The following is a 72,089-nucleotide window of genomic DNA, read 5'->3' as shown; positions in this document are numbered from 1 at the left end:
TGCTAATTAGCCTGAATTGCCATGCAGATATGGCTACCCTGCTCTCCTTTTAGGAAGTTGTCTGCTCAGTTTGCTCAACAACGCTGCTCTGGAGAACAGTAGAACGCCCGTGCAAACACAGTGTATGTTAGTTGATGAGACAGCTTGGAATGGAATATCAGCAACCTGTGCATGGCATCCAGATATACAGGCTCTTGATTTCAAATGAACACGGCGCCATCTTTCTATTCCTCAAAGCTGAAATAAAGGAAGAGCAGCTACCTGGAGGTGAATGCCAACCATAAGGTGATTTTGCTGGTTAGAAGAATGAGTGGTTTTGAAAACTCACCTCCTATAAGAAGTATATCCACTTACTGACTTGCATTGCCTCCAGGTTGCCTCAGATCCCTTGGCACAACTCCATACTCAAACAGTCAATGCTGCAAATAAGGGATACCTGTGGATGGCCCTTCTCCTGGGGTTAACCCTTGCCACAGTATTCCATACATTTGAAAATTCAGGAGTCAGGATCTGCAATTCCCATCTAAGAATGAAACAAGACCCTCTGAAACAGCCCTACCCATTACATAACGTGGCAGCCAAGTAAGGTCTGCCAAGCACATCACCTCAATCCTCTGCTTTCTCAAATACTGCATACAATTCTGGTCACCTATGTTCAAGAAGAATGAATTCAAACTGGAATGGTTGCAGAAAAGAGCTGTGGGAATGATTAGAGGAAGAGAGGACCCATTGCATTAGAGTAAAAAGATTTGGTTAGATTAGCCAGCTAAAATGGAGGTTTAAAATCATGGGCAGATCCAGAGGAGGGGTGTAGTGGTACATTTGGACTCCTCTTTGATTCATGCTCCAGTCAAACTTCCAAACCATCTGCCTGGCAGTGGCATTTCTATTCAAGCAGCAATGAAGGATTCAGTTGACTTCATGACTCACTTAATCTACTGTTTTCTTGCTAATTTCTATTCACTCCACAGGTCTTAACTCTCTTCTCTCCTTTTTAATGGTCCTTGTAGTCCACTATTCAAACTATCATTTCTTCTGCAACTTTGCTGTTTGTTAGCCATTCCTGGTAATGTCTCTTCTATTTCAGAGCCCTATACACTATTTTTAGCTCTAGCTAAAAAAACAGTGATATTAACTCAGGTCTTGAAGTAAATGGCAGTGAAGTACCAGAGGCACTGTCAAGGCACTCAAGAAGGCTAGATCTTGTTTTATGAATCTGATTTAAGAGATGATATTTAACTATAATGACTACAAGACTAATGAAATGTGATCTTTTGACAATTTTTGCCTAGTTATCCTTTAAAAAAATTAATACGTAATCTAACAAATTAGTACACATTCCAATATATTTATTTTTGGTTTTGCTCTGATCTTTGACTAAATAATACAGCTGTTATGCATATTAGGGACCTACCTAAATTGTGGTTTCACAGAAACTGCAAAATTTGGGGTTGCCCATGCAAACAAACAAAACTTAATAAAAATAAGTTTTTATTAAGACTTTGCCTCCCAGGTGGGCCTTGTAGCCCACCTGAGAGGGCAAAGTACCATCTGGAGGAGCAACATGAAGCGGGCAGCAGACAAGTTAGCGGCTAACCTTCCTTATCCCCCCCTGGGCCTCTTTGCCAATTAGCACTGAGGGGCAGATCCAGACAAAAAGCAGCCAGCAGTCAAGATGGCAGCTGCTTCCTCATCCCTCCTGTGGCTTCTTCACCAATCAGTGGAGAGGGATAGGGAGGGCCTTTCTACCAATCAGCACTGAGGGGCAGGGCTGCTGTGAAAATGGCTTCGTTTCACTGCAAGTTAAGTAGGTCCCTAGTTATATGCGATGATGTGCTACACCAACTGCACCCCTCTTTTCAAAATCCTAGATCCACCCATATTTAGAAGGGTACGGTTCCTGTTGACAAATATACCTGGGGTCCTAAACACCAAGGAGGAAGAAGAGCTATTCAAACTCTAGAAGAGCAATGGAACAATATCAAATGGATATAATTTGGAAATGAATACACTTAGGCTGGAACTTAGGTTTCTATGTGCCACAGGAAGGAGATTTTGAGACACTTTCCAATGACAGTAGTGGGGACAAACACTGTACCTAGTTTTAATACAGAAATGAATATTGTTTTAAAAGAGACTATTTGTTGGGGTTGCCTGTACAGAAACATATATGGAAATAACTGAATTCATTATCTATCAACTATGACCATGACTTTTCACATTAACTACATTCCACTGGAACAATGAGACTAGTCAAAAGTCTCTCACAAACAAGAGAGACAGGGTCTTTATCTTACTACCTATGGAATATATTATTTACCCAAGTCAGAGTAATCCAAAGACCTTGCTGCATTTGTAACTAAATGCAAAACTCATTTCCTTGGTTTCCGTTTCTCCAATTATAGAACTAAAATTACGATTAGATTGTTGAATTTGTATGGATCTTATTGAAGGGAAAGGGGGAGAAGAGTGTGCACAACTGTGATTTTTTTTCAATTCTTTGAAAATGTTCAGATATTACTGTGATAGGAAACACATTCAGACTTCTGGACCTGATCCAAAGTAAAGCCAATGGCCTTCTATAGAGGTTTCCTTGAAAAATACCCTTCAAAACATTTCTAATTTGAATGATGATAAACACTGAGAGAGAGACTGATTACAGATATTCTGGGGCTGACAGATCTGCTTTAGTGCATGGACCTTTGTTATCTTTCAGACTCCACTGTTTTAATCAAATGCAAAAAAAAAAGTTGCCGCTTTCATTTACTACATTTTAGGCATTTTTGCAGAGATCACTCCTCAACATTCATTCTTTGCATGTGATGCAAAAAGCCACTGGGGTAATACTGAAACTGGGGGGACAGACAGTATTAAAAAAAATACAATATAGTATTAATGGATGACTTCATAAAATGAGATTTTACATATAAGTATAAATAGACATAAAACTGCCTGGTCCTACAATTGTCTCTCTCCTCCATACAGAATTTATCTCTGGCTGCCAACACTTTGTTGTTGTGCTTGTTCAATGCTATTGACTATATTCTTAGAGCCTTTAACTGCTTCCTCTACCAGCGCCATTGCTAAAAGAGGTGATGAGATCCCTAAAGGTCAATATGTTGTCTCTTCCTTAACCATTCCTATTGCTGAAGAGGGGCACAGACATGCCTAATGAAAGCTTGGAAAGCTTGGGTTGGAAACCTTGCGTGAAACACAGAGACCCTGCTTGTGGTTATGGGCTGGCTTGGCCTATAAAGACCAAGCACTTGGCATTACTCTTAAACAGTCACTGAAAAAACACTGTATTACAGCCAAACTCATTTAAGACCAGGTTCTGCTTTGCTTTTTCTCCAATTCCAGTTGCTACATTTTGTCAGAACAGGAAAAAATACTGCTCAGCTATTTCTTTACTTATTGCTCAGCTATTTCTTTATTTACTGCTCAGCCTTTTTAAAGGCATCCTTTAAAAGAGGTAGCTACCACTCTCCTGCAATATACTCAGCTATTAAACAATTTTACAAAAAGAATAGAATTGTTATTCATAAAGCAGGATTGGGTTACATTCATCTGTGGTGTAAAGGAGTCACTGTGCCTCAAACCTATACCAATGGGGCTTTTTCAATGACAACAAATGCCCTTGCAGATAAGTTCAAGCCATTTCCCACATTGCTGATTCACGTCCATTTACAATGCTACCTGGTGGCCTTCAAACTCTTCACATTGGTGATGACATCGCCTTAAGATGGCTGAAACAATATGCTGAAACTGTATATGCTAAATAAATAAAATAAAAGGGACTAGAGCTACTTGTATCTTGCTCTGCAAGCGGGATAGCAGGGAGTGGAAGTGGCATGCTAGGGAGCGAAGTTATAACTCAAGGGTTAGAGGTGGTAAAGAAAGCAGAAAACTTATGCCCAAAATAGGGAATGAGTGACAGGAAAAAACAACTGGAGGAATGAGTACCTAAGACTAAATCATACCACTCCAGGCTCGGGTCCTGTCTGTACAGGATTGCAGATCAGCAGTCTGAACTGGCCTGTACGGGAGAACTCCAAGGCACCTCTGCATATAAACTAAAAATACTATTGGTTGCTCTATAGGTAGCATGCTGAGCTGGTATTGTGGTGCTGTGGTAGGCTTCTGCGGTAGTGTCCAGAAGCAGATGCATCAATAGGAGGACTTCACTACTGCTATGTCACCATAGATTTTCAGGGGACAGCCAAGAACCCCTGAAACAATATAAAATCTCATGGATCCTCTTCGTGAATAGCCTTGACCTCTAGAGGATTTCCTGATACCCATTTAGACCTGAGGGATCCTCATATTTTATACGTGAAACTTCCCTGTTCATTCCACAGGATCCAACCCCACTCTGATGCAGAAATGACGTGAAGGATATTCCACAAGGAAAACTTCACAGAGTAGTATTGATATCATGTAGCTTTGGACCAGGTCTGTTACAGAGCTTGAGAATTTAGAAAACAATCTGTGAAAACTGCTGTTCTAAAATCATCCCAGATAGATGCCTGTCCAACCTCTTCTTCAGCATTTCATAATTAGATAAATATCTTAAGAGAACAGGGAAGGTTAGTTTACTTGAAATATGGACTTTAATAAAGAAAGTGCATTCAAAATGGATTATTCAGCAAGTTGCTAAAGAGCAATATGAAAGCAGAACCTTTCAGGTTAATATGTCCTCAAAATCCTTCATGTGGAAAGGCTTTGCTTATACAAATGAAAAGACTTGGCAGGTGTGTGACGGGGATGTGGTGGGTGATAATTTTATTATAAATTTCTTGGAGGCAGAGCTTGTAAAGTATATTGAATTTCAGCAAGCAGGTACAATATGCAGAAACCATCACATATCCACCTTCTGTGAATGAAAACTAATGGTACTCTGCACTGCAAATTGATTCATTTTCCCCTATAAGGGAATTATTTACAGAAAGCCCCCTCCCCTGCAAAAATAACTATGTACAAGTACAATTGTACATATCACTGCTTGACAAGGATAAACTTTTTGCTAGACAGTTGAAGTGCATCTCTAAAGAGATTTCCTAAAAAGGGAAGAAGTGTTCACAGCATACTAAAAGAATTCTCATGAAATGTGAACAAACATTTCCAAATTGAACAGCATATCTTAGGATCTGTTAATGTTTGGGAGCATGTTTGAATCCTAATGTGCTGGACCAAACCCTGAACTGGTGTATCCTTCACACAACTTAGTAGACTCCAGTGTGGGATGCAAATTAATATAGCATACATTTTGTAAATGCCTGTATATTTTATCCTAACATATGTAATTATAACTTGAATATAATCCATTGGCCAAGGGCCTGACTGACACTCAAGAGGCCCAGCTTCCATTCTTCACCTTTGCTACTAGCCAGTTTGCGATGCAGTGTCTTTGAGCATCTGTTGAATGGTAGTTTTGATTGAACAGAGGAAGGAAGTTTTCAGAATGGTCCTTGCAAATACAAAGTACTAGTGGTCAGGGTGGGGGGTTTAATAAAGCAATGTTTAAACTTGAAGGCAGATTGCATAATATATGTACATGAAGCAATATTATGAAATTAAACATGGGGACCTTGTACTTTGTATGCTGGCATATTGAAAAACTTGGTGTGTAGGAAATGAGGCAGGTTCCTGCACAGTCCTGGCTTGCTCCATTTGTACTTTGTGTGGAGTGAAATGAACGGGCCAGAACTTCACATTCGGTGGGACCCTCCGAAGGGACAGGGCTCTGAGCTTCCAAGACAACCGAACCTCCTGAGTAAGTCCAGGGGCAGCCACTGCCCTCAGAAGTCCGTGGCTGTGTGCCTCCACTGGAGTCCAGAGCTGGTATGGAGGCACAGGGCCTTGGTATAGAAGGTCGCAGGCTCCTGCAGATTGATGAAGAGCTACAGGTTTTGGATGTCTGTCCCATGCCTTGCTCCACATCATGTGGAATAATTCTTAGCCATCCTAATTAAGTGATTTGAGAAAAGGATTCCACCCACCCAGCTCTTCCATAGCGGTTCCTCCCTCTGTGTTGCTGCAGCAAAGGAAAATCCAGGCTATTGTCAGGATAAAATAGTTAACAGCTTTATTTTTATAACTGAAAGATAATGTAGGGGTGGCTGTGTCAAGCAGCCTGATTTAAGACCTGTTGCTGCAGGATGGTTTAAAGTTACACACACAGATGGAAGTGAATGCCTCAAACCCCATTAGAGTGGCTTAACCAGATAGTTATTTCATGGTGGTCTGGAGGCACCTGTTCACACTTAATTGAACTGGCCTAAATTTGACCTTCCCCTGATGTCTGTATTATCATGACATGGTACAGGGAGTGTCACACTGTTAGCGTGTTGAATACACTGCTATTGGGAATCGGTTCAATTATTGTTTGACTTGCATCGACACTCAGGACATTCTAACTGCTTTCCAGTCATGAGATAACACATACCCTGTACTCTTTAAAAAGGAGACAACAAATAATAAGCAAATGGGCAAAACTTAAGGCAATTACTTTGCTTGTTACACAAAAATATTAGATTTCTTAAATCCTCCTACCTTGCCCTCTTTTCAGTTGACCCCTCAGAACTGCCCCACCACAAGTAATATTTCAGACTCTAAGGAGAAGGCCTGGTCTGTTTTAAAAAAACGCTGATTATTTCCATCAGTAGCAGATTGCCATGATGCAGGAATTCTACACAAAAATATACATAAATGCCATGTTTAAACTTGTACAATGGCCACTTCATAGAATCCATAAAACATAGGAACTTGTTTTAGCTTTGTATCTGTATCATAGCAGAGTAACTACTGTATTATGGCATTTTAGTAGGTCATAGGCTAGAAATAGATGTTGTCAAATTAAGTGGGTTAGCTGTGCTGGGTTGTTTCCTTGTGTGAAACACACATCACTAATTGTCTTGCCTATTGATGTAACAGGACAATGGGTGAAGTGTTCTCCTGGAGCTTGAAGGGCCCAGTCCTGCATATCCTGGGCATTCCCATGCAGGACAGGGTCCCTCAAGCCATAAGAGCTCCTGCTCGGCTTTCTTCTCTTACAGAGATGCAACCCTGGGAATCTTCAGGTCACGTCTTAGGAGTACATTTGTGTAAGCAGGGGGAAATCCCAACTTTCCCTACTTATAAAGATATACCGCAGAAATCCCAGGGATGCATTCTGCAAGTGGAGGACCCCAGTTTCCCCTGTTGATAGAGGATCCCCAGGATGTGTCTTTAAGAGGGAAAGCCACACAGACACTCCAGGGCTGCCCGAGAGGCCAATCCTGCATGAGAATTCCCAGGTTGCAGGATCAGGCCCCTCTGACCCCCCAGAGCACCCACTGGGATGACTAGAGAGTGGGCAGCAAGCAGACTTCCACTGCTAAATAGGGGCATAAATTAATACCACCTGTGTGTCACAAATATGGGGCATTTGTAACACAAGGGGCATGCTCATTTGTCTTCTTGGACTTTATGCCACTGTAAAAGTATTTATGGAAGCACAAAAGCCACTCAAACAGACAAAGGCAATGAAAGGTAATATTCTCTTTCCACCCTTAGATACCAGCTAAGGTCTAGGTTCTGTGATGCTAAAGAGTGGGCATGGTCACAGATCAGACTCAAGAAAACAATTGCCCTGCAGATCTTAGCAGACTGGACAAAGGTAGTAAAAAAGACGGTTTTCCATTTCAGCAGCAATGAACTTGGTTACTGGGGCTGCTTGCAGATAATAAAAACAAAACCCCCCACTTTCCTGGAAAAAGCAGTGTTACTTCAACCTAGCTTTGCAGCATCTGTAAAGATTGGGTGCCTCAGTGGGGTTTTTTGGCACTTTTAGCTAAAGCTGAGTCAATCAGCTATTAGATAAAAGTTCCAAAAAAGCCTCACTAAAGTCTTTACAGATGTGGATGAGCCAGGTTGAAGTAATGTGCTGCCTCTTCTGGGCATGCATGGTGCTTGGTGTGGTAATGAGTCAAGTTTAAAGTGCCATTTTTGGGGTGGGTTTTTTTATGTTTGCAAACGTCCAGGGTGACTAAGTCATCTACCTAAGGCCGTATGGAAAGTCTGTAGCAAAGCCAAGGCATAAGGTCAGATACCCAAATTTCCTGCCATAACCATGAGGCCACCTTTTCTCTCCCTCTGCTTTCATCAGCATGTCATCTCTTCACCTTATTACCTACCTTGACAGTCATAGAAAGATCTCTAGCTATTACTCCCATACACTGGCAACTCCACCAAGCTAAGCAGCATGAGATTCTTAGTGTGGAAAATGCTGTGACATTATGACCACTGATAGCATCAGTTGAGTCACTGCACTATTAGGGGCATTTCTTAAACACTGCCAGAGAAGACATGGCTCAGGGCAGTTTGCATCAAACATTGTCCAGTTAAGATTGTAGCTTGAGCTTGAAATAAAAGGTTAACAAAATACAGTACTCTTGTGGCATTGGGCAAGCTGTAATTCAGCTTCTGAATTCATCTCGTCAGGTCTCTGGCTCCATCTTAAAGTTGCTAGGGAAAAGCAATTCAGATAAAATAGGAACCGACTTGAAGCTTTTCTGCATTTAGAAAATATTTGATAATTAGACATACATACCTAAACCAGCAAGGGTAAATATGTGTGGATACTGGCCAGGATCAGAAATAGAAATACCATGAGTAAGGCTGTTCTCACAGTTGTTCCAGTGCAGGAGATACTATCATATACTGGAAATCATGGGAAAAAATGTGTCCTTGTATGATTTTTCCACCTCAACCTTCCTGAAGCAGGCTGCCTGCTCAAGGAAAGCAAAACAAGTTTTGCGTGATGAGGTAAATACTGACGTGCACCAATTAGAAACAGAAGGTACTTATTACATCTCGAAGTAACCTGCAAAATAAATAAGAATTCCTAATACTGGGGGAAAGCCCCAAACAATCCACATTTTAAATATAAAAGATTGAGCAAGGAAAGTAACTCTGTAAGAGTTAGCATTTTAAGCCCTTGTTTCAGATTCTGACATGTCCTGGTGGGCATTACATGCCTTAATAAAGAAGATGCAGGAAATGTGTTGATTCTTTTAAGGAAGATACGTTGTACTTCAGTTGCCCAAGAACTGAGGCAGCACAAAAGTGATTCCTCAAATATTATTGTTGGCACATTTTTTCCTAGCACTAGCCATATCTGCAGCTGGATGATGAAAAATATAGGAATCATATGAGACTTGAAATCTATTCATTGCATACCAAAGCAAGGAGCATGGCCCTCATTCTCTATGGAATTATCCAAATTAAAATTAACTCTGAAGTGAGACAACAAGCAGCTGGTGGCAAGCCCACTGTCAGAACAGGGAAGGGACAAAGCTGCTCTCTCCATGCTGGGGCCTTTACCAAATAGAGCGTGGCTACCCTTGGGAATCATTCCCCATATGTCTCCCCTGTTGTATTTGTGCTAATGAGTTGTACTTTGCTAGTGCACAGGATTCCTAATCATTGACCAAGACCACCCCTGCCCATTGTGCTAGGAAGTGTACAAACATAATAAAAAGACAATGCTGCCTTCAGAGCTATGAGGGAATGTCTCTTCAGGGCTAGGGACAGTCATTCAAAAAGCCTGAGCCTGAATTGATTCAATCCTTGCAGGTTAGTCTGCAAATCACTGTGTAACCGTACAGACATCCCCTCTGGACTGAAAAAAAATGCTGGCACATGCCTGCAGTGGCTCAGGCTAGAAGCCAGGGGGTGCTAGAGCAGCTCTCCCTTCCCTTCTACAGGGCTGAGCTGAGGCGGGGTGTGGTCAGGCCCTGTCACAACGCTGTGATTAGGGAGAGAGGGAGGGAGGGAGGAGTCCGTTCCCCCCCAACAACTCCTTGATAACAGAGCATCTATCAGCTCTGTTATCAGTATTTAGCACCCTATCAGAAAACAAAACCTCGCTCATTAGTTCAAGCTCTTCGTAAAAAGCTTTTTCCAAAGGAAGGAATGCAGGGACATTACCAGCCTAGCTATTGATTAGCTCCAAAAAGCCCTATGTGGACACAGTCCTATCTGCCCTATGCCGTATTAGCTAGCATACCACATGCTGGCTAAGGTCTGTGCTGTGGGAAAGAGGAGGAAGGGATCTCTGCTTAAGCAGCAGGGGGGAGGGGGAGCCACGGGAAAGCCAGCAGACTCTGCTGTGTCTGCAAGTCTCTGCCAGGGAGAAAAGGGAAGTGGCTAGCTCTGCTGTGAAGCAGACAGCTCAGCCCCGAGAGCATGCCAGGATGCTGGGGGAATCTGATTTAACTTAAACCAGCAAAGGGTCTGGGACAGACATTGCATAAACTGATTTGGGTTAAACCAGCTAAGTCTGATGATACATTCAACCAGGTTTATCTCAAACTGGTTTCAGCCATTTTCAAATTGGTTTATGTGCACTGAACATTTGTTCTGTTACAGGTTTAAACCAGTTTCTGACCACTTAAATCAGTTTGTGTGTAATGTCTGTCCCTAGCCCAGAAATGCCCCTCCAAATGGTCACTGTCTCTACAACTGTCTCCTTTGAGAGGGAGTGGCAAAAGTTTCAATGCCATGAAAGCTGACCATACAAAAGGGAATACTGACTCAGGACCTTGTGGGGTTGGTGGGGTGACAACTCATGGAAAGCAGCTGTTTCCTGTCTGCTCACCCCATTCTCCAACCACAGATTTTGTTCCTTTTGGTTGGGCTTTTGCAAGTTCTGGAAGAGGTGAGGCTGTGCAGCTTTTCAGGTTTTCCTTCTTGTCTATAGAGAGACAGAAAAATAGGAGCCCTTTAATTACTTGACTTTTCTCTGTAATTAGAGGTAACAACCCAGTGTCTCTGGAATACACAGTATTCATGAATAAATGAAGCAAGTAAGGTTTGACCTAAAAGTCTAGCATTTGTCTGTGAGTCAAGTTCAATAGGATACATACAATGCATGCTGACTTCCATGGTATTTATTTCTAAGTAAGTAAAGGCAGAAATTGGCTTCCTGGTCTCTCAGGTAAAAAGAAAAAAAAAAAAAGTCTTATTCACAGAAATATACCAGACCCTGGTTTGGAAAAAGAAAGTTTCCAAAGTACGGTTCATTTCTTTGGATTCCGACTAGGGTTCATGGAACAAAAGGGAACAGTCAAATGCACCTCTGCCAAGTCATTATAGTTTGAATTTAGTAAATGCAAAATTAAGTAACTTTTTTTTCTAGGATAATCAGGGGAAAAAGTCACATAAAGGAGTGATTCTCAACTGTTCTAGACTCAAGACATACATCTCAGATGCCAGTCCTGAGCTTTCATTAATTTATTAACTACAGAAAAAGAACAGAGCAATTCTTCTGTGGCAAAAAACTCTGAAAGAGCACATGTCAGAATGATTTTGACACGAGGTGTTTATAGATCTGGTTCTGGGAGGATGGGGGGTTACTTTAATTGGAATGGTTCTGAGAGCCACTGTAATTAAAGCACCTGGAGAGTCTTGTGTATCAGCATACCTACGCTTCAAAATGGTGGTGGGAGTGCTTCATCTAAAGTTTGAATGACGCTGGTACATGAGATGCTGGAGGCTGCTGGAGTGCAGTAATCACCATGCTCCAGCAGACTCTATTACTTGAGTCTGTTTCAACATGCTATAGTATAAAGTTCCCATGGTGTTTGCTCATACGCCTAGCTCTTAGGGACCTCTCAGGTTTCGCCGTTTTGCTGGGATCCGGACAGTTTGGTGTTGAAGTATTTGCTTTGGAAGGCTTTCAGGGGATTGCCACCTGCCATGTCATCGATGGAAAAGTAAGTTATTACTGGGAGTAGAATGTTACGTCCCACGTTCCCTGGGGTCTTCCGTAACCAGGCTTATCCAGTTTCCACCTCCCCTACGTCCCACCTTACGCCAACCTTAAGATGTTATTTTCTACTCATCTCTAAGGTGAGCTATAGTAATCATTTTTTTGTCTTGGTCTTTTGACCTTAAAGGAAAACAGGGTATGACCCTCATTTGGCCTGAGCTCCCAGCCATAGCAAAGATTGGCTTGTGGTCCTTGTTATCCCTGGGTTACCTTGTTGCCAGGGATGTTCTTGCTTCTCTGTTATGTGGTTACTTTGGCCCGGACTCCTGGCTTTCTTTTCCTTTTGCAGGGTCCTTGGCCGTCCAATCATGTCTGGAGGTGTCCGGGATCCACACCTCCTCTTCAGGTATGTCCCTTGGCCCTTGCAGGCTTTTCCCTTCTCCATGTGCCCCCTCCTGGGGCAGCCACCACTGCTCCTCTCTGGAGCTCCTTCCTTGGGGCTCTTCTGGCCCCACCAGAAACCTCATTTACAGTCATCCTGACTCTGCTCCCAGCAGAGCTCTTACCTCTGCCCTAAGGGGATGGGTGGTGAATCGGCGTCGGCAAGCCATAATAAAGCAGGTCTGTGCCAAGGCTGGAGCTGACCCCAGCTCTTCCTGGACCTCTTATGTCTTTTTTTATTTCCCTCTTTTGTTGCCGTGGCGTTTTTCTCTGCCGCTCCCTCCCATTGGACTTCCAGTTTTCAGCTATAGCCTGCCGGTTCAGGAGCTCTTCCCTTTGAGGTAAGTTTTCCTTCAGGGCATCGCCCCCATCACATATAGTTACAGTGTGTTGGAGCAGCCTCACTGCTTGTGTATAGGTGCCCATGGATTCCTACTTGAAATCTCTGGGTTTATCTTGTGCAAGCACCTATACATAACTTGTACTTAACACTACTCATGTTGCATAGCACCCTGCAATGCCCTTAAAGGATTTCATGGCACCATACTCAAGAATCACAGACACAAAGTGTCTCAGGGTAGCAACAGAAAAAAGAAAGTAAGCTGAGCACTCACCTGGGTTTTGTCAATGCCATGCTTGATATCTGCACTTGGAGTGAATCAATGTCTATTCATTTTGACAGGAGCTGTGCTGATTTCCAGCACTTGAGAATTCAGCTTTAAAAAAAAAATTCAAAGGAAAAATAACCTTACAGCGTTAGAAAAATAAACAGAAAATATTAAGTACTTCCTCAATTTTCTAGTGCTTATAAAAATCAATGAGGAGAAGCAATAACTGACAGACAGTCTTACTTTTGGATTCAGGAAATATTTAAAAAGATATAAAATGAAAATGCTCATAGGAAACAGATGTACTAACAGGCTTAATGTTCATGTGAAAAGTAAATAGATGCAAACCAAGCAGAGTTAAGCCACTGCCTATCAAGTTAATTTGCTTACAAAGATTGTTAATTGCTTTCCTTGGAATCAATTCTGAGAGTCCAGTGTGCATCCATCTCTCCCCACTTCTGCGTCATCCTAGCTCTATTTGGCTCAGCCATACATAGCACAATGGTCTCTTTGTAACACTTGTAAGCTGGATTATTTATATTTGTCATTTCAAAGGGCTGCTTGGTGATCTTCTACCTTCTCTAACAAGTACTCCATCTTAACCCTATACCCCCAAGGTATTTACCAACCTCCTCAAAACAACCTTGCAGTGACATGCCTGACTTACATCCTGGCTGCTAGATCCTCCCATGCAGCCAAAACATTTGCCCTAACCCATTTCTCTCATCTGTGGAAACTGTCCAGTTCCAACTGAAGCAAGGCCTCCCAACCCTAAACCTAGTGCCAAGCTCTCTTGCAAAAAGACCATGAAATGAATTCTGCCTTCACACCTGGTATTACTCAGATCACAAGACATTCCTCAGTGCAGTAAATAATTTCTTAGATCCTCTGGGCTCAGCTGTGCTATTGTGCTGTTGCACACACAAATATTTATACCAGTCATTTACAAAGCAGAATGGTGGCACTCTGCATCCAGCTCATACTGGTGTAAAGGACAGTGCAAGGCACAGGGCAGTAGAGAGTTGGGGCCTCTGGTATTTCGGAACAGAGGATTGTAAGAGGTCTTCTGGGCCATTGAGTCAAGTCTCCTGCATTTGCAGGCAATCATTTATCCCAGGAATCCCCCAGAACCACTTTGAACCTTTACACATAACGGCAAGGCAAAATACCCAAAAAGGTTATAAATGGAAGAGGCCAAGTTCAAACAAATATACTGATAACTAGAGCTGGCCAGGAGTTTTCTAACAAAGTAGTATTTTGTTGACACCAGTTTATGGAAACATTAGTTTCAGTGAGCTTTGAGCTTTTCATGCAATTTCACCCAGTCTACTGTCATGCTGCACAGGGAGCTGCTTGGGAACTTGGGCTTCCAGTTTCCATGGCTCTGAGGCAACTGAATTCTTCCATAGACTCAGGACACCAACAACCCACCACCACCACCAATTCAGCTTTTTTTTAAAGCTGAATTCTCAAGTGCTGATAGGCTGAGAGCCATGGGACTCTTTAGCCTGGAAAAGCATAGGCTCAGGGATGATCTGATGGCCACCTATAAGTTTATCAGGGATGACCACCAGGATCTGGGGGAACGTCTGTTCACCAGAGCGCCCCAAGGGATGACGAGGTCGAACGGTCACAAACTCCTGCAAAACCGTTTCAGGCTGGACATAAGGAAGAATTTCTTTACTGTCCGAGCCCCCAAGGTCTGGAACAGTCTGCCAGCGGAGGTGGTTCAAGCACCTATATTGAACACCTTCAAGAGTAAATTGGATGCTTATCTTGCTGGGATCCTATGACCCCAGCTGACTTCCTGCCCTTTGGGCAGGGGGCTGGACTCGATGATCTCCCGAGGTCCCTTCCAGCCCTGATGTCTGTGAAATCTATGAAATCTATGAAACCCTCATGGCTCCAGATTTTAGATTCTCTTGAGACACCTGCACCGAGTTGTGCTCTCCCAGGTTTCAGGACTTTTTTGGAATTTCTCTTCCATTGAAAATTTGGAATAAAAACTCAAATTCCCTCAAATTGTAGTGTTTTATTTTTTTAAATGGCAGAATTCCCTGTGGACTGGAATGTCCCCATTTCAAGCCACTCCAGTGATGCAATCTTGTGACAAGTGCAACGTCAGCTGAAATCAGAGAGAACTGGTATTTTACAGCAGGCTGCATTAAAGATTTAATCCAGGTACTTCAGGGTTTTTAAAGTACTGCAAATCTTACACTTGGGCTTGGCAAACCTAAGATATTCAAGGATCCAACTTCCAGGTGCTATTAAAGAAACTTTTATGCAGGGGAGATTGGAAAGAAAATAAAGACAACTTCCTCACCTTCTGCTTCAACAGCAGACATGCTTTGAAAGTAGTTTTTCCTCCTTACAGCTCAGTCCTTTATGCTTGCCATCAAGGTTGCAACTTCACGATCCATAGGGTGTCACCAGTTCAGCATTTTGAGCACAAGCTACCAAAAAGAACTGATAAAACGTAACAGAATGCATTTGGAGTTCAGCAAAATGGACAGGGGAATTATCTCCTATACAACTGCACCTTTCTAATGTGCTATGGCTGAATTGATTGGTTATTGCTATTTAGATCTCCATCTCCCGCTACCCAAGAAGGCTCTGGGTAGCTTAAAGGAAACGACCTATAACTACAAGATAGGAAATAACACTAGATCCACCAAGTAACCCAAAACTAAAACTCCACCCCAACCAACCAACTCCTACTTACCTGCCTATTACCCAGGAGAGCAAAAACCTCCTCCAGTCCATCCCAAACATGCTTCCCAATCCCCGTTCTTTAGAGTCTCAGAATTGAGAGACTGTCAGTACGTGGTCTGCAACAGTTTTCCAGGAGGGCCATAACGGGAAAAGAAAGGATGCACCAGTGGATTAGACACTAGATGAGGACTTGGGACAGCCTCCAAAGAGGCTGAACTACTACACCACCCCACCAGCAACCCCCTACCCCTACAGACACCAAAGCTGTCAGCAGGGGAGGGAGGGAGAGTGGGAGGCAGCAGCAGACAGCTGCTGGTTGCTTTTCCTGGCCGGAGCTGGAGGGGGTGGGGTGCTAGGATGGAGTGCTTTTGCATTGCAGGCCCCCCAGCTAGGGTATTGGAGGGAGCTGGGCCTGCCCCATGAGGCAAGGGGGGGGGGCTCCCTTCCCTAACCCCCTGCCCATGAGGTGAAGGTGCTCTGTTCCACCCCCACCCCCGAGCTCCAGCCAGACAAAGCAGCCAGCAGCTGCTTTCTGCTCCTTTCCCCTTCCCCGCTGACAGCCCCGCAAAGCATGAAAAAATGAATCCTGGAGGGAACACATGTTCCCTAAGGCAGTCTGCTTTAAAGCACCTTCATCTAATACCCAATTTGACCAGGGTTAATTTTTTGCATAATCAGCCATTTTGAAAGCACTTTGCAGACATGCACATGTGTTATGTCACAGCTGTAAAGTGCCCAATCACACTTAAAATGCAACTTGTGTAAGCACCCTAAGTGGACATGCATTTTGCAACCAAAGGAAGATCCTATCTCCATTCTTGGAGGTCAATGGGATACTGGTTAGGGCCCCACTCAGCTGCTGCTGGGGGTTAGATTAGACATAGCAATTGGTTTGGGGAAAGACTTTCTGGGCAAGAAAAGCAGCACAAATTGTTTCTGTTCTGGAAGTTTTGAAAAGTAACACCTTTATTTCAAATTTCGTTTTCTACCCTCTACTGAGCAGAAAGTCAAGATTTCAGCTTGTATGTCAGAGCTCACTACATAGATCTTTCAACTGCCTTCTTGTAGTTAGCCAAGAAATAACCAACATTCTCATTTAAATTAACTAACTTCAGTCTCTAAAGTTAAAAACAAAGACATGTAATCAAGCTGACTCTGCAGCATTACTCATTTTATAATAGCATAACTCCACCATAGCATACAGCTGGTCTAACACAATGGAGAGTCAGAACCAGAATTTCAACTCAGAGTTGTACACTTAATCACAAAAGACACTGCAATTTAAACATTTATTCTTTATTGTATTGCACAACATATCTATGCAGTTCATGTCTTTACTGTAAAGGATCCACACTTTCCAAAATATTGGATGTTGCAGCATGCAACACAAGCATTGTGAATAACCAGTGCCTTCTTTTTAAAGGTATTTAAAACAAATCAGTTGCAAGTTTAAGCATTTGTGGCAATAATTGAAGGAAAAAAAGCGAGAAGTATAAATACATATTTTTATCAAAACACACAAATATACAATTTTAAGAGGATCTCCAATAAAGTCAAGCAACTATTTCAATGAGATACTGTATCTGTAAATGTAGACTCTGCAGTAAAGCGCCAAACTATGCACAAAATATATATTTTAAATTTCAAAATAATTTAACAGTTATGTTTTGCTTGTCTTACCTGTTTGCAACGGATGGTTTATGCTTTCATATATAGCTACAGGGCCAAGTCCTCAAGAGGTGTAAATAGGTATATGCTGATTTATAGCAGCTGAGAATCTGGCCAAATACATTTGAAAAGAAAACCCTCGAGTTGTTCACATTTGAACACAAAGCAATAGTTTAACACTGAAGAGCTAGTTACAGTGCAGCGAAAACAGAAAATGGAACTAAAGACAGTTTAATGTACTAAAGAGAGGCCTACAATGTAAAGTAATGTTGAAATATTTATTATTTACCTTAAAAATCTCCTGTCTAATGCTTACAGATTCTTCAATGATCAAAAGCTCCTAAAAGTGAACTAAACTAATGGTCACAAGTAGTAGTATCCCCGAAGTATATTCCTTAAGTTCTGACAGCTAATACTGGTCTTTGAAAACATTTCATGTTTGCTGAAATTTTTTCATTAAAATTTATCCTCTTGCTATGAGACACTTGCTGTAGTAAAAATCATGAAAAACAATAGGTAAAAAAATAGTATTTTAAGAATATTTTTAGAAAACCCGTCAAACAACTGCAAATACAGCTGATATTTTTATATATTTATTCTTCAGTACTCTTCGGTTATGGTTTCTTTTTTATTAATCATTTTATATAGAAACAACAAGGTACCAGTTCTACAATTTATTTTTGTCCATTACATTGAGGACCTCATCCAGAAGCGAAGGTCCAAGGTCAAGTTGCAATGAAAGAAGAGAGCCTGCAAGATCTGAAAGGGAGTCTTCAGACTTGGTCTCCGTCTTGGTTAGTTCACACGAAAGCGGACTATCTTCAAATAAATCAACTGTTTGCCAATCAGTGCATCGTTCAGAAAGGCTGGATGAATGACTGTCTCTGCCATTAGTATAATGTGATGTAGAACCACTTTGCTCCCACACATCAGCATCTTTGTACGTTTCCCTGTCCTCTGACTGTTTGCTTTGCTCCTGCAATTTTTCTTCCATTACTGGCTCACAACTGAGTCGAGGATTCCTTGATGGCCTGAACGAGTCTTGCTTTGAACTGAATGTCACTGGTGACAGTAAGGGCAACATAAGGGCTTGAGAACCACCAATTGCAGGAAGTGAAATAGCATTTTTGAGCACTGGTGAAGGAGTTTCTGTAAACATGGAGTCAGAGGTGCTGTTTGCCCTGAAGAATTCACCAAACTGGCCAACTCTTGTTTTTCCTTCATTCCCAGGTAACAGCTCATAATTTCCTTGCAGGAAGGAGATGTCCCCAAAAACATCATGTTGTCCCTCTTTTCCAATGTGGATGGTGTGGCGAAAGTCTCCAAGTGGAGGACTGATCATATCAGGGGACAAGATATCCCTTAGTCTGAATTTCTTTCCTTTCTTATTGTTGGCAGCTTTCAGGTAGATGGGGGTCTTAGCTGGCATTTTGTCTGTTGACTTGAAGGTGGTCTTTTCCAAAAGAGAAAGCCACCTAATAAGTACTAGTCCTTCTTCTTCAACAGACTTTCCGGGTACTCTGTGTCACATTATTATCTTAGATTCCTCTCATACAAAGTCCTTTTTTTTCCCCTGTTGGAAAGAATTTTGGGATTAGGAAATGCGATGGGCTCCAAAGCAGATCCTTTCAAGTGTGAATGCAGGTTTCAGGTGTATTAGTGGCCAAGTGCTCTATTATTTCCAAAGCTTGAGAAAACCTATATGGGAAACAAAAAACAGGTTATCATTAACTTACTTTTCATGGTTCATTCAGTCTAGTTTTTTTATGAAAACAAATTATTAATGGTACTGACATTTCCAGCTACAGATTAGCTTTATGATGTTGCTTCCCTTCATTAAACAGGATAAAAGGGCTTAGTCTAAAAAGGGCTAGCTAACCTTTTCCTGACTTTGTTTTATTTTGAAGTGGGGGAGGGCGGGTTGAAGTTCATTAGAGTTCCTTCGACAGAGTTACTCAGCACCATCCACTTGGTAACCTTACTATCTCAGATCTTCCTCTTTTTTGTCAGTCATCTTTAGTCTAAACAATGGGCAGTAGCATCTGACCATTGATATTTAACAGAAACGCAGCAAAAGAAACTTTTTAAATTTTTTTTCTGTGGCATAAAAACTCTATACACTGTGCTCTAGATGGGTCTAAGAAAGTTCAGTGTCAGAATCACATAGCCTAGATTTTGACAACCTGAAAGTACCCAAATAAAACAGCCAATTTTCACAAGTATTGAACATGTAACAATCATCAACTTCATTTTAAAAAACATGTATAATCAAGCCATTTAATTAGCCACCTTTTTGAAGTGCCTAATTTAAAATAGCTTAAAAAAACCAAAACAGTAGAACATTAGAAACCTACATTTTTGGAAAGCTGCTTTTAACTACTTTATTTTTAAATTTTAACAATCCTTTATAGCAGTAAGGACCAAGGTTTTTGCTGTATGTGCCACAAATTAAGCCCTGCACCTTCCTGAGTGCTTCTCCATTGGGCTGCTTGTTCCCTTCCCAATCTGCCACATGCCACACACACAGGCTGCCCATGCCACTTGTGGCAAGCATACTTCAGGTTGACCACTCCTGCTTTACAGAATTGAAAACATCTATTCCCTTCGGTAATACAAAATCCTGACTTCTGCATGATGCTGCAATAAATGTATTTTCTTCCCCTCATGGCTGCTCTGTTTTGAGGGGTGGTGAGGGGGAAGAGAGTAGAAATCCTTCTTTTTATTCAAATGATCAAGTCCCAGCAGAACGGCTCCATGGCCATTATGGTTTGGCTGCAGAATCGCTGGCTACTCCCTCACTTTCTCCAGCATGCCTCAAGCCTTTTGCACAGAAGTGCAGACAGCCAACAAAGAAGCCCTGTGCAAGCAAAAGTCTTCTGGAACAATCCTGTACCACCTTGACTGCCTTTCCTTTCAGCCATAGAATATCTTGCCACTTAACACTTATTTGTTTCCAAGGACTTTTCATTTCTCATTTCCAGGTGCTGATTACTAGAGTGCCTAACTCTGGGCTCAGCAGCTTTCTTCTGTCCACTTTGTTGTGTCCATACAAGGGAGTTTTGCCCTCTAGCTACTGGAGTTGAGGGGCAAGATCTTTTCTAAACCTCATGAAAGTTATGCCAACAGAACACTGCAAGGTAGATACAGCTTTGTATATCAAACCTCTATATAAAATGAAATATGTTTTAGTATTATGAAATGCTAAAGGAAGTCCTAGCTAGATGGCTATCTCCGGGTCACGGAACAGGGGAACACGTGTTTTTAAAAGATGAAGTTTTAGCTAAATATAATGCTTTATCTCTGTTTCTAATTGCTAAACTGACCACATTGTTTGGAGGTTACTGCATTACCGTTGAACTATATCTAGCTAAACAAAACGTCCAAAACTATACAGAGAATTCTATTCTTAGGAACCAAAGCAAAATGGTGGTCTCATTCTTTGTTTAGAGCAGGGGTGGCCAACCTGCAGGATGAGTAGCATTTCCGTGTGTGGCAGACAGACAACCATCGCAAGGGGTGTGCAGGGCCCGGGGCATATCAGCCTGTGTGAGGCCAAGTGCCCAGACTGTGGAGCTGGTAGCATGTGGCAGCCACAAGCCCCACAAAGAGCAGGACCCAGGGCAGCTGCCCCACTTGCCCATCCCTAGGGATAGCCCTGCATTGAGGAGATCAGGGAGGGGACAGGCAGCACAGTGGCAGATGGGGCAGCAAGTAGAGCAGTAGATTGGTCAGGGGGTACAGGAAGCAGAGCAGCAGATGGTGCAAGGGAAGGGGAACAGCATGGCACTTGGGGAGAGTGCAGGGCTAATGGTGATAATTGTCCAGATTTCTTCCATTTACTTTATTTTATTTCCTACTCAGTTGGCAATTCTACCTACTGCTGGTTGAAAAATGGGCAAATTCTATTCTATTTAACATCCTCACATTCCCCCTCCCAAAATCTGGATTCACATCTGAACAGCCAGACATGAGCTCTAAATAGAGGTCTAGCTAAGCCTGCAATGATCAGTTAAGTATGAAAAAGACAAGTAACATCAACATTAAGAGTATGCCCAGCATTCAATCACTTTGCTTCTTGTTTGTCAAGTCGCATTACGAAAGAGTCCTCAGTAGGGGTCAGTGTGGAACCATACTGTTGGGCCGGGGGGAAGCTGCATGGGGTACTTACTGTCTGTCCTAATGTTTGCAGTCACTGCATTGTTCCAGTGCGCCATGTCACAGGTTACATTTAGGACATGTTTTATTTAGATCACAGTAAGCAGCAGTATGAGTCAGAAAGTTTTCTGAGCAGTTGCAAGATAATGCATGCTATGTTTTAAATAAAACACATCCTAAGTGCCAGAGTTGCTGAAGAGTCCAGTATGCTGCAAGGGATGGGACCAACAAAATGCTCTCTCTTTTTTTTTTTTTTTTTTAACTCTAGCCTTGGCATCACACTGGAGCCTCCTGATTGTTCAACAGCTCCATGGAAGTAATACAATCTGGAGATACTTCTTGCAGGAAAAGTCCTAACTTTGCTACACTGTAATGGCATTTAGCCTGTGTTTTACTACTTGAACGCTTGGTTTATTTCAAATGCAGTTAACATATGCCAAGTATACATGTGGCAAAGCCCCCAGAGAGTGCAGCACTTTTGTGGATGGATGTTTCAAAGATGTTTGAGTCCATAACCTCTCTCCATCCCGCATCTTCTCAAATGGTAAGAACACATAATGATGTGCTAGCTGCTGGGAGCACTAAGGTTACCACCATAGAAACTTTTAGGAGTCTGGTTAAGGTGTGCAGTTTGGCAGCAAAAATGTGCACCTTTGTAAAAGACTTCATTGGACCTGTGCTCCATTTTCTGTATATCTGTCCTCGGTGATTCTCTATGGTTTCCTGAAGGCAATATTTTAGAAGGTAACTAAGCAATGGGAAACAGACTCTTGCAATGACAGTCTTAACTCTGGTTGCCACTAGCACTTGAGTATAAATAAATACAGAAGAATGGCACAGTTAACATTGCAGGATACATTTAAAGAAATAAAGAAAGGATGAAACAAAATACATCCCTACCTAAACTCCACTATAAACAATAGCATTAGACCACAGGTTCTCACAGCAACATTAAGTCTGTCAAGCTGCATATTGTTTGCATCGATCAGCATTAAATTTAACAAAACAAGTACTGCAAATTGATATTAAAGAGAAAAGGATGCTATTCATGTACAGTGCCATCAAGTTCACTTGAGATTTATCATTTCCTTTGTGTTGTTAGGTCAGCTCACCAAGCTGGGCCCCCAGGTTTTGCAGGCAGTGTTTTATACTGTCAATCTATTATGCCCCTCATTCATTCAAGAAGAAACACACTGGGACCTCAGTTTACTCTCAGTGCAAAACTGCATATGCAAAGCTGGCCCAGCTCGAACTTCACTTTCTTTTGTAGTCTTAACTGCACAAGATTCACACTTTTGACTCAGCACAACTCAATTCTTTACCTATGTGAATGCCAGAAAACAAAGTGCTTAGCTCAAATGCTGTAGCCAGAGGTTATTAGTAAGCACTAAAAGAACTTAAAAAACAAACTGGTAGAAGGATTTTCTCTGAAGTTTTCAACAGCAGACCTCCAGCTCTCATGTAAGGCCAGGCTTGGGAGCTCTCAGCACTAGTGGAAAACTTTAATTCAGATGCAACTCTTCATTTTCAAGTCTTAAACCATCCTGCCACAGACATCTTTTACCTGCCTCATGAACCCCAGGCTCCTAACCCATTCATCTACAACCTCAGTTTACCTCACAGCTACATCTTAAATTTGACAGGAGGCAGCTTAAGGACTAAGGCTACCAGCTGGAAGCAAACAAGGCTCAAGGTATTGTTCTGGTGATACAACACTTGGCCCAATGGAGGCCCAGGGTCACGGGCACCAGAAGACAGTAAGTGGAGGCAGGCAGGAGCCCATTTAGCAAGGCCAGAGGCAGCCCAACTCCCAGCTCCTCAATTCTATTTTCAGGGAGGGCTCGAAGATCTCAACAAGGCTGATTTGCCAGGGATGAAACACAAGTTCTTTCTCATAAGACATCTTAGACACTGAAGTTATTCCTGTTCACCAAAATTAATGCTTTTAGTTAAGGTGGCACTGTTGTGTTTAGACCAAGCATTGAATCATAGAAAATTAGGGTCAAAAGGGACCTCAGGAGGTCATCTAGTCCACCCTCCTACTCAAAACAGGCCCATTCCCAACTAGATCATCCCAAGCAAGGCTTTGTCTAGCCTGGTCGTAAAAACCTCCAAGGCTGGAGATTCCACCACTTTTTCTATGAAATCACAAACTCTTCCCATCCCCTTTAAACACCAGCAGCTGGGAGGTAAGAGCTGGTTTGTGTCAGGAATGAGTCTCCATTACTTTTCCAGCACTCAGTGTGTTTGTAGTTTCCTCTCCTGTGGGGAACTCCAATGCCTACTTTTGCTTCTTGCTGCTCAAAACCTTCCCCACACAAGCAATGAAGATGGCAATCCTCCTAAGTGTCACTGCTCCCTGAACAGCCAGTACAACTCATCCACCCATGTCAGTCCCACTGATGCTGCTGGCAGAGCTAAGGGCGACAGAGAGAAGGGGGGGGTGTTATTCTGACACCAGGCCACATGGTACCTTAAGACTGGTTCAGAGAGGCATGAGAATTTGGAAGCCACAGCCTGTAAGGATCCTATGACCCCAGCTGACTTCCTGCCCTTTGGATGGGGGACTGGACTCAATGATTTTCCAAGGTCTCTTCCAGCCTGAATGTCTATGAAATATATAATATCAGACAAAAATTGGTTCTTGACCATGAAGGTTCATGCTTCTCTGAACTAGTCACTCTTTAGTGCCACCTTGCCCCACCTCCTGCCTGACACAGAGAGTGGGTCTGCCCTTCACAAAATGACAACTCCATAAAAAGAAACTGCAAGGAACCTGTACCAGTGAACACTTTCACACTTGGCAATGGGACGTGGGGAGTTCTCTCAATCTACATCAGGGTAAGAAATAAAAAAAATAACCAGACATTCTGTAAAATTTAAGACGATATAGTTTCATAGTTTCTAGGGTCGGAAGGGACCTGAGCAGATTTCATAGATTTCATAGACATTAGGGCTGGAAGGGACCTCGGGAGATCATCGAGTCCAGCCCCCTGCCCAAAGGGCAGGAAGTCAGCTGGGGTCATAGGATCCCAGCAAGATAAGCATCCAATTTACTCTTGAAGGTGTTCAATGTAGGTGCTTGAACCACCTCTGATGGCAGGCTGTTCCAGACCTTGGGGGCTCGGACAGTAAAGAAATTCTTCCTTATGTCCAGCCTGAAACGGTCTTGCAGGAGTTTGTGACCGTTCGACCTCGTCATCCCTTGGGGCGCTCTGGTGAACAAATGTTCCCCCAGATCCTGGTGGTCACCCTTGATAAACTTATAGGTGGCCAACAGATCACCCCTGAGCCTAAGCTTTTCCAGGCTAAAGAGTCCCATGTCTCTCAGCCTGTCAATGTAAGATCTGTTTTCCTGACCTCTGATCATGCGCGTGGCTTTCCTCTGGACTTTCTCAAGCTTCTCTTGAGATCATCTAGTCCGACCCCCTGCCATGGCAGGAAAGAGTACCGGGGTCAAACGACCCCAGCAAAGTGTTCATCTAGCCTCCTCTTAAACACCCCTAGGATAGGAGCCAGCACCTTTTCTTGAAAGTTGGTTCTAGACCCTAGCCGCCCTGACCATGAAGTAGCACCTCCTGATGTCTAGCTTAAACCTGTCCTCTGCCAGCTTGTGACTGGTATTCCTGGTCACTCCTGGCAGTGCTCAGGGGAACAGTGACTCCCCCAATGCCTGCTGGTCCCCCCTGACTAGTTTATAACAGGCCACAAGACCCCCCCTCAGCCTTCTCTTCTGGAGGCTGAACAGGTTCAGGTCCCGTAGCCTCTCCTCATAGGGCCTGCCCTGCTGCCCCCTGATCACACGAGTGGCCCTCCTCTGGACCCTCTCCATGCTGTCCACATCCCTCTTGAAGTGTGGTGCCAAGAACTGGACGCAGTACTCCAGCTATGGCCTGACCAGTGCCGCATAGAGGGGTAGGATCACCTCTTTGGACCTGCTCGAGATGCATCTGTGGATGCATGACAAGGTGCGGTTGGCCTTCCTGACTGCCTCTCCACACTGCCAGCCCATGTTCATCTTGGAGTCAATGATGACCCCAAGATCCTTTTCCGCCTCCGTGCTGACAAGAGGGGAGTTCCCTAACCCATAGGTATGGTGCCGGTTGTTCCTCCAGAGGTGCATCACCTTGCACTTGTCTGTGTTGAAACTCATCCGATTCTCATCCGCCCACCCTTGTAACCTGCCTAGGTCTGATTGTAGCCTGTTGCATCCTTCCAGTGTGCCCACGTCCCCCCACATCTTAGTGTCATCAGCAGATTTGAACAGGGTGCTTTTTACCCCCTCATCCAAATCACTGATGAAGACGTTGAACAGTGCGGGCCCGAGGACCGAGCCCTGCGGAACCCCACTGCCCACGTCCTCCCAGGTTGAGAAGGACCCATCCACTACCACCCTTTGGGTGCGGTCCTCCAGCCAGTTGGTGACCCATTTGACTGTGTGGGTGTCTACACCACAGCCCCCCAGTTTCTTAATGAGAACGGGGTGAGAGACAGTGTCAAAAGCCTTCCAGAAGTCCAGGAAGACTATATCCACTGCTACCCCTGCATCTAATGATCTGGTGATCTGATTGTAAAAGGCCACCAGGTTGGTCTGACAGGACCTGCCACTGATGAACCTGTGTTGGTTGCCCCTAAGCATGCAGTCTCCTGCTGGCCCCTTCTGGATGTGTGCCTGCACTAGCTAGATATGTCTCTGCACTAGCTAGAGCCAGATTTCCACTTAGGCTACAGCTGCACTTCAAAGGCTATTGCTACTTTCACTGCAGCAACAGTACTGAGACAGACAGGCTCCCAGGTTTGGATACAGGTTTGTCAGCAGAAGCAATTTTTCTGCTGCCAGAGTGTGCACCACAGCCCCCGAATAACAAAAGCTCTGGCAGTAGGCTGTCTTTGGCTACAAGGGCTGTGTCCACCCTGGTGGCTCTGCCTATATAGCTACATCAGTGGTAAGGTATGATCTTTTTGTGGACTTAAATGACATAGCTCTACTGGCAGAACAGTGTAACATAGGCAAGGGCTTAGTCACCAGATGAATGCTTTTGAAGCCCTGACCACAGGAACACAGTTTCCTTTTCTTAATCTCGAAACAAATAGATGCCTTAGGCCTTGCAACACAAACACTCTCCTCTTTGTCAAACATAAGAAAATGCAGTAATAACACTGTTTCAAAGCAGCATACCACCAATGAACTCCATGGAAAAACAGTATCAACAGTATACAGGGCGGGCGTGCAAAGTTTACAAAGATAAAACACAGTAGACCAATCATGAAAAATTACATGCCGGTTGTACCGAAAATGCATTACTCAAATCAGAATTGAGAGGCTATGGTAATGTTCTACAATTCTTAGGCCTTATTCAGACTAGGTAACTGTAGCAGCCAGCCATCCCTAATAAATGAACTTGTGCAAAACAAGCTGGCCAGACTACTACCTGCACTGGTTGCATTTTAACCCTGGTTGCATGAAAACAGGCTAGATTATAATGCAAACTGTGGCTTATCTGGTCCATGCTATAGGTTTGCATTGGTACAGACACAGCAATACAATCCAGAGCTGGCCTCAGGTGGCTGAAGTCAAGACAAAGACACATCTTTGTCAACCAGAGTCTAGACAAATCCTTTGCTATAGTAAAAACTGTACAGCACATACTTACCTCTCTTGTTTTGAAAACCTTTCTAGATATCTGTATCAGGCAGCAGCTCCTGGAAAATTAGAGAAGAGATGTATTTATTTATTGGCCAGACCATATAATTTGTGCTTATATAGCCTCCAACCTCTTCTCAGAAAAGTCAACACCCCCTATTAAATCAAGGCCTATTTCTGAGTGGCTCTACCCAAATCAGTTATTAGTGATAGTTTCTTTGGCTTGTTTAGTTTGAATTAATTTCCTGAAACTTTGAACTGCCTTGCATCAAAGTTAATGTCTTTGATTGGTTTAGATGTCCTTTCTTTTATTGTTCCCCCTGCAAAGAGTTTACACCTTTTTGATTAGGGTGGGGGGAGTGCAGCAGATTTCATTATCCAGGTAAGAATCAGGCCAATTCCCACTTCATTTCAGCTCAGGCGATTTATGCAACTCTGATCACCCTGCCCATCTCAGAGCAAGCTGCAACCCTTTCTGTCCCACTTTCGCTTGGAATTTTCAGACTAAAAATACCAGGGAAAAAAGGCACATGAATACATGCAAAAAAGTCACAGTCCATTCCCTGAGAGTCTCAAATGAGTATCTCTCTTGTGAAACACAAAAGGCTTCAAATGTCTGGTATACATGAAAAGTCATAAATGTAAAATGGAACTTTATCAGGCATTTTCCCTTTTTTCTTCTTTTCTCAAAGTGCTGAAATCCCTCTATATAGATTTTGTCCCTTACCATTTTCATTTCCTGTGTGCTTCACCTCAGAAAACATCATGAAAAAATATACTAGCAAAGGGTAGTGCATTTGAACAGGAGATAAAATAGTTCAACTGCAAGCATAGTCAATGGTAGATGTGGGGTGCAGAGCCTCTCTTTCCACATGCTTTCCATTCTTCTATTTCCCCCTTCCCTCCAAATTATATTACGAATGAAAAATACATAGCTTTTGCAAGGTTATTCAACTATTTTAATCCTTCATCATTTTCCCTTCAAATGAATGAAACCACACTAGAAAAAACCCCCACAAACTAAAACACTCAACAGTCTGATAAAGTTTACTCATGCCACTGAAAATGAGTGATTATTTCACACATCTTGAATCTGTTATTTTAGTCACTGAGTTAGCAACTATTAGATGACAGCACTGTGTTATATTTGAAATCTAGAAGTTTGCCTGGTTTAAACAGATATTTTCTAGTGGTAACTTCTGGTTCATGATGCCATTTCTTACAAGTGTAGCTATACAGGTACAATCCTATATAGATATAAACTGTGCCTTTTATGCTAGAACAACCACATTCATAACAGGAAGCCATACCCATGTGGGCATATTGGTACAAGTAAAACAGTACAAAGCTTTGGGATTAATTTCAGCTACACTAGGGAATTTCAACTGAATTATTATAAATAATAATATGATTGAATATACAATTCATTGAACATGGACTATTAATTTAGGTTGGAAAACAGAAGTTTCAGAACAGCAGGTTCTAGGGCAGGCCTGCAATAAGAGTAGTGGGAGATAAAACACCAAACAGATCTGAAAGCACAGCTTAGTAAATGTATGAACATAAGAGCTGCCATTTACTAGGTCAGACTAGAAGTGCATCTTGCCCAGCATCCTGCCCGTGTTGCACAGTGGCAGAGAGTAGCTGCTGAAAGAAGAGTAAACAGGGTATATGACCAGGTCTTTTCCCACCGCTCCTGTCACTTGAAGCCTCCAGCACTCAGGGTCTAGGAAGTTCTGGTTCAGAGGCTGTGGCCCCAGCTCCCATACTCAATAGCTATTGAGGCACCTTTCTGCCAAGAAATTATCCAGTCCCTTTTTTGCATCTGGTTAAGCTATCATCTTTTACATACACATATATAGGATTATACGAGTGCCCAAAAATGATGCAGGAGACCCCTTTTCCAGCTTATGCTCTTAATTGCAACAAAATTAAATGTGAAAATATATATACTTTCATAAATTAAGAGGAGAAGGGGCCATTAGATCATCTAGTCTGACCTTTGCTTATCAGAAGTCATTAATATATTACCTCATGTTAAGCCCAATACACTTGAGCTTGACTAAAGCATGCCTCCCAGAAGACATCTGGTCCTGACTTTGAAAACTGAGAGGGATTCTCCATTTCACTTTCTTTGATTGTTTGTTGTAACTGTTCAAATTACCCTCACTCACAAATTAGTCATTTGCCTCTAACAAGAATGGCTGGTATCGCCTTCCAGTCGTTCACTTGGCTTATGCCTTTCTCTTGGGTGGAAGAGCCCCCCTGGCATCCAGGATTTCCTCTGCAGAAAGTGACACACTCATCCAGCCAACTCACAGGTTTTGTTCTGGTGAACTGAACAGATGGTGCTCAATAAAAAATGCTCGCTGTAACACTGGGGTGTCAATCATGTGGCCCATGGGCTAGATCCAGCCTGCAGAGCCCCTCTTTCCACCCTGCCAGACTACTGCTGGGCCCCTGGACATTTCAGGGTGCAGCCTGCCACAGAAATCAGGGACCCTTTAGCCTCACTAGACATAGTTCAGCTTGCTGCTAGACCCCCAGACTCACTCCCTCAAGCTTACTGCCTCCATTGGCCCCCATGTTGCTACTGCTGGATCCCTTGCTGCTGCTGCTGCCATGGTGGTGGCCACTGCAGCAGCCCTCACACCCAAGGCTATATACAGCCTGCAAGGAGTCCCAGGTCTGGTGCCAGGGGCCCAGGTGATTTTGATACCCCTGTTATAACTCTTAAACATCCCATCTTGTTTGTAGCTCCTTTCCAAAAAACTGTGGGCACCAGAACTACAGGCAGCATTCTAGCCCTGATGCTCAGTCAAGATCACCTCTCTTCCTCCTCTCTACTGTCTGGTTTGTCCCTCCTGCCCCATACAGCTAAAAGGTTAGCTTTGCCGGAAAAACTTAAATGTAGGCCAAGTCTGGAAGAGCTCAGGTGGAGCTTTTTTTTCTTTTCAATATCACTGTTTTCCAGGATACAGCCTCCCAGTCTGCCAGTGCAGCCTGCCGCCTTTGTTCAGAGATGTATGACTTTGCATGTGGATGAATTCAAACACACCTTATTTGAACATGCTCAGCTTACCAAGCAATCCAGGTCTCTCTGCTCGACTGCCCTGTCTTCCTCATTAATCCACCACTGCACCAATCTGCGTCATCTGAAAAGTTTTATCAGCAATGTTTTCATGTTTACTGCCAGTTTGCTCGTCAAAATGCTGAATAGCATTAATTTCAGGACAAACCTGCAGAACCTCCATTCAACTCTGCAGTTTGCTTTGAGATCTTTCAGTGAGCCAGTTCTCAGTACAGTTAACATGTGCCTGATTGAGATTGTATTGTGCTAATTTTTAAAGTCAGACTGCGAAGTGGCAATAAAAGTCAAATGCTTTGCATTGACCCAGTTACCTTTAATCAATCAAACCTGTAAACCTCAACAAAAACAAATGATTTCAGGTTTGTCTGAAAAGTTGCCTTTTTCATAAAACCATGCAGACTGGTTCTATTAATAAATACTCTTTAATTCTTTGAATCCCTTCTAGCCATTTTGATTCTTTTGCTGGGGAATGGAATCATGCTAACCAAGTTGGAATGACTTGGGGTCATCCCATTTGCTCCTTTTTCTGTAACAGCACAACTTTAGCCATTTTCAGTCTTCTCCAATATTCCCTAGTATTCAAAGATGTATTGCAAATTTACATCAGTATGCCAATGATCTCCTCAGACAGCTCTTTAATCTCTTGGGTACAGTATTTTAAAATATGTATCCCTGATGGACATTCCTGATGGGCACCCCCTGATGAACTTCCTCCTTCATTACCATCTGTCTATAGTTCATCCTCTTCCATGGAAGAGTGTTTTTCATCCCACTTTTCCACTCACACCAAACAAAAAAGTGTTCTGACCTTCCTGAAGTATTTTCAACACCTCTTAACTTTTTTTCTAATGTTCTTAAACACATCCTTGTTTGTCTTAGCCTAAGCTGCTATAGACATCTCTGATGCCTTAACCTTCACTTTGCTGCACTTCATAGTTTCTAACTGCTATCTTTCCAGAACATCATAATTCTTCTTTTCACTTTAAAAACAGGTGCCTAATGAGCAATGAATCAAAAGCCAGGAGAGGGTGTAAGTGGAGCACTGCTACAGACTACTAGATCCAGATTAGAGAGCAGGATACATTGCTCATTTTAACCCAAATATTTTAAGGTGGGAAAAAAATGCTGTTATTCTGACAAGAAACTAAATTGAGAAGAAAAATATAAGGAAAAATGTCATTGTATTAAATGCACCCAGCCTTGGTTTACATACCAGACAAAACTGCATCAGTTTAATCAAATCAGTACAGCATCATGGACCAATTAAACTGGTACAAGTATATAGGCAAAATTGGCCTGAGGAAGCTGGAACACTACTGGCTTTCTGGCTATGGCAACCTTTTCCAGCACTGTGCTGTTAATCTTATTTTGGTGTTGAAAATGAGAACTGGAGCCACACAGCTGTCCACGCAAGGACTCCCACTGTTGCTACTACTATTGAACCAAAGTTGTGCCAGCAAAATTGGGGGCATAAAAGGCAATCTAAGATCTCATGAGACAGAGGAAGTTTCACCACAGTCTAAATCAAAAAAGCCCTTGCTTCCCTACTTCTTGAACACCCCTAACCTTCAGGTAAAGTATTCTCCATCAACCTCTGGCAAATTCTATAAGCTATATTTGTCATCAATGATTTTTTTTAACATCATAGTTCCCTCCTTTACAGTCTACATAAAGGAAAACTGCAGACATTTTTCACTTCGCTTTTCAGTATGCCATCCTGAAAAGGTTGAGAAACTAGTCTGGATGAAGCTTTAAGGCCCAAATACCCATTCTACATTAAGAATGACAAAAAAAAAAAAGTGGGAGAGCTATGAAAAATAAGCCAATTGGGAATGACCTACTTAATGAAAATAAAGAAGCCTCTTCCCTTTCCTACAGAGTTCAGCACCTATCAAGAAGAGAGAAATAACCATAGGATAGTAGGAGTGACAGAAAAGAACCCTTGTAATGGACTACAAATTCTTTCTTTATATCAGTTTTAACAAAGTTTTTAATAAAACCTCTTAATCAAGTTCTGCACCACTTCCCAATCACTAAGCTTTTTATCAACCACCCATGTACAATTCAGTGTCAGTAGTGAATACCTTTAGAACAGTCTATTCTCATCATTATTATATAGAACAGGGACCACCAGAAAAGAAAGTATGCATTCACAGCAGGGCTAATGCTGCATTCTCAACATAATGACTTCAATTAGAGTTACATATGCAAGCATAAGACTGGACATACATATACACATAAGACTGAAATCATAACATACCACAGTCTAATTCTCGGGCAAGTGAAAGACATGTCACACATTTGTGTAGCTACTTCTGTAGCTTTAGTACATCAGTCACTATCACCTATGAATTTGCCTTTGATTTTACTAATATGAATGCATCATGCCAGAAAATCAACGCAATTCTTGTTACTTACCTAGACAATTCGTTCGGTAACAGGAACCTTGACTTCATAACGAATTGTGTTCTACTGACTTACATGCCTGATCTTGAATAGACTTCGTAACATTTTTTCCTAGAATGACCCACTGACATTAAATTATGCTCGAGTGTTTTGTCTCTATATACAAATAATGGCACCTCAGATACTGCTTCTCAAAAGACCAGCTGGCCCGATTTTAAATAATTAAATATACACAAATCCTGTTCTCTTTTTCTGGAAGCCACAATGAAGGGAACATCATGAAATATTAAGAGATGGGTGATAACACTACTATATGGTTAAAGGCTGAATGGTTTATTTTACTGTTCAATAGGCGGTATTTCAAAAATCTTCAAATGCTATTATGCTTATTTATGTTATTTGGAAAACTAGTATGTCTTAAAAGGATTTAATAAAAGGTAAGAATGCCATATTAGAAGCTGTTTGAACTGAGATCATGAGATGCAGGCCCTCTCTCCCCCTAGTTTTATATTTAGATATAGATATGGATATAGACATAAAAACTAGGGGGAGAGAGGGCCTGCATCTCATGATCTTCCAGCTTTTGATGCATTGCTCATTTGTAATTTTAAGAGTTGCTTCGTGAGTGGGGAAATGGGGTCTAGATGGTTGCTAAAATCAATCCTGAGCCAGTTTAGGGGAGATGGGAGAGACTTATATATAAAATAAAATTGATTAATGCTCACTTGTGGCTCATATGACAGCTCTTACCTTATTATTTTGGCTAAAATGCATCTCAGGACTACATGACCCACCAGAGGAATCTATCTGCTGATGTGCTGAAGGACCAGAGCTCAAACAAGGCCATCTGAGAAACTAACTGGACAGTTTAAGGTGTACTATGGGTTCAAATAAATCCTGCTCTCGGCAGCTTTCTAAATGTGCATTAAGCACATTTGTTGCTGTGCTTGCAGTGCAGTAGCAATGAAGTTTGGCACCCAGGGCAAAGCCCACAGTGGCAGCCCACCCTCACCCTGTGCACAGATCTGGGGGGCACCCCCCCATGATTGTCCGGGAATGCATGCAGTAGCAGGAGCCACTCTTCTCCCATCCCTGCACCCTGCAAATGAGCTGCTCGCAGCTCTGTCCCGCACCCTGCCTCAGCTAGGTAGCACCTCTTGGGGCCCCTTTGCTTCGGCACCTGGGGCCGTCACCCCACTCCCCACACCTTGCTACAGCACTATGTGCCCATGCCAGAAAGGAAGGCCAGCAGAAGTTTAGCTTTGAAAATGAAATCTCTCACATAAGTAGTCCAAAATCAACATGAACACTCACAGATTTTACTTTACCAATATTGTCAAGAAAAATAGCACTGGAAGTAAAAATGAAAGTCTCCAATAAGCAGCAGCTTTAGGATAGTCATCATAACTCATATGCCTCATCTGCTTCCTCAGTTACATGTGCATGATCAGCTGAGCAGCTGTGATTCTCATCAACATTAGCATGAAAAGATTACTGGTTCAGGAAATCCGCCCACAGCATACCGCCCTACTTTAAGGAGCAGCAGATGACTGCCACTGATCAACGTAATGCCACAAATTCCATCTTCAGTCAAAACAGTTAATGTAAGTTTATCATGAGAAACAAACACGGAAAATAAACAGCAGCTTTCTAGAATAATTCATTCCATTTAATCAAACCAAGGGGTCACACCTATCACTTTCTCATCTCAAAGTGCTGACAGTGTGACTTAAGAATATTTTAAGGAGTGAAGGAAATGACTCCTTTAAATAGGTTACATGGCTGACAATTGATCTCAAACTGGTACAGAAGCCTGCTGCCAACTCTTTCAGGAAAAGAGGGACATGCAAGCAACACACAGGCTTTTCTCATTCCTTAAAAAAGATGTTTCAAGAGATAGTAGATCACAATGCTGTAAAACAGAGCTGTTGGTACAACTCTGAATTATGGTAGAGCTACCTACCCCTTGCTGCACCACAGTAGGGGTAGCTCTGCTGGTACAAGTTGGAATCATGTGTTCATGCTAGTTCTCACCCTCTTTTCTGGGAATTGGTAACGTTCAAATTGGTCTGGAGCCCATGTGCCTGGTGAAATAGTCCTAAATTGCTATTCCAGCAGAAGATGGGGTAAACTCTGGAAGATAAGGAGAGCACACTGGACAACTCTGTGACTCCCATCCTGCAGAGCGATGGGCAGAGCCTCCCCTCTCTCCGCTCACCTCTGAAGCAGGGTATGAATGGTGTCTCAGACTCCTTTCAACTCTGGATTGTCTGACAGCCGCACAGCCTCACAACTATCATTTGGCTTGCTTTCCTTGACCTTTTCAGCCAGGAGGTGCCAAGAAAGGGACAGAGCTTTGTAGCTGAGTGTCAGTGACATCCTAATTCTCACATGTTTGATTGACGGGCAGTGGTTCCTCCAGAACCTCTGCATACAACTTGGAAAACCAGGAAACACAGGCTTAAAGTTCATTCCCAAGCTACCCCACAAAGGTCAGCCCTCTCCTTAGAGATGGCCCAAGCTGCCCTTTACAGACAGAGCACTCTGTCCTTCAATGTGGCGTGGAAGACTGGGCACGTCTATACAATGCTATGTCGCCATAGCAATACGCATCATTGGCAGGGAAAAACAGTGATGCCGCAGCTATATTATCATAGCAACACACTCCCGCTTTTTAGCATGTTGCTATGACAACGTAGTGGCTAAAAATAACCATGTGCCACCAGCATGGTGTAGGACGGGCTGTTACTGTGCCATCATTTAGTACTTCCTCTTCGAAGAACCAAGAGGAAGTATACTAAATGACAGTGCAGTAACAATGGTACCGTAGAAGCATGTGTAGAAATTGCCGACTGTGAAGACACAGCACACAGGTACAGACAGGGAAAAGGTCAGATCATTTTCTCAGACTGCAGAAGCTATGTAGCACAAGTGTTCAGTCAACACTACCTGGGTAAACCCAGCCTATACTTTGCTGCTTCATTTACACTGAGCAACCCCAGTTATCCTGGATCTCCTCGTCACTGGACACAGGTTTCTCCTGTGCCAAGATCCATGTGGATGCTGATGTGTAACAGCCTCCTCATGTAAAACAAGTCACGTGCAGTCTTCTCCCATTGGGTCTAATTCATTTGCCACCCTTTACTTGACCAATGAGAGTGACCATCCTCAATTGTGAGGGAATGCTGCCACTGCCAACACTGCATATAAGCCACTTGAGCATTACTAGACTTCACCTTTTCCTAAAAGCTGTTCTGTAACAAAATCACTTTTTCTGTAGCACACTATCCTCTGTGCTGCCAGACTGCTACAAATCTGCTTGGCACAAACGGACCAGTGTGCCCCACTATTTGCACAATTCAATACAGTCATGAAGGGTCACTCTTGGAGTGCAGACGGACGACTTCTCTGTGGGTTGTGACAACCTACTGCAAGCAATTACACCTGGCAACAATACAGTTGCTCTCTATGTCACAGTGTAAGGCAATTGCAATGTTTGCAAACAAATGATGGAAGATAATTCTGTGGGACGCAGCACACACCACATGAATGGCACATTTGTTTACTTAGTCATTCCACTTAGCTCCTTTTATTAGTAGATGTTTTGGATGGGGAGTCCAGGAAAAAGATGACAAAGTTGAGATGGAAATACAGAAGCGCCTGAGCGAGGGACTAACAATCGAGGGAAGGGGGAGAGGAGGGGAATGCGACTAGGTTACATACCATACAATGTTAGCCAACTAAGCCCGGGGGTGGGGGGATGTGGAAGAGGGAGGAGGAGGGGGAGAGGGGGGTCGTGACGCTGAGAGGGAAAGGAGATAGATACACACGTACCCGTTACAGTGGTCCGCGATGTTGAAGGAAGTGGCTCGGAGCGAGCGTCTCAGTCCAGAGTCCAATCGCGGGGGTCCTCTTCGGGTGGGGCGGGGTCGTCCGTGGCGGCGAAGTCCTCTCGACGCGAAGCGAAGCGGTGGGGGGGCGGTTCAGGCGGCGGTGTCCTCCAGGTCTGGTCCGGCAGCGGCTGGTCTGGAGGGGTCAATGTACTGGCGGTGGCCCGTGATGTGCTCCACGTAGATGTCGCGGGACCAGTGGATGGCGTCAGACACCATGAGGCAGCGCATCAGCTTGGCGTAGCGGCGGGAAACGCGGCAGGCGCCGAGGACGCTCTCGTTGCTGGGGTCCCAGGCTCCGAGCGTCCCCACGATGAGTGTGTCCACCGTCATGTCGTAGCCGTGGCTCCTCAGGGTGTTGGCCAGCGGGGCGTACTTCTCCTGCTTGTGAGCCCGGGCCTCCGTGAAGGCTTGGCGCCGGTTCTTGAAGGGGATGGTGACGTCCACCATCACGATCTTCTTGGCCTCGTGGTCCGTGACGACGATGTCGGGGCGCAGCTGGCTCTCGCAGCTCGGGACGGTGCGGTTCATGGAGATCTCCCCCGCCCCGGCCGGGATGGCCCGCACCAGGCGGTCCTGGACAGCGTTGTGGCGCAGCTGTCAGGCTTTGGCGTGTGGCCTGCAGCTGCACAGCACGTGGGGGAGGGTCTCTGCCGCATAGCTGCACCGTCGGCACCTTTTGTCCCGGTGGCCGAAGCGCACGGCCCCGTTCAGAGGCAGGCAGTTACAGGAATGCCCTAGCCAAAACCTACTTACAGCCTATCCCTAGCGACTCCTGCCAGCACCAGTGGCAGGGCTGAAGCCGTCAGGCAGGGCTGGTATGTTAACTCTGTTCCCTGGTTTTCAGAACTGCACTTGACATCTAGGGAAGGTGACAGGCAAGTCTTAACTCTGCATTAACAAAACTTTTTGGGCAGCAAAAATTATACACAAGAGAAAAAAAAGAAGGAAACTGGCAATCCCTGTACTCTGGAATATCCTAGTTCAGGCAGGGGAAACCAAACAAAACTTGATACCCCAAGGACTCAGTCATTCTGGGTCAAATTCTGTTTTTTTATTGTACTGCTACCATCCTACAAGTCTTGATGGTATTGCTCTGATGGAATCAGGAACAGACCTTAGCCCTCAGCTTGCATCTTTTCTTTTTCCACAAAGAGTCACATTGTTTCTGCCAGCAGAGATGACCACTGAAAGGGTGCAGGTATCCCACAAATTCTCTATTTCCTCAACTGGGAAGGAGTATGGAACCCAATCCCACAAATTCCCACTTCAGGGAATGGAAACACACACCTTGTCAGGGTGTCAGCTTCTCAGTGCTGTTGCTGTAGTCCTGGTAGCAAGCAATTCCTAATATCAGACAGGGATACCACCAGGAAGCAGCTCCAACAGGGCCAGGGTGGGGATGGTAGAGAGCAATAGAACCAATGTACCACAAAGGACAGACCCAGCAGAACTAATGTGATGGTGTTTCCAAAAAGTCCCAGGGAAAGAAGGTGACACCACACAGCTTGCACTCTTTTCTCCTCACTTCTGCACACCCCAATCAACCAATTTTTTTACTTCTTCTGGCTGCAAGGCCAGTAGTGTTGCATTTAGGTTTTGATGCATAATACAGCAATCACTATGCAAATTTCCACACACTGCTCTGATGGATGATTTCTAAAATTGATCTATAACCACATACTATTTTAGCCCGGTGCCTTTTTTGAAGATAAACAGTCAATGATAAATTATGCCAAGTCTAATCGTGATTTTCCTTAAGGAATAACCTCTTACCCCTGAATTAGAGTAGCAAAAGCTGTATTTTCATTTTAAATCGAAGGCAGAATATGAACCTGAAGGTCAAAAAGTAACCCAGCAGCTCCTTCTGGCATAAGGTAAATAAGGAAAAAAAAAGGGTTATTAATCCACATTTATGGCTTTTTTCACTTGGAAAAATTTACTGGAACATACATAAACATGTTTCTAGATGATGCCTCTTAAAAGGTCATATATATTTATAGGATAAACAAAACATTACATGGGAGGGTGTGCACAAGATATTATAATCAATTCATCTAGAAAGTTGAATTAATACAATTAAGGTTTCATGATTACAACTTCACTCATGAGTCATGTTAAAAAATGAAGGCTCTGGAAAATGGCAGAATTATTTCCAAAAACAATTGACCATTTTTTGGACAGCGGTGATAGGGGAAGAAGGAGATAAAAAATGAGATTAATTCTTATATAAATTCACTCAAAGCATCAGAATACTGAATACTTCTTAGCTCTGACTAGTTGTAAATTAAACAGATATATTTCCCTTAAAAAAAGATCTTTCCCCAACTCTAAAGACCCATATTCTTCCCACTCTGCAGATGATCTAATCCTTGTATTTTCACAGCCTCTCCATGCCCTCTCTTGCTGAAGAGCAAATCAAATGAAATAAAGTATTTAATAAAAAATTACATTGGAAGCATTTTTAAATGTCAGAGTTACATCATGTAGTCTGGCCTTTCAGACAAATCAACTAATTCTGAACAAAAGGAAGTTAGCAGAAAAGCTTTTATTAGTAGCAAGACAGTTAACATTTGCATGGTGATTCATTACAAATTTACTCAGTGAGACTACAAGGAATGCTCACTGTACTCAAACCAGTTATTTCAAAATGTCTATGGACTCAGGAAGACAGCATTTCATCAGTGGCATCTGGAAGAATTTCTGTGGAAACAAGACACAAACCTCTTGCTCAAAGGAAAGGTCAATTTGAAATGCCAAAATACTGACAATACCAAAAATCCAGAGAGACCTGTAATCTGCATTATATTTTGATTCTTCCAACATGTGCATTTTAATTGTCCTTACTTACTACTGAGTAAGACGCACTACTCTCTGTTTTACTCTTTGATTTAACAAGCCCAATAACTGATACTAGTATAATAAATAACAATAGTGAAACTGCAGGCTATTGCCTGTTCCCAGGTGGGAGAAGACAGGGAAAACCTTCTCAAGTGTTTTTACCATGTGTCAGAGTATTACCACTGGACTTTCCATTGTAAGCACCTAATGCAATAGTCACTTGGCAGTAGTAATTTGCTCCCTGGTGAAACTCAGTATTTAAAGATTCAGTGGAATACAAAAAAAAGTTTTACTACTTTCAAAACCACCTTAGTTCACAATACAGATGCTGTACCTTTTCCAGATCATCCAGTATCTTTTCACAGGCAGTCTACCATATGCCCTGCTTTCACCGGAAGTTTTTTTTATGTTATACAGTTAAATGTAAAAACATATACACAGCATTAAGATTTTATCATTCTGTGACAGCTGTTTAACTAGTGAGCATATGGGGGCTACTCTTTTGCTATCCTGAAAGGCCAACATGGTTCCTTTGGAATCCTTGGGTCCAGTTCTGAACTCAGTTGGGAGTACAGTAACTTTTTAAATCAGTGGAGCTGCATCAAGATACAGCTGGGGTAACAAGGATCATAATCAAGACCTCTATTTTACTGAGTAACTGTCAGACCCTGAACCACTCAGATAAAGGAGAATGCTACCATGACCCAAAAGGAAGTGGTGTGAGCCTTTAAGATGCTGATATATTAGATGTGGCTCTTCTTTGGTTCAGTCCACACAAAAGTTAAATAAACTTTATTATAACGGTTGCTTCCAAAAGTAGAGAGACAATGCCCTCACTTACCCATAAACTCCACCTCTTTTCAAGTGGAAGATGGTGCTGGGATTCCTGTGAAAACCTTGCTCAACAGCTCTAGTTTCAGTATTATTGTAGGTAACTGATATATTTATAAATTATTTTAACATTTCAACTTAAAATCAGCCTGTTAAGAGTTGCAGAAGAAAATCTTCCTCTGACAGTTAAGAAAGATGAGGCCAGGAAGCAGAATAAAGCAGGGAGTGATAGGGTGACTTCTACAAGTCTGGGAAAGAGTCGGGAGGGAAGGAAGGAGCGGATGTCTGAGGCCCCTGGAGGGTTCCTTCATCCTCCATTGTTAACCTGAGCTTTCAAACATCCCCTTGACTTTCTTTTAACTCTCAGCATCAATGGGTGCATAAACAGGTATTAACTTTGACAGTTAAGCTGTCTTAACTTTTTAAAGTCAATTTGTCAGAGCATACACACATATGTGGAGCAGAGGTGACTTAAATGCAGCACAAGATAATACACCTCTGAGGTGTGTTATCTTGAATTGCATTAGTTAAGTCAACTTAGCTCAGAAGATGGCTGCCACCATGTCAAGGAGCTGTAGGTGTGTATGCTCCAACATGGCTTTACTTAAGTCAACGTAGTGAAGTTGCCTTATTTTAAGTTGACTTACTACATGTGTATGCACCTAGCATCACATATGTTGAGATAAGATGGCCCTATGCCTTTTACTATTTATAGCACCAACTTAGAAAACTACCAAGCCATGATGTCCAGATGGGGTGGGTGGTAAATGTTAAGAAACAGGTCACTGATACAAAGTGATCTGGACTGACTGGTAAAGCTGGGTGCAACCAAACAGGATGCATTTTCATAGTTTCTAGGGTCGGAAGGCACCTGAACAGATTATAAAGTCTGATCCCCTGCCCTGGGCAGCAGCAAGTGCTGGGATCATAATACCCTAGCCAGATATCAATCCAACCTCCTCTTAAAGACCCCCAAGGTAGGAAAGAACACCACCTCCCTTGGGAGCCTATTCCAGAGCCTGGCATCACTAACTGTGACGTAATAACTCCTGGTGTCAAGCCTGAACATGCTTTCAATCAATTTGTGAGAGGAACCATTATTCCTTGTTATGCCAGGTGGTGCCCGGTGTAACACAGCCTCACCTATTTTCTGCTGGTCTCTCCTAGTGAGTTTACAGATGGCCACCAGATCCCCTCTCAGTCTTCTCTTGTGGAGGCTGAATACATTCAGGCCCTTAGTCTATCTTCATAGGGCCTGGCCTGCTGCCCCCTCACCATGCAAGTAGCCTTCCTCTGGACCCAAGGTTAGCCACATTCCTCTTGAAGTGCAGTGCCCAGAACTGGATGCAGTACTCCAACTGCAGCCTGACCAGTGCCACATAGAGGGGAAGGATCACCTCCTTGGACCTACTTGTGATGCATCTGTAGATTCACAACATGGTGCAGTAAGCCTTACTGACTGCTTCCTTGCATTGGCAGCTCATGTCCATCCTGGAGTCAATGACTCCAAGATCCCTTTCAGTTACTCTGTTGTTGAGAAGGGTGTTCCCCAGCCCATAGGCGTGTTGCTGGTTCCTTCTCCCTAGATGGAGCACCCTGCATTTGTCTGCTTTGAATTCCATCCCATTTTCATCCGCCCACCTCTGTAACCTGTCTAGATCTAGTTGGATTCTGTCCTTCCCCTCCAGTGTACCCACTTCTCCCCACATCTTTGTGTCATCAGCAAATTTGGACAGCGTGCTTTCCACACCCACCTCCAAGTCATTGATAAAGATATTGACTAGCACAGGCCTGAGGACCAAGCCCTGGGGGACTCCACTGCCCAGATCTCTCCAGGTTGAAAATGACTTGTCCATCACCACTCTCTGGGTGTGACCATTAATACTGGTAAAAGAAAGACCATGCATTCAGGAACAAAGCACACAGGATCTCCTGACAGAATTCTATTATGATAAAGAATTACTCTGAAAGGAGCTTGGGTTTAAGGTGAATCAGGAGCTGACCATGAGTTCCCAATGTGACACCATGGCCAAAAGGACTTATGTGATCTTTGCTTGTATAATACAACAAAATAATGAGTAGGACTGGGAAAGTTACATTACTTCTATATATGACATTGGTGTGGCCATTACTGGAATAGTGTGTCCACCTTTAACTGGAGAGGACTCAGAGAAGAGCATGAAAATGATTAAATAATTGAAAAACACACCCAATGGTGGCATGTTTGAGCAACTTAATTCATTAAAAGAAGGATATGGCACAATTTGATCACAGTATGCGGTACTAAGAAAATAAATTAAACGATAGAGGGCTCTTCAAGATGCAGTTATAACAAGATTCAATTGCTGGAAACTGAAGCTAGTTACATTCAGACCAGAAATAAGGTATTCATTTTTAAGAGATGGTAATCAGGCATTGGATCAACTTACAAATGGTTGTGGTGTTTAAATCCTTTGGTTTAAACATTCCAGTACTGGATGTTTTTCTGAATATATATGCTCTAGTTTAAATCACAGAGGTAACCCAGGGACAGCAACTTGGAATGCCTTGTAAAATCAGGAGTTGATTCATATCCTACCAGCTTGCACTGAGGATAAGCCTCACATACTTTTTTTTAACTATCAGAAAGACTTTTACAGAGACTGAAAAAGTATCTCTATTTAATTTTACCAGAGAAAAATTACATCCAAACAGTAGCATTTTAGAAAAAACTATAGTATTTCACATTATGTTTCTGACTTTACTTGAAATCTTGCATGGAGTATTGACTCAAGCCAGTAATTCACTTTCCTGTCAAGCTGCCATAAAAAGTTTGATGTTTGCAAACTTTAAAATGAGAAGTTTGTACTCCTTGGCTAGTATGCAGAAAAAAAACAATGCATATTTTTTAAGGCTGCTCAGCTCACTTAATATAAAAAACTAGAACAGCAATATTTTCAATTTGGGTGCCTCAAGTCAGGGATCTAGCAGATTTAAGTGCTCAGCTTCAGTTCTGAAATTCTTTTTCTCATCTCCAATCAAGTTAAAAATCTCAAGGAGAAAAACAAAAGGCTTTACAAGTCTGAGAATCACAGATGCCATCAATGGGCATAATAGCAGCATTAATTTAATCACTTATCTTATGCAGCTAATGCCCTTGTGATGTTTTAACTGAAAGGAACTGAAATAAGCTTGCCAAATGGACAGCCTTTCTGAAGTCATGAGACTACAAGTGAAAGGCTAATGATAGCATACAGCTTTCTTTTTAATAATGTTTTAACATTTTAGTTGAGATTAAGTATTTAAATTGGACTTCAAAATGATGCGAGATGCTTTTCTTAAAAACAGCACTCAGCCACTGTTTACTTTGATGCTTGTACTCCCATATAATTTTGTAATTGTAGCAATCATACTTCAAGCATGAGATGCTCTGGAAGCTCATTACATTGTTAGGATTAACTCAAGATTCACAAACTCTGAAAACCTAAAACTCTCAACTACCAACACACTTAATAATAAAACACATTCAGCCAAGTCTTCTCAGATGTTTCAGACAAATGCCTTTAATACACATTGACAGCCCCAACCCCCACACAGAGTATGGTAAATACTGCTTCCTTTGTGTTACATACCCATGCAAAATAACGTATACACTAGGAAATGGTGTGAAATGCCACAGGTACAGTTCCCTACATTTCTGGTTGCCCATTTTGTTACAGGATCCTTTCATCAGTTCCGTATGTGAATTTGCCAAACTTTGTCATTCAGGGCAAAACGTTTCATGCTGGTTGAATCACAGCGTCCTGGGAGACATTACAAAAATGGCACAATTAACATGCTGTGACAAATTGTAATATTCTACACCTTCACGCCAATTTATAGCACATGAACAGGGTAAACCAGCTACAAAAATTTCCACATATAACTAGTTTGTATCATGCCTTAAATATGCCTGTTAAACCCAAGGCTGCCCCATGTGGATCCGACTCTCAAATGAATGCCTGGAACAACACAAGACAGTCCCAGGTCTTTAAAAAACCCCGGATATGGGAACCCCAGGGGCTCTCTGATCTTAGGTCCCTGAACCCAGGCTTTCAAAATCACTGAATCTGCAACCCAGCTGAGTAGCACATGCGATTTAAAATCCCAGGATGCTGGGAACTGAAAGCAGGGAACAGCCTCTATGAAGAGGCTATCCCCATCCTGGTTCCTAGGGCTTTTACACACCCATGTGTGAGAGCTCAAAGATGCAGAGCAGGGGAAGTCCCTGGGTTCCCTCCCACCTGGCACTTGCAGACCCATGCCCCAGGTAGCCCTGTGTAGGTTTAGAGCTGCCAGTGCGTGTGGAGCCTGAGATCGTGATTCCAGGCTCCGCACGTGCCATGGGAACTAAGGTAAGGGACCTGTCCCTGATCCTGGCTCCCTGCATTGGCACTTGTACAATTGGGATTTGATCTTCGATCCCAACAATCCCGTGCCCTACCATGTATACATGGCATGGAAGGACATGTGAAGGTTAAATAATGTCTGCAAGGGGCTGTACAAATACAGAACCAGAAGTAACCTTAAAAGATCACTCACTCCAAGGACAGCCAACCTGCAGCACAAGTGCTTCTAGTGGCATAGGCAGCCCATGTGACACGCAGCAGATAGGGCAGGAATCAGAACAGCAGACTGCTCCAAATCTGAGGCAGGACTGGGGTGGCAGTCAGGGGGACACATCCCCATGAGCAGAAATGTGCATTTCCCCAGTGACAAATAGAAGTGGCACGTGTTTGAGTCACTAGTAGCTGTCCTCAGAGAATGCCCCTGCATGCGTGCTCTGGCACATGGCAAGTTGCTCCAGGTGGGGTAGAGGAGGTTGGGGCCAGCACCTTACCTGGGGTTCTGGGGGTCTCCTGGAACTGCTGCAGTGGCGATCTGGGCACACAGAGCCTGGCCAGCAGCCAGTGTGACTCTGGCCAGCTAGGCTCGTTTCAGGTGGCACATGCGGCTGCCACATGCACTGCTGTTTTTTCTGACAGGTTTTTTTGATGCTGGGATCTAGTGTCAAAAAACCCAACTGTGCTGCCAATTAAAAGTGCAGTGAACACGTGCATGTTGCAGAGCATGCAGTCTGCAGTGCCACAAACTACATGTGCACTTGTTTGGACATGCCCAGGTAGAGTGCAGGCCTAATTTGTAGCATGCCTACCAAAAAGGTTTACCCCCCACAGTCCTGCCTCCATTGAGGCAGGACAATTATACATAGACCACACCAACAGATGTTTATCCAACTAATCATTGTTTTTTTTATAGGAACCTTCATGTTGTATCTGTCCCCCACATAATTGCCCCTATTTCCCCACCATCATTCTTTTTCCAGACTAAACCCCCCAGCTCCTTCACCCTTTCCTCATAAGTCATATTTTCTAAACCTCTTTTTCTTGCTCTTTGGACTGTCTCCAGCTTGTCTGCATCTTCCTTAAAAGCATGGTGCACAAAACTGGAAATGGTACTGCATCTGAGGCCTCCCTGGCAGAGTAAAGTGGGATAACAATCTCCCATATCTTGTATACAACACTCCTATTAATATACCCCAGAATAAGATTCGCCTTTTTTGGCAATAGCACCACATTGCTGACTCATTTAGTTTCCAATCCACTCACCCTTCAGGTCTTGTTCTGCAGCACTGCTGCCTAGCCAGTTATTCCTCATTTTGTGTTTGGGCATTTGATCTGTCCTGTCTAAAGGTAGGATGCTACATTTGTTGTTATGCAAACTTATCTTGCCAACTCCAGAGACTCTCTCTAGTTGATCAAAATTGATCAGAGGCTGTCTGACTAGGGGCAGAGACAAGGGAAGTGAAGGCAGCAGTGAAAGAGACATTCAGAAGAAATGATGCGTCTTTTTCAGAGAAGTCAGCCACAGGAAAATGCATTGTTTTGCTCTGTATAAACATTTTTACAACTGTTTAGCTGAAGAGGTCTACTGCTTCCATGTTTTGGAGGAGGGCTGGCCAACATCCTGGCATTCTGTGGATGCACACAGATGAGAATGAGACACACATCTATCTCCCTTCTTTCTGACCAGAAGTCATGCTTTACAGGAGATGAGTTAGGCTTTTTTTTTTTTAAGGTAGGAAAGGCCAAAACTTGGGAAAAGTGTTATTTTGGAGGAATACTCTGCATTTTTTTTTCATACCACATCTATGACGTGACACTGTTATGCTTTCAAACTCAAGGCAAAATCTGACTGGATTTTCCACATCCTTCAATTCCACTCTGGCACAGTCAGCTTTTGTCTTCACAGACATCTTGTTTTTATCTCTGGGGGGACTAACTGAACTTGTACTCGCACAGATCTCTCAAAAAGCCGAACCAGACTTGTATTAGTATTTAAAACCACATCATCATTGTTGGTCCAATGCCATCACATAGACTGAGTAAAGTTAAGATTTGTACTCCAGCAGATAGAGCCTGAAACAGAAATGGGAGACATCCCTAGCACTAACTATCCCTAGTAGTAACTGCAAGAAAAGTACAGACCTCTTTTTCCCCGGGAGGAAAATTTAAAGCAAAATTCAACAACACTATATTCCCCAAACAACAGTACATCAACCGTACTTGAAAATAAAGATGGGAATGTGATACCAAAAACTACTTCCCCAAGGGAATTAATCATTAGAAGAAGTGGCAATACACAGCCTGAGTAAGCTACTGTTACTTAATGCCCGGTATGCCAAATCGAAAACAGAATGGTTATGGTCTACTTGGAATGCGTGTTCTGCAAGTGGGGGGGTGTATATCTGTCTAATCTTTGCCTGTGTTCTAACACCAGTCTGTCCAAGCCTGAAAATAAGTGGAATGAAAGCCAATTGAGAGGCTAAATCAAACCATATTTAGTTACAGCAGTTAGCTAGATGTAACAGCAAGTTTATGGGTTTGTAGTAAATATTTAAACATGTATGAAAACGACTTAGAAAAGATGTTAACAGAAGTAACATCAAGGTTCAGAGCAGAGTTCACGTATGTAATGCGAATGCATAATAATGTGCGTTTACATGAAGAGAAGAATGGAGCTGGCTTCTGCGCCTGATACATTTAATTCTTTGGTGAATACAATTAAAAAGGTCAGAATCAAGAACGATACTCATTGAAACATTTTTTTACAAGATGCGTACTCTGTACACTATTCCTTTGTAATCAATGGGGGTCTGGATTTTCCACTTCCCACAGAAAAATGGAAAAACACCTCAGATTTTCCCTTTTACCAGAGAAACATGCAGACTTTTAATTTTAACAGAGAAACACATGGATTTTGCTCTTTTGTAAAGAGCTTTCTGCAGGTTGGCAGAGTGCCAGCCTGCAAGGGGCTGCGGCAGGGGTGGGCAAAATACGGCTGCAGGCCAGATCTGACCTGCCAGCCAGTTCCCCCCACCCCAAACACTCCCTGGGTGGGGCAGGGAGCGTGGGGCTGGTGGTGGCATGGAGCCCACACCCAAGGGGGCAGCGGGAGTGTGAAGCTCAGCTGGGCCAGGCCTGGGTGTAAGGACCCCCCACACTCTCCCACATAGAAGCAGGCCAGGTAGGCTGTGCCTGGGAGCAAGGAGCGCAGCCTGCCCAGCCTGCCTCTATCCAGTCCTGTGCTAGAGCCAGCTGCCTTTCCCACCACCTGCCACACAGGTCCTGGGACTCTGTTGGAAATGAAGGGGAGCTGCAGCCCTTGCTTCCCCGTGGAGTCGCAAGACCTGTGTAGACCGTTGGGAAAGGCAGTTGGCTCCAGCACAAGGCTTCCCTGGTGCCATACAAGTGCAGGAGATGCAGGGGGACTGTGCAGCACCTCGTGATAGAGGTGGGCCAGTGGCAAATGTCAGGGGTTAGAGAGCAGGACTTCTGGTCCCAGTATAGTGACCAGAGGGAGGGGTGACTCTCAAGGGGTGGGGCTACCCATGCAGCACTTGGCAGCTCCCCAAAACTCGGTAAGCGGTCCTTCAGTCAAATTAATTGCCGAGCCCTGGGCTGGGGGGAAGAGGGCAGTCAGGAAGGGGGCACCATATGCATGTAGATGCACATGGCCATCAGGAGCCTGGAAAGCAGCTTCCACAGATAAGTCTGGTGGCGGGGGTGAGAACTGAGGCCCCAAATGGGGAGGGAGGGATGAAGGGAGTTGGGCAGAGCAGGGCTGGGGCTGTTGCCCACCCAGGCAGTGCGTGGGGCGTGAAGCCACAACGCACTGCTGCAGGGCCCTGGCGGGGAACGAGCAGCTCATCCAGGTGGGGCTCGCTCCCTGCTGCCACACACACACCCAGAGGGGCAGGCGGGCCTGTGCCCTCCAGATCTCTGTGCAGGGCAGGGGCAGGGTGGGCTGCCCACTGCAGGCTCAGGTTCCCTACCTTCCTGACCTCCCTCAGGGCCTCTGCTGCCTGGTGGGCAGGACCCGACGCAGCTGGGCAAGCTGGGGCCAGGTGGGGAAGATTGTTGCTGCTGCTGAGCCCCGTGGTGCCCTGGTGATGCATCCCCTGCCCACCCCAGAGCACTGGGAGTGGCAGTGTGGGGTTGTGCCCCTTGCTCCTCTGAGGTGGGCAGGGGGCGTTGCCAGGGCAGTGTGGAGCTTGCAGTGGCAGCAACACGCTTCCCTACCTGACCCCTCTCTGCCCTGTTGTGCCGGGTCCCACCCACTGGGCCACAGAGGCCCCAGGAGAAGGCAGCAGGGTGGGGAGCCTGAGCCTGCAGCAGGCAGCCTGCACCCACCCCTGCTCTGTGCACAGAGCTGGGAGGTACATGCTCCCCCTACACCCCCCCCCCAGAAGTACGCATGGGAAGCAGGTAGCTGCGCCCCACCTCCAGCCCGCAGCAGGCAACCTGCACACACCCCGCTTCAGGCTCTCCTCCGGCCATGCATCCTGCTGGGCAAGGGGACCTGGGCTCCCCACTTCGGCTGCAACAGCCTCCCACATAGAGCAGCTGGGGCTCAGGCACTGCTGCAGAGGGCAGGGGGCTGCAGACCTGAGTTCCTGCCCTATAGCCCTGGCAGCTGGGGGCCCCTTCTGGCAGGGCTACAGAGAGGCAGGGGGCTGTGGGTGGGGAGTCAGGGGCGTGGACCTGCTTCCTGGGGAGCTAAGGGGGCAGGGGGAGCTCTAATTTTCCATGATAAAAAAACTCAAAAACCAAATACCAAAAATTATAGGTACTTAGAATTTATTTTACTATAGTGATTGAGACACTGGTAGGCTTCCAAATTGCTTTAAAATTGTAAATATCTCAATAAAACATTGTGTTCAATTGATACATACATACATACATACACACACACATATATACAGTAGTGGTGTTTCATTTTAAATCGCAGATTCTGCAGCTTTTATCAGAAAATTTACAATATTTTTACCAGAGAATTTGCAATTTGTCCGGGGAAATCAGGATCCCTGGTAATCAAAGACTTCTTGGTACTGTGTGTGAAGTCTCTTTCTTGGTGAGAAAAAAATATTTATAAGGCTTCCATAGGTTTTCTGGATGTGTCAGTGGAAGTTACCATAGCTACTTGAATCCAAGACAAGTTCTTTCATCCCTAACCAACATGAGGGTGCAAGCCTGGCTGGGGCAGGCAGCAACTGCCTGGTTCAGGGCAAACCCCAAGCCAAGCTGCCACCTGCCCTGGGCCAGGGTGGCTTGTGCTGTGGAGGAAAGGATGCACTACAGAAGCACAAGGAAGACTATGCAGTGGGGAAGGGGATACATGAAGAAGACTATGTGGTGTGCGACTCAGGGGGAAGGTGGTGGATACCGCACACCTGCTCCCCCTCCCACCTGACACTCCCCTCTCCCCCCCAACCATTCACCTTTTGCTTCTGCTCTGGCTCTGACCCCAACTCAGAGCTGCCACTGCTGCTTTTGCCTGGCCAAGCTGGACCAGGACCAGAGCTGCTGCCACCACTGACTGCCCTGCAGAAGCTAAGTGGTGCAGGGGCAAGTGGCTGGGGGGGCAAGCAGCAGGGAGAGCAGGAGCAGGCATAGGAGGGACAAGGAAAAGTGAGGCAAGGGCTCTGGCTGCCCGCTCCCCCCCATCGCTCCACCACTGCTTTCCATGCCACAATGGTGGGGTGGGGAGGGAACTCAAGATGACCCTCCATTAATTAGCTTCTACACAGAGAAAGTTATAAGCATTTTATAATTTTCTCTGTATACAGTCTCATTATTTGAGGGGGGAGGCCATCTTAAATCCAAAGTTGCCTTGCATTAGGATAAACATGGTAGTTAAGGGTGTGTGGGGGGGATGCATGTGTGTGTGTATGTATGGTATGGTGTGGTGTAAGGATGTGGGAAGGTGTGGGGGGGCATAAGGTACGTTGTGGGGTTGTGTACATGTGGTGCATTGTGGGGCAGGGAGTGGGTATGTTGGCATTGGTGGGGTGTGAGGGAGGGTGGGAGAGGTGTGGGGACCTCCCCTCCATGGCACAGCAGCAGGCAGAGGTGCTCAGGGTGCTCATGCCAGGCACTGGTGCCTTGGGGCACATGGCTTCAACAAGCGCTGCACATCATGGTGAGGGGTGCAGTCCCTGCCGGGTCATCGCTATTGCCAGCGCTCCCTGCCATGCACACAGCCCCCACACTTGTGCGGCACAGGAGGGAAGCCCCACACGCTGGAGCTGGCTGCCTTCCCCACCCCTTGCTGTGCAGGTTCAGGGACAGGGAAGATAGCCAGCCCCAGGGTGGGGCTTTTCTCCCATGCCACATGAGTGCAGAGGCTGTGCATGCACGGTGGGGAGCGCTGGTGATAGAGATGGCCTGGCGGGGGCTGTGCCCCTCACCACAATGTGCAGCACTGGCCAGAGCCATGCACCACTGGGTACCAGTGCTTGCACTGGGCACAAGCACCCCGAGTGGCCCTACCTACTGCTGCTGCTGCTTTCACTGCTTGCCAGCGCCACATGCCATGGGAAGAGGGGTGGCGGGGAGTGTGAGGTGGGCCCACCCAAGCTCCACACTGCCCCTGCCCCACTAGGCGAGGGCTCCATACTGCCGCTAGCCCAGGCTCTATGTTCCACACTCCTGCCCAGCTGCAGATCTGCCCCTATCCCCAGTGCTTCCCAACCCACTGGCTGGAGCAAGCAGGACACCAGGGAAGCTGTGTGCTGGCCAGGCCGGGCTCTTTTGCCCATGAGGGTAGGAGCAAGGCACAACAGAGTATGTTGGGGAGTTTGTATCCGTGACTGCCTCACTCCCACCCTCATGAGCAGAAGGACTGGGTGGGGTACAATTCATTGGTGGGTGCTGCGGGCTGGATAAAAGTTCCTGGTGGACTAGATCCAGCTTGCGGGCCATATTTTGCCGGCCCCTGCCTTAGCACTACAGCATCTGTACATCACCAGTGTTAATAGGCAACTGCCTCTAGATCAAGGGTGGGCAATTATTTTAGCTGGAGGGGCACTTTAGGAATTTAGGTGAACTGTTGTGGCCTGGAGGGGGGATGCTAACCTGGCCTGGCATGGCAGGGTGGGTGGGTGGTGGGGTGTGCTGCTCCAGCCCCGTCTGTCCACTGCACAAACATCACCAGGAGCACCAGAGGGAGCAGGTGCACGGGGTCTCCATGGAAACCAGCTGGGACCTGTGCGGCAGGGTACATTTGGCTGGCCAGATTGGATGGGGCCATGGATGGGCAGGAAATGGCATCCAGGAGTGAGACAGGCTGTCAGGAGCCAGGACAGCTGGGTGGTGACAGCGCAGGGCTGAGACCCAGGCCAGACAGGAGCTTCTGCTGTAGGGACTGCTGGGAAGTAGAGTCCAGATGCTGTCCCACCTCTGCCCTGCTGCACGCTCTGGAGCAGCAGGACTGCCTACACACACCATGACTGGGGCTTCCCCCCATGCCTGGGCTGGGTAGGGGTAAGGGACCTGCCACAGGCTGGATAAGATCCCTTAGCAGGCCAGACCCAACCTGCAGGCTTTATTTTGCTCAGCCCTTTTTTTAGAGGTGAATGTGCAGTAGATACTAATTGGCAGATCACTTCCCTCCAACACTAAGCAAGGAACTACACTTAAGTAAAGGAAATGGACTAAGTAGCTTTAGGGCAAATACTATCTGCCTCTCCTTCACTGAAGAACTTATGTTTACATTAGTAAACTATTAGTCTCTTACACCACTTCTCTTCCCCCTCCATCCTGACTTCCTATTACAAATTTAAACCAGTATTACTCACATCCTTACAGGTGTCCAAGTTCCTCCCTAGAAGGATCAACAGGAGAGTAAGCTCTGCTGGTTTGACATTTTCCTTCATCTAGAGAGGGCAGTGATGATTAAAAGACTCCTTTGATCCTCTTTGTTGGGTGTGGGAGAAGCAGGAAGAGTCTTACTGAGCATCCTGAACACTAACTAAACATACTGCATATGGAAACCCCAAAAACTGCCTTAAGAGAACATTATGAGGCAAAGTCAAATAAGAGGATGAGTCAAATAATGAAAAGTTAAGAAATGCCAGAATTAAGATGACCCATGAAACTTGAATCTGGCCCTTTCTGCATGCCCATTATGATAGTGTTAAACAATACAAAACACAAAGTCTGAGGCAGAGGAGGAATACAATTTGGTGTCTCAGTCAACAGCTTTTTCATTCCATGCACTGAATGTGAGAAATAGCACATTATTTTAAACACATGTGCACAAGAGATGGGAATTAATATTCCACGATTTTGCTTGTTTCGCATTCTTCAGGGCGTATAGCAGATAGAGCCTACGAGGAAGCATTTCTACCCAATGGTCAACTGCTCTTCTTTCTAGGATTGACCACTTTGTTCCAAATTCCTTCAGTCTTCCGGTTGTCTTGTGCGTCTGTTTGTCCTCCAGTTGGTGTCCCCAGTATTGTTTGTTATAGGTAGTTTTTCATTGCCCATTCCTAGCATATGGTCAATCCACTTCCATCCTCTTTCTTTTATTTCCATGATGATGTGTGCTTGTTTTGTCTTCTCTCCTGGCTGTCCTGGTAATAGCAGTTTTGGCCAGAAAACTTGCAAGCTTCTTTTATCCCATCCACACAAGAAAAGTTCCTTCTTCTTCCAAACTTGTACTCACCCCCCAGCTTTCATGACCATATAACTGATTTTCCATTACCGTTAAGTCATTTTTCATTCCAAGACTAATGTTTCTTTGATCTCTCAATGGTCTTCAGTTTCATAAATACTGCTCTTGCCTTTGGCAAATGTTTCTAAACATCGTCGCCTTCTCCAATTGTACTGCTTTGGGATACACCAGGTATGCAGATTTTATTGGGTGTTGTTTACAAATGATTGGTTCTGGTGGGTCTACACTAATCCTTATTGTTTGCATTTTCTTTGCACCGATTATTGCTCCCATGCATTCTGCATTTGTGCTCAGTCTGTTCAGATTTCCTTGTGTGTTCTGTTGTAGGACAGGAGGCAAATCCCATCAACAAAAACTAATTCTTCCAGGTTCGTCAATTTTTCCATTTTATCTCAGTGCTTTGTGACCCTTCAAGTATTTTGGCTAATCTTCCTGTGCAGGTAACTTTTAACATAGATACTTCCTGACTTCTGAGTGCTTGTATTCACAACCTCAGCAATATTTAATGTAGAATTTTTTTTGTAAGCAACTTCCCAGATGGCTCTTAAAAATGTAAAACAAAAGTGGCACCATATTGAACCATATTCATAAACTTTAGGTATATAATTTAAAACTTCGGGTTTTTGTTTACATTTGTTACCTTTTTATGTCTACTTAACATTTTGGAGGGAAAAATGTAGGTACAAATTCAATATTTCAAGCCATTCATTAAGGTGTGAGAGGTCAGAATACTCGGCGATCCAAAAAAACCCCCCAAAAATGAAAAAAAGAGAGGTCTCCCAGCAACAGTAGTATAGACTTGATTTGACATTCCCCAGTACTTCTAAGGTAAAGAAAACCCCCAATTACCCTTGCTTTTTAAGTGTTTAAAACCCCCCCAAAAGCAAATAGCTCCCCTTTCCCCCACCCCCTATTTTTTTTTTTATTCTTTGCATGCGACTTTTAAAAAATACTTTTACTGCCATTAAAGTAGATCTGGTCAGCTTCTGGGACACCTGAAGGAGTGAGCCGCATTCACTCTGAATGAGCTCAGTTTAACAATCCTATCTCTGAAGAAGGTCAGTCCCTATTTGCAAAGGCATATACTCACAGAAAAGTTTGCATAGACTGCCCAGACTGATCCCCCAAAGAATAAAACTAACTATAAACACTCTAATTTCTTATCTAACTTGTTCTGAAACAAGCATGCCTTTGATGGTCATCTAAGCAGTGTAATCGTCTTAGTGAATATTTTTCCTCCAACTAAAGGCAAGTAAACAACATTAATTCAACATTGAGTGCATCCATAGATCAAGCAACACATACATTAAAGTTGGATTCACACCCCTAATTCTATTGTTGGGTATGCATACATAGTCATATAAATCTTTAAAATGAGATTTCCAATATTTCCAAGACAGATGAGCATTTTATTGGATTTGTTTGCTTGTTGTTTTTGTACAACCATTAGTAAATAGGTAGCATGTACCTATCGAAAAATGATCAGATAGCTAGAGACTCTGTCAGTGAATGAGTTCAAGAAAGTAGAAGTTAGGAGAATCAATCAAACAAAGTTTTTCCAGGTTTTTGGCTTAAATGTGCAGTCACATAGGTTCCCTCCCACCATGCAATTTCTAAGTATCCCCTTGTTTTTTGAAAGGAAAATATCTCCAGATCAACAACACATCCGAAAGACGACGTCAGCAGGTCCCTAAAAATGTTATTAGTAAATTGTGCTCTTGCAAACCAAGCTAGTGTTCATTTTGCAAGCTAAATGCATACCTGGGCATTTACCTCAGACACTTCAAGAAAAACCATAGAACATCATAAATACCTATTTTCGTCCTGGTTATCTCTCAATTCCCATGGTTTTCCTTTTTTTTCTTTAACGCATGGCAACCTCACTGAGACTTAAGTTACCTCCTAACCCACTAAAAGATTAGCATTGTTGTTTACTCATTCCAAGGCTGTTCCTGTTACACCCACTTCCTATGCAGTCACGCTGATGGATTAACAGCTATGCTGTGTAACACAGAGAACACATTACAAAACAGTACAATAATTAGCATCTTCAGGAGGTGCCCTCCAAAAATACATCCTCGTTTAATGAAGTACTACCTACACATTCTGTAGTAACCAAACTGAAGCTGACTCACGCTGGAGGCGTCTTCCCTGCAGAGTTCACCCATCCACACGAAAGTACCCTCTCACCTGACCTTGGTGGCGCTATTTAAAATGAAAATGTGGTTTAGACCTCAGAGGCTGCTTTCACTGGCCCGCAACCCTCCCACTTTACAACCTTCCCACAAATACAAACTAAATTATTTCAGTGCTCACAGTTCTTTGATGCCTTCCCTGCAGTCCCTCCTTGATACCTATAGAGATGAACAGGTTTTCCCTCCGCAATTCACTAGAAAGAAAAGGACTCAGAGCAACTTCTGTGGCACGTGGCAAGTGCAGCAGGACTGAAGTCCCATAGCACAGGTATAACTGCTTTGCAACTACTCTCATCCATATCCATAGAAAGCAGGCTGACTCCATTCAAGGTAATTCTGAACCCTATAAGAGGAGCGCTGGCTTATTCTGAATGTGATAAAGAAGAGGAGAAGGGAAAGAAAATTGGGCTGCCCTTTTTTCTCTCTAAGTTATATCTATTTCTCTATGAAAGGCCAAGATGAGGCACCACAATACCTAAATCTATAGTTCCTGAAAGGAAGGGAATATGCCGGGTGCCTGGGCAGTGAATTTATGGCCTCTACTGATGCTCTGGATATACCCTTGCTGAAAAGGAGAACCAGAGAATCAGTGTGCCAAATATGTGCTCTGAACTCTGTCACAAGTCATGTCAGAGATGGAAAACTCCTTTGAACACTTGTGTAGCTCTCCCTCCCAAATTTATTCAAGACACGGGCAGAGGACCAGAATTTCTCCATAAAGGGAGCACCTAATGTTAATTAGGTCATCAACTGAAGCAGCATACCTAGTAACAAAAAGCCAAGCAGCAGCTTGCCAGGCTAAAGGCTATGACTTGATTTGGTCACAGTAAAGCTGATACAAGTGGTTTGGAAGAGTTTTAAGTGCCTCTTTGGGTATGTGGCAACTGGTCACAGCATTTGAACAAGGATGTTGCTGAGCTCCAAAGTCCCAGGGAAAGCTAGGGTATATAATGCCGTTTAGGACAAAATCCAACCCCTCCACTCCCAAGCTGCACCATTCCCTTCTTTCTATTAAAGCATATGACCAGGTTTATAAGGTCCTCCATGAGGGTGGGAGCATAGGATCCCCTTAGGGGGTGCATTCTTAAAAATGCGTGTCATAAGGGAGCAGTCACCAGTTTCCTAGCTGTAACTGTGGTTGCCTTTGGTCTGAGAGCAAAGGGATGGGTTCCTTGCAGTCTTCTCCACCCACAAAGCTCAGGCCCACTAGGGTGAGGGGAAAATCTGGCCTTTTTAGTATTTTCCTACAGAGACACAAGAAACTTTAATTTTTTCCCCCGGACGTTTCTAATGAGAAACAAATGTTCAAATCAAAGAATACTCTATGTCCATTTTCCTTTACTTCCCTGAATACTGCTGCTGCAGCGCTACTTTTAACAGGCTGCTGCGGTAACATAAATCTAACTGCTCATGCTGGGGAAAAAAAGAGATGTTTAGTATACAGAATTTTAAAAATGGATCCTTACGACACAGTAATCACCTGCTGCTATCTGCATTTTTGTTTATCCAGTCACCCAGGGGCCACATCTGTCACTTCTCAATTCCAGTGGCCTGCTTTCTTGTTGCAGGGAGCGAGCAAAATTTTCCCCGGGGTGGGGGGGAGGAACATGCAGTGCGGTAGGAGTCCTTGACTGGCATTTACACCACTGCACTCAAAATCCAACCTGAAATGAGAACAGGCTCCAGTGTTTTAACTACAAGGTGGGTTTGTACAGACCTCCAAACGTCTGTGACCTTTTTTCAGCCCTTCATTCAACTGTGCTGCACCCCATGTAACCTTTCAGTGGCATTTAATTAGGTATGAGGAAACACCCTCCTCCCTGCAAATAAGAAAATAAACCCCTCACATTTGAATGGGGGGTTTCAATTTTGTCAGTTTCCCTTTGTCAATTTTCCGGTTAGTGGGAACATGGGATCTTCATTTTCAGGGGAAATTAAACCATACCCACATAATCAATAGATGTCAAAAATGATCATAATGATAATCTCAATAATGGAATGAAAATAAAATAGTCAAGTCATGCCATGATAATAATGATCATAAAAACAGCGATCACAATACTGTAATGAAAATAAAACAAACTAAAACACGAAATGATAATAATCATAATAAAGAGAAAACTGTAATGAAAATAAGATAACCAAGTCCTGGAACTACCATAACCAAGTCATAGAAATAAAATAACCAATAATGAAATAAAAGAAACATTATTAATAATGGAATCAGTCCTCACTAATAATGAAATAATGAAAGTGACCAATGATAATGGAATAACAACCACCACGAGCTATTACCATTATTAGTAATAATAATAATAATAATCATGAAAGACTAAAATGATGAAGGGCGGCGACCTAATAATAATTAATAGTAGCGGGTATCAATCACTATTAGTGAAGAGGAGGATGAGCGATGACAGCAGGGGGCCCTCTCCCAAGGCTGTTGCTGCCTGTGTCCCCCAGCCCAGCCCCTCCGGCGACTTCCTGACTCGGATCCTTTGTTCGCCCGGCCCCGGCCGCGGCCGCCCCCCGCTCGGCTGCAGCTACGGGCGCAGCGCCGCGGTCCTCGGGGAGAGCGGCTGCCCCTGGAGCGGCCGCGGGGCACCGGGCAGGGGCAGGGGCAAGAGCCGGAGGGGGCAGAGGGGAGCCCCGGGGAGAGGGCAGGGGGCCGCGGGGGAGGCGCAGCACTTACGGGGGGAGGCGGACGCAGGGCGGCTCCGACCCGGCTGCGAGCTGGCCGCCGCATGGATCCGGCACAGGGAAGGGGAGGGGAGGGGAGGGGAGGGGAGGGGACGCGGCAGCTGCCGGGGCTGCGGAGACGCCCCTGCCGTGACTCAGAGGCGGCGGCACCTGTGCCCGCCTGTCAGCCCGCGCCTCTGCGCAGCCGCCGCCCCAGCCCCGCGCCCGCCGGGGGGCTGCAGGTAGGGCGGGTAGGCGGTACTACCCCCTGCCCGCGTCACAGCGCTGAGGCAACTCCCCCCGCCTTACGTCACAGAGCTGCTCCCCACAACGTTCGGGCGCCGCCCAGAGCCCCCCAGATGGCGGGAGGGCGTGCGCGGAGGGAAGGGTGTCCGGTCCTCCTGTGGGCGCGGGCCAATGTCCCGGGATGACCTGAGACCTAGGGCTGCCCGGAGTGGCAGGGGCAGCCTGTGGATGTAGCCCCGTGGCACAGGAAGGAGGTATGGGGCAGGGCAGGGAGCAGAAAGCAGAGCAGCAGGCCAGTCGGGGGGAAGGGGCAGGGCAGCAGGCCAGACAGGGAGCCCTAGGGCTGGAGCTGAAAGCAGGGGTGGGAGCAGACGGAAGAAGTACAGGGCAGGGAAGCCAAAAGTAGAGCAGAAGATCAGGTGAGGGATGTAGGGGCTGGGAGCACAAAGCAGAGCAGCAGATTTGGGCAGGTCCGGGAGTAAAAAGCAAGCAACAGATCAGGCAAGAAGTGCAGGTCTGGGAGCCAGAAGCAGAGCCACATCAGAGGCAGGGAGCACAGGGTAGGGAGCAGAAAGCAGAGCAGCAGATCCTGCACAGAGCACAGGCCTGGGAGCCAGAAGCAGCACAGTACATCACTTAGAAGAAAGGGTCGGGAGTGGCACACAGGAAAGGTGCAGAGCTAATCTGTCGCATGCCCTGTTGACCCCCACTGTCTCTTCATAGCGCTTGACAGGGCAGAATGGTGTCTGTTTATGAAAGCTTACTCCTTTCTTGCTGTCTTCAGGCTAACTCAGCTACCTGCCTCTTTCTGTGACAGCTATCGCAAGACTTGGCACAGCTGCAGCAGGCGTGCACAGATGTAGCAGGCAGAGTTGAAAGCGCGACTTGTCCGTGCCCCAGCTCCTCTTCCACGTGAGTTTCCAAAACCCCAGATCATTTTAAAGTCAGATTGAAAAGAACCTGCCTATCTGTTTTACAAAAGTGAAAATGCTTTGAGCAGAAACATAAAGGAGTCAAAAAATATCTGCTGGTTGCCCCACAGATTACTGACTAGGAAGCCTGTAAATACCAAAGTGGATGTTAAATTTTTTACAAGTGCCTCCGTTAATCCTTATAGAGACCCCAGCATTGTTTCACTTCTTCCAGGGGCATCCTCCCAGAGGTTTCTGTTGGCAGGTACCTGGGCTTAACACCCCTGCACTTCTGACAGCTTTACTGAAGGTTCATTTTTCAAAATGTTGCGTTTGGCACTGACATACAAGCATTTATTGAAAATATTAAATATGCTACAGACCTGACTTAGGCTAAGGTATTTTCATAAATATTTACACAGTTTTTATTATGCATGGGGTAAGCGTAGACATGAGACTCTCCCTGCACAACTTTGTTACTTCTGTAAAGAATACCTTTTTTCACCCAAACACACATCTGTTCAAGAGGATTTTATTTTTCCCTTTTGCTCTCTTCTCTGCAGTTGTTGGCCTGAAGTACGTTTCTTCAGGGTAATTGCAAGCAAGCTCTTACAGCTTGACCATAGGTAGCATTGAAAACCTGTGAGGGTATTTTCATGTTGCAGGTGGACTGAAAAGAGAGCTATTTTGCACGGACACAACTATCCAGCCTTATGTTCTGTGCAGCAGATGAGACCCTGATTCTGCCATTTTAAATTTAACTTTCTGAAGGAAAATACTTTTGAAGTGAGACATCCTCTACATGCTCTGAACTGAAGTGTTTAAAACTGAAAGATAAACCAAACAAAACACCTCTGCTGCTTTCAGCCGTTTGATTTCCTAAGGCTAGGGGAAGTATTTCTCAGTATATCTTCACTGTGTGGTTAATCCTGGCTGTTACCCAGGCTTTAGCTACACTCCCAACATGAGCCTCACAGAAAGTTGCTTGACTGCGGTTTAGAGGTGCAGTAGAGGGGGAGGGGTTAGAACAGGGGTCAGTAGCGTTTTTGGGCTGAATGCCAAAAAAACCCACAAACTGGACTTCTCAGACGTTTACATACTAGGGACGGATGGTGGCGGACCCATGAGGGGCCCAATCCTTCTTGGTTGTGCTCCCCAAAGCACACAAGCAGCCACTGCCAGCAACAAGCCAGGGCTCCCAACCTCGGTACAGCAACTTGTAGCCACATGGCTGCCTGCTGCAAGCAGTCCAGGCTCTGAGCAAGCCCCTGCCTCCTGTCATGGAGCCCTGGATGCTTGCAGCAGGCAGCTGTGAGCATGCAAGAGGCTGCACTGGGATCCAGAGCCCCAGCCTTGGCTGGTTCCTAGCAGTGGTCAGTACTGTAGCAAGGGAGGGGTGAGTGGGGTAACCACCCCAGGTGCCAAAGTGAAGGGGCACCCACAGGCGCTGCCCAGTTAGAGCACAGCACGAGCTGGAACTGCAAGCAGCTTGTTTGGGGGAGCACAGGGATGGTGGTGGCTCCTGCTGCTTTGTGCACACCCTGGCAAGCATGGCGGGGCATGTGCCCCCCCCCGATCTGTGTGCGGGACAAGGGCAGGCTGCTGCAGTGAGCTGTGAGCTTGCCCTGGGCACCAGACTTCCTTGCTCCAGCATTGGCAGTGGCTGCACATGTGCCTTGGGGAGCACAGCAAGGAAAGGGCCGAGCCTGCACGGCACCTGGCCCCTTTCCCACCGTGTGCTCTGAAGCACATGCCGTGAGCAGCCTGGATCCATGGTGGCAACAGCTGCACAAGTGCCTTGAGGCAAATGTCAGGGAAGGGGCCAAGGTTGTGCTACTCCAGGCCCCTTCCCTGCTGTGTGCCCTGAGGCACACGTGCAGCTGCTGGTGGCCACAGAGCCAAGCCAGGGCTCCAGATGCCAGTGCACCAATTGCAGCCTCCTGGCTGCCTGCCACAACCGGCCCAGGCAGTGGGCAGCTGCTGCCTGCCACGGAAGCTGGGCTGCTTGCAGAAGGGCTTGCAGCCAGGCTCAGTGGCTGGTGGCAGCTGCTCAGAGCCCAGGCCGACTGGCATGCCAAGCAAAATGACCTCATGTAGCATGCCTGCTGCGGGTTGCCAGCTCCTGAGTTAGAACCTTGGCTCTGCTTTAGCAGAGGCTGGAACTGCTCACTTTGCTGTAAGGACATGGCCAAGATATACCAAGTTCTGATAGTCCTCCAGTGCCATTTCTAGGTTTCCTCCTGTAGGACAGGAATTTTGCAGTTGACTAAGAAAGAGTCCTAAGCTTCCCAACACCAAGAGGCATGGCACCTGCCTCAGGTACACACACATTAAAGTGGGTAAGCCTTTCCTGTGAGGAAGCTTGCACCTGGGTTTTGGCTAACCAGGAACCAGTCACCATGGTTAACTGTGAAATAAAGACTTACCCTTAAAGGCTGCAGGGATTAAGTCTTACACCATTTTGGAGAAGCAAGTAACAAATGGTAGTATATATTAGATCTGAATTTCAAATATTTTCTTTTAAATGCATTCTTGTCACAGTTTTTATATTTGTGTTATTAAAAATGGTTTTGTCATCTGTACTTTTGTTGTAATAGCCTGCTCTTCTCTTTTGCTCAAAGGTCCCTTGGAGTAAAATGGGGTTGAATCTACGAGATGCTTCAATGTTGTGACTTCTGTCGACTGCACTCCTTCAGTCTGGGACTGGAGGTCCTTGCTGAGCCCCAGGTGCTGTGGCAAGATTGGCACTAGTATCTGAATGAGTTAATTTAGTGCTAGTTCAGTTATCCTTGCACTAGACTGCAGTCATTTCTGTTATTTGATCCATGCTCACGAGGAGGAGGGTAAAATGGGACTGTTTCCAAATGTATATGTGCTTTAAAGTTGTGTTATGGATTAGAAAGCTGTATGTAAGTGTGTTGCAGAACTCACAGTGGCAAGTGGTACTAGGTGAGCTTTCTGTTCTAGCTACAGTTTTCATTTGATTACAATTTAGCCCCCAAATATTTTTAAAAATGAAAGTACATCACGCTTGGTTTCCTATTTGGAGGTGAATTTGCTTACATTCAATTGGAGCTGTGACATTTCAGAGTTTTGTGCAAGGAGTCATTCTCCTTTGTGTGCGGGGACCTTTTCCAGCTACACTTAGTGTACAGCACCAGCCTAACAACTTCCAGCATAGTACCACTTGCTGCTGAAAAAGTGCAATGCCTCTGTGCCATGCCATTCCCTAGTGCTAGGGACGTGATCTGAGTATAGAGTGCTCCAGCAATTTTTAGCTGCTGCAACAACCAGAATGAATTGACGGGGGGACAACCTCAGGGCTGTTCAAAATTTATGCACAGTGCCAAGCTGGGTAGCACAAAGCTAGCTTTCCATTCATGCACTAAGCAAAGTTTGGCTGGTCTGGAGAACAGGACCCTCTGTCTATAGAATAAAAATACCTCCTAATATTCGGAAGCCCAAAATAACACTGCTTGAAGGTAGATTTTCCTTAGCTCAATAATGACCCTAACTGTTAAAGAACAAAAAGTTATCTTTCTTCCTGAAATGGACTTTTGCACCAAAAAATTAAAAAAGCTTTTATTAAATGCTTTTCTTTGTTGGTCCTTTTCAGATATTTAACAATTTTCACATCAGGCTTTGCAATTATGCATTTTGCCTTAGTGCACTTATGCATTATGCATCTTTAATCTAGCTATTGTATTAGTAAAATTCTACTTTCATTCTAAGACCCTATTTAAGTGGCTTATTGTTTTATAAAGGTATGTTTGGCAGGTGAAATTTCTCATGTTTTTAAGTTCAGAGGTAAAGTGTGTGTGTGTGTAAGAGCGAGAGAGAAAGAGAGAGCGAGCGGGCGCAAGCCTGAAGAAAACCTAAAAAATTATCTAGTGCTTTTGAGGACAGGATCGTCAAATAGATGCAAATGCATTTAACATAATCATAATGTCAAGATTTAACATGGCTTCCCTAAAACATTTCTAATTATGTCATATGTTCTCGCCCCTTTTACTAGTGTCTCTCATTTAGAGCACTGCATAGGCTGTGGAGCTGTACTGTTAGACCATTAGATTCAAGTTCCATGTCTTCAAGGTTTTGCATAAGCTCATTTGTTTCAGTGATCTGTTGTGCTTTTGGGCCCCTGACTTGCCATATTTGGCCCAGTCTTCCCTTCCAACAGTTCACATTTCAATTTATTTATATAGTCCTAGTGGAGGACCCATTTAGGAAAAATATACTGTTTTTATTCTATATTATTTACTGGCGGAAAAAATCACATTTCCCATACTACTATGTGATCAGGAAATCCATAGCATATGAATCAAGTGCTAGTATCAAGTGGAGTGTCCCCAGGGTCTGTCCTGGGACCAGTTTTGTTTAATATCTTCATTAACAATCTGGAAGATGGGATGGAGTGCATCCTCAGCAACCTTGCGATTGACACCAAGCTGGGGGGAGTAGTAGATATGCTGGAGGGCAGCCTAGGATTCAGAGTGACCTAGACAAATTGGAGGATTGGACCAAAAGAAATCTCATGAGGTTCAACAAGGACAAATGCAAACTCATGCACTTAGGACGGAACAATCCCATGCACTGCTACGGGCTGAGGGCCAACTGGCTAAGCAGCAGCTCTGCAGAAAAGAACCTGGGGGTTACAATGGACAATAAGCTAGATATGAGTCAACAGCATGCCCTTTTTGCCAAGGTGGCTAACAGCTGCATTAGTAGGAGTGTTGCCAGCAGATAGAGGGAAGTAATGATTCCGTTGTATTCTTCACTGGTGAGGCCACACATGGGCTAGGCACAGAAGTTACACATAAACTGATTTAAGTAACCAAGAACTAGTTTAAACCCATAACAGAACAGAAAAAAGGGGAAAAAAAGGTGGGGGGGTTGCTCTGTATGTTAGGGAACAGTGTACAAGTTCTACCTTCCAAATGGGACCAGAGGAAGGCTTAACTGAGACCCTGTGGGTCAAGCTCCAAGGAGGGCGAGGGGAGAGGGATCTGGTGGTAGGGGTTTACTACAGGCCACCACATCAGGAGGAAGAGCTGGATCTGGAATTCTCCAGGCAGCTGGGAGAGGCCGCACATGCAAAGGATGTTGTGGTCATGGGTGATATGAATTACCCTGACATCAACTGGGAGGAGCAGTCGGCCAGGTCTAGCCACTCATGAAGGTTCCTGACGTGCGTCCAGGACCTACACCTCGTGCAGGAGGTACTCGTCCCCACTAGGGGAAACGCCATACTGGATCTGGTGTTAGCCTCTGGGGATGACCTGGTTGGGGAGGTGCTAGTACAAGGGAGGCTAGGGGACAGTGATCATGAAATGATCCAGTTGGCTATTCAGAGAAAGGTGGGGAGGGTAACTAGCACAGTGCAAATACTTGACTTTAGGAAAGCCAACTTCGATGTGCTCAGGGCAGTATTCAGGGAGGCACTCGGAGCCCAGGGGCTAGTATGGGGGTCCAGGAAAGGTGGTCCTTCCTCAAGGAGGCTATCCTTGGGGTGCAGCAGGACGCAATTCCTCTGCGCAGGAAGGTGGGAAAAGGGTCCAAGAAACCTTCATGGCTGAGCGCGGATATTCCGGCTGGCCTGAGGGCAAAGAAAAAAGTGTATTGGTGGTGGAAGCAGGGGGCAGGGACAAAGGAGGAGTACACCTCCATGACCCGAGCTTGTAGGGATTTGGTAAGGAAGGCTAAAGCAGCACTAGAGTTTAGATTAGCTTCTGGGATTAAGGATAACAAAAAGTCCTTCTTCAAGTATATAGGTAGCAAGAAGAAGTCTCGGGGTAACATTGGACCCCTACGAGGCAGGGCAGGGTAGGGCAGTTGGTGACGGACGGGCGAGAGAAGGCAGAACTCTTCAACAAGTTCTTTGCCTCCGTGTTCCTGTCTGCTGACAATGGGGTGCTCTCAGGTGATAGCGTAGAGAGGCCCGGGAAGGATGCGAGTCCCCCGACTGTTAGTTCAGACCTAGTTAAGGATTACCTGGCCCAGTCCAAGTCAGCGGGCCTGGATGACCTTCATCCGCAGGTGCTGAAGGAATTGGCTGGTGTCATTGCAGAGCCTTTGGCACGGCTGTTTGAGGACTCCTGGAAAAGGGCCAATGTGGTCCCTATTTTCAAGAAGGGGAGGAAGGAAGAGCCTGGCAACTACAGGCCAGTCAGCCTCACCTCTATCCTGGGGAAGGTCTTTGAAAAAATTATCAGAGGCCACATTTGTGAGAGCCCTGCAGAGGAAGCAATGTTGAGGGGTAATCAGCATGGGTTTGTGCCAGGCCGATCCTGCCTGACTAACCCGGTCTCTTTCTATGACCAGGTAACAAAGAGCTTAGTTGTGAAAGAGGAAGTCCATGTCATTTTCTTGGACTTCCAGAAGACCTTCAACACAGTGTCCCACCCATTCTGGTGGGCAAGCTGAGGGACTGCGGCACTGACGAATCCACAGTCACATGGGTGGCAAACCGGCTCCAGGGGTGCACCCAGTGGGTGGTGGTGGACGGGTCGATATCAACTTGGGAGGGTGTGGGCAGCTGAGTCCCCCAAGGCTCGGTTCTTGGGCCGGTGCTGTTCAACATCTTCATTAGGGACCTGGACAAGGGTGTGGAAAGCACCCTGTTCAAGTTTGCTGATGACACCAAGCTGTGGGAGAAAGTGAATACACTGGCAGGCAGGGACCGCATCCAGGCAGACGTGGATAGGTTAGAGAAGTGGGTGGATTTGAAGAGGATGCGGTTCAACAAGGACAAGTGCAGGGTGCTTCACCTTGGGAGAGGGAACCAGCATTATGGTTATAGGTTAGGGGCTGCCCCTCTCGGCAGCACAGAGGCAGAGAGGGATCTTGGAGTCATGATTGACTCCAGGATGAATACGAGTCGCCAATGCGACAAAGCAATAGGCAGAGCCAACCGCACCCTGTCATGCATCAACAGGTACATCACTAACAGGTCCAGAAAGGTCTTGCTCCCCCTCTATGCGGTGCTGGTCAGGCCACAGCTGGAGTATTGTGTCCAATTCTGGGCACCGCACTTCAAGAAGGATGTGAGGAACCTGGACAGGGTCCAGAGGAGGCCACTCATATAGCTGAGGGCCTCCATGGCCAGCCCTATGAGGAGAGGCTGAGGGACCTGAATCTCTTCAGTATCCGCAAGAGGAGACTGAGGGGGGATCTTGTGGCTGCCTACAACCTTCCTGGACTTCCGGAAGGCCTTCGACACTGTCTCTCACCCCGTTCTCATCAAGAAAATGGGGGACTGCGGTGTCGACCCCCACACAGTCAAATGGGTCGCCAACTGGCTGGAGGGCTGCATCCAGAGGGTGGTGGTGGATGGGTCCTTCTCAACCTGGAAGGACATGGGCAGTCAAGTTCCCCAGGGCTCGGTCCTCGGGCCCACACTGTTCAACATCTTCATCAGTGACTAGGACGAGGGGGTGAAAAGCACCCTGTTCAAATTTGCTGATGACACTAGGATGTGGGGGGATGTGGGCATGCTAGAAGGAAGCAACAGACTACAATCGGACCTAGACAGGTTACAAGGGCAGGAGGATGAGAATAGGATGGGATTCAACACAGACAAATGCGAAGTGATGCACTTGGGGAGGAACAACCGGCACCATACCTACAGGTTGGGGAACTCCCCTCTTGTCAGCATAGAGGCGGAAAAGGATCTTGGAGTCATCATTGACTCCAAGATGAACATGGGCCGGCAGTGTGGAGAGGCAGTCAGGAAGGCCAACCGTACGTTGTCATGCATCCACAGATGCATCTTGAGCAGGTCCAAGGAGGTGATTTCCCCCCCTCTATGCGGCACTGGTCAGGCCACAGTTGGAGTACTGTGTCCAGTTCTGGGCGCCGCACTTCAAGAGGGATGTGGACAGCATGGAGAGGGTCCAGAGGAGGGCCATTCACATGATCAGGGGACAGCAGGGCAGGCCCTATGAGGAGAGGCTACAGGACCTGAACCTGTTCAGTCTCCAAAAGAGAAGGCTGAGGGGGGATCTAGTGGCCTGTTATAAACTAGTCAGGGGGGATCAGCAGGCACTGGGGGAGTCCCTGTTCCCCCGAGCACTGCCAGGAGTGACCAGGAATACCAGTCACAAGCTGGCAGAGGGTAGATTTAGGCTAGACATCAGGAGGTGCTACTTCATAGTCAGGGCAGCTAAGATCTGGAGCCAACTTCCAAGAGAAGTGGTGCTGGCTCCTACGCTGGGGGTTTTTAAGAGGAGGCTAGATGAACACCTTGCTGGTATTGTTTGACCCCAGTATTATTTCCTGCCATGGCAGGGGGTTGGACTAGATGATTTGTTCAGGTCCCTTCCGACCCTAGAAAGTAGGAAACTATGAAACCTTATCAGGGGACAGCAGCAGGGATTCCGGGAAAGTCTGTTCACCAGGTCCCCCCTTGGAGTTCCCAGGAACAATGGCCACAAGCTGAGGGAGTAGTTTGTTAGGAAGAACTACTTCATGGTAAGGGTGGCCAGAGCCTGGAACAGGCTGCCCAGAGTGGTGGTGCTCTCACCTTCCCTGGAAATCTTCAAGAGGAGACTGGATAGGCACCTGGCTGGGGTCTTATGACCCCTGCCACTCCCAGTGCTCCTTCCTGCCCATGGCAGGGGGTTGGACTAAATGATCTGTCCAGGTCCCTTCCCACTTATTGATTCTATGATTCTAAGAAGTTCAGTGCACTTATATTGCTTTCAAAATGGCTGAAACTGTTTTAAAATAAACCTAGATGGATATAATATAAGATTTAACTGATTGTGTCAAACCAGTTAATGGAACTTTTGTCCCAGATCCCCTCCCGATTCAAATTAACACACAGTCCTTCAGTATCCCAGAATGCTGTGCAGCCCTGGGCTGTGCTCTCTGCTGCAGCAGAGCGGGGCAGTCCCCACCCCAGGTGTAAGATGCCTGACAGCCCAGAGCTTGGTGGATTCCTCCCACCCTGTCACCTCCTCCACCAGGGGAATTGGCCAACTCCCAGCTGGGGCAGGGGGAGTAAAACCCCCACTACAGGCTTCCTTGCATGCTGGACACAGCCTGTCTGAGGGTCCAGAGCACGAGGGGCATTCCCCCCCACTCCTACCCCAGCTAGACCACTGGCTGAGGAAGGGGTGTAGCTGGGTGATTACTCCCACTACCTGAGCTGGGAGCCAGGGCAAAGACCCCGCTATGAGCTCCATGCCTTTCCTGCTGCTGGCCAAAGCCTGGCACGGCTTTATGAGCACTCGTGGTGCTCTGGTGTGGTCCCAGAGGACTGGAAGAGGGCCAATGTGGTTCCTATCTTCAAAAAGGGGAGGAAGGAGGACCTGGGAAACTATAGGCCAGTTAGTCTTACCTCGATCCTAGGCAAGCTGTTTGAGAAAATTATGCTGGCACACATCCATGAGGGGCCAGCAGGGGACTGCATGCTTAGGGGCAACCAACACGGGTTCATCAGCGGCAGGTCCTGTCAGACCAGCCTGGTGGCCTTCTATGATCAGATCACCAAATCCTTAGATGCAGGGGTAGCAGTGGACATAGTCTTCCTGGATTTCCGGAAGGCTTTTGACACTGTCTCTCACCCTGTTCTCATTAAGAAATTGGGGAACTGTGGTGTTGACACCCACACAGTCAAATGGGTCACCAACTGGCTGGAGGGCCGCACCCAGAGGCTGGTAGTGGATGGGTCCTTCTCAACCTGGAGAGACGTGGGCAGTGGGGTTCCGCAGTGCTCGGTCCTCGGGCCTGCACTGTTCAACATCTTCATCAGTGATTTGGATGAGGGGGTAAAAAGCACCCTGTTCAAATTTGCTGATGACACTAAGATGTGGGGGGATGTAGGCACACTAGAAGGAAGCATCAGGCTTCAATCAGACCTAGACAGGCTACAAGGGTGGGCGGATGTGAACAGGATGGGTTTCAACACAGACAAGTGCAAGGTGATGCACTTGGGGAGGAACAACCGGCACCATACCTACCAGTTGGGGAACTCCCCTCTTGTCAGCACAGAGGCGGAAAAGGATCTTGGAGTCATCATTGACTCCACGATGAACATGGGCCGGCAGTGTGGGGAGGCAGTCAGGAAGGCCAACCGTACGTTGTCATGCATCCACAGATGCATCTTGAGCAGGTCCAAAGAGGTGATCCTCCCCCTCTATGCGGCACTGGTCAGGCCATAGCTGGAGTACTGCGTCCAGTTCTGGGTGCCACACTTCAAGAAGGATGTGGACAACATGGAGAGGGTCCAGAGGAGGGCCACTCACATGATCAGGGGACAGCAGGGCAGGCCCTATGAGGAGAGGCTACAGGACCTGAACCTGTTCAGCCTCCACAAGAGAAGGCTGAGGGGGGATCTAGCGGCCTGTTACAAACTAGTCGGGGGGGACCAGCAGGCATTGGGGGAGTCCCTGTTCCCCCGAGCACTGCCAGGAGTGACCAGGAATAACGGTCACAAGCTGGCAGAGGGTAGGTTTAGGTTAGACATCAGGAGGCGCTACTTCACAGTCAGGGTAGCTAGGAGCTGGAACCAACTTCCAAGAGAAGTGGTGCAGGCTCCTACCCTGGGGGTCTTTAAGAGGAGGTTAGATGAACACCTTGCTGGGGTCATTTGACCCCAGTATTATTTCCTGCCATGGCAGGGGTTCGGACTAGATGATCTTCTCAGGTCCCTTCTGACCCTAGAAACTATGAAACTGTAAAGCCCCTACTTCAGACTCCCCACACCCTGTGCCAGGCACAGCCCAGCTGAGGTCCAGAGCCTGGTGAACAGGGGTGTTTCCCCCCCACCCCTCCTCAGATGGGCCTGTTAGCAGAGGAGTGGGAGTGCCCAGGTGATTGCCTGGGCTCCCAGACCATGCCTCCTCCCAGGCTGGCAGGCCAGCTGAGGGGGAAGTTGGGGGGGGGGAGGGGGCACCCAGCTTTGGACCCCCTCAGCCAAGCTGTACCCAGCAGACTTAGCCAGACTGCCAACCAAAGAGGGGCCATGGCTAGGTCATCACACCAGCTCCCAGCTCCAGGAAAGCTCCCAGTGGTGGCTTTACTCCCCCCAACCCAAGCCAGGAGCTAGGATGGTCACCCAGCCATACTTTCACCCTGGCCAGTAGGCCAGCTGAGGGGATAGTGGGGGTGGTGGGGAAGGCCTCCACTGAAAGCTGCCAGCTGTGCTGGGCACAGCTTGGCTGGGAGTCCAGAGCTGGGTGGGGGCAGCCTTTTCCCCCTCACTCCCTCCTGAGCTAGCCTGCTGGCCAAGGAGGGGGCATGGCTCGGTAATTGCCCCAGCTACAGAGAAGCCGACAGTGGGGCTTTACTTCCCCTGCCCAAGCTGGGCCAATCACCTAGCCACTGCCCTCCTCAGCCAGCAGGCTGGCTGAGGAGGGAGAGGGGTGGGGAAATGGCCTCTACCGCAGGCTTCTCCCCCACTCTCCACCCAGCACAGCCCAGCCAAGGGTCCAGAGCCAGAAGAGGGGGGATCCCACCCATTCCTTCCTTCCTTCCTTCTTCCACATGGAAGAAAGGGAGAAATGCCTTGCTGGGGCCTCTCCCCTCCCTTTCCGGGTGCCAGGGAAACCCTCAGTTGGAGGTTTCCTCCCACTTCCTCTCTTCAGCTGGCTGGAGGTTGAACAGAGAGCCTGGCTGGGGGAATTGCCTGTCTCCTGGCTCTGAGGTGGATGGGAGACTGGGAGGTGTGCTCTAGAGCCCCCCACCTCCTGGTATGGGCCACTGCAGGGGTCTGGCTGCCTTTCAGGTTTGAAAAGTGAATGTCCATTCACTTTCTTATTGGTTCAATCTAGGCAGTTTACAGATACCTGCAAAAATTGAATCGATTCAGCCTCGGGCTTTTTGACTGTCTATACTTAGCCCTGGAGTACTGTGTCCAGTTTTGGGCCCTGCACTACAGAAAGGATGTGGACAAGTTGAAGAGAGTCCAGTGAAGGGCAACAAAAATAATTAGGTGGCTGGGGCACATGACTTCTGAGGAAAGGCTGTGGGAACTGGGCTTTAGTCTGCAGAAGAGAAGACTGAAGGGGATTTAATAGCAGCCTTTAACTACCTGAAGAGCAGTTCCAAAGAGGATGGAGCTGGACTGTTCTCAGTGGTGGCAGATGACAAACCAGGGAGTAATGGTCTCAAGTTGCAGCAAGGGAAGTTAGATATTAGGAAAAAACTCTCACTAGGAGAGTGGTGAAGTACTGGAATGGGTTACTTAGATAGGTTGTGGAATTTCCATCCTTGGAGGTTTTTAAGTCCTGGCTTAACAAAGCCTTGGCTGGAATGGTCTAGTTGGGGATGGTCCTGCTTTGAGCAGGGGGTTGGACTAGATGACCTCCTGAGATCCCTTCCAACCCTAATTTTCTATGATTCTATATACATATCAGAAGCAGAATCCAGGTTGCTAGGGAAGCCTGGATTGTGGATTTTCTAGTCCGTGAGCAAATCAAATCTCAAAATGAATATTTTTTCAGAACACTGACTGCCAAGTATCAGTGATAGAAATACCTGGATGTGCTGATCCCTATCCCACAATCAGCATGTGACATCTCTTCTATAACCAAAAAACTTTAATATTTAGGAAGTAGTAACTAGAGTTTACAGGTTGCTCTTAAAGTTAATAAATGACAGCCCTGTAGGAGTTCTTAAATCTCAGGAATATCTGTGAGGTTTAAACACATGGTTAAATACATATTTAAGTGCTTTGCTGAATCAGAGCCATTTCTAGTATATCATAATGTTGATTTTAATCTGTCTGTGTAATGGCTCTACTGAAATCAATGGATGCTTATTTATTTCAGCAGAACAGGGTCATGCACTTAATATACACAGTAATCTTAAAGTCATTTGCAGACTGACTCTCTGTTTTAAAATTGTCAGTTTCAAAGTCATCCATTGACAAAGGTCTAGCAGTTAAAACAGACATTATTAGCAGACACTCAATAATTTCAGAATTTAAACTAGCTGTGTAAGTGTTTTTAATTATATACTGTGGTTATAAATGAGAGAATT

The 72,089-nt window shown here is 45.5% G+C and overlaps 1 protein-coding gene and 1 long non-coding RNA gene across 5 annotated transcripts; one reads left to right on the top strand and one right to left on the bottom strand.

Moving 5' to 3' along the window:
- Positions 1-16,793: 16,793 nt before the first annotated feature.
- CDC42EP3 (CDC42 effector protein 3) lies at positions 16,794-58,173 on the bottom strand. 4 transcript variants are annotated; one of them, XM_090045481.1, is made up of 3 exons: positions 57,962-58,173; positions 26,991-27,039; positions 16,794-18,879 (listed from the first exon to the last, which is right to left on the bottom strand). In XM_090045481.1, exon 3 carries the CDS (start codon positions 18,608-18,610, stop codon positions 17,849-17,851), a length of 762 nt encoding a protein of 253 aa, XP_089901607.1. In that variant the 5' UTR covers positions 18,611-18,879; positions 26,991-27,039; positions 57,962-58,173; the 3' UTR covers positions 16,794-17,848. The 4 variants fall into 4 exon arrangements, with proteins under 4 accessions (XP_089901607.1, XP_089901613.1, XP_089901619.1 ...); XM_090045487.1 differs by lacking the exon at positions 57,962-58,173 and adding an exon at positions 56,750-57,698; XM_090045502.1 differs by lacking the exon at positions 57,962-58,173 and adding an exon at positions 36,312-39,926 and having other exon boundaries at positions 18,607-18,879.
- Positions 58,174-58,200: 27 nt separating this feature from the next.
- Positions 58,201-63,125, top strand: LOC149873478 (uncharacterized). The gene is made up of 3 exons (XR_016442072.1): positions 58,201-58,448; positions 58,979-59,106; positions 61,727-63,125. It is a non-coding gene; the product is annotated as an uncharacterized LOC149873478 (long non-coding RNA).
- The last annotated feature ends 8,964 nt before the right edge of the window (positions 63,126-72,089 follow it).

The sequence above is a fragment of the Crocodylus siamensis genome, chromosome 1 (assembly GCF_052110815.1).
Source record: "Crocodylus siamensis isolate JL-2025a chromosome 1, ASM5211081v1, whole genome shotgun sequence".
In the NCBI taxonomy this organism is placed as follows: Eukaryota; Metazoa; Chordata; order Crocodylia; family Crocodylidae; genus Crocodylus; species Crocodylus siamensis.
This window is presented reverse-complemented; position numbering and strand designations above follow the sequence as displayed.

What these genes read in the sequence shown, in the direction of transcription:
- CDC42EP3 (XM_090045481.1), bottom strand. Translation starts at nt 18,610, where the DNA reads ATGCCAGCTAAGACCCCCATCTACCTGAAAGCTGCCAACAATAAGAAA.